Here is a 72,089-nt window from a genome sequence, read left to right as displayed (position 1 = left end):
GGGGGGGGGTTCAGGGGTAGCAGGTCTATGGACACTGCGTTGCTGGGAGCAGGTCAGACCTGTTCCTAATGAGGAACAGAATTTGTAGATGCAGCTGGGGGTCCGCTTTGGTGGTGTCAGGGTGGAACCTCTGCTTTCACAGACGACATGGTCCTATTGGGTTCATCAAACGGTGACCTCCAACACAGGTCACACTGTGGGAAGTGTTTGAGGATCAGTACCTCCAGGTCTGATTTGAGGCAGAATTCCTGGGTTGAGCTACTGCCACAGGTAGAAGAAGGTGGATGGGTTCTCCATTAGAGGTGGGGGAGGAGTTCAAACATCAAGGAGGAGCTCAGAGTCGAGTCACTGCTCCTCCACATCCAGAAAAAAAACACAGCTGAGGTGGTTCATGTGGTCAGGACGCCTCCTGCTCAGGTGTTTCTAGTCCAACCCTGGAGGCATTGGAGGGCTTGTGTTGGTCGGACGGATGGGTGAATTTACCAAACTGCTGCAGCTGATGAGCTGACCCTTGTTTGTTGGATTTTATGTTCAGGTCAGCAGAAAACAGAAGATGAAGTTTGATATCGATGCAAACTTCACCTTTGCCTACAGCCTGATGGAGATAACAACAGATGGAGGCACGTTGGGTAAGAAGCACCACTCAGGTTTAATGACCAATCAGAATCAAGGATTCAGCAAAGACGTTGCAGGAAAAGGTCTATAAACATTTGATCACATATAACAGGTACTTATGAAGGAACCAGTCCAGTGATGACAAACCATTTAAGATCATCAGAACTTCAGCCTCCACAGTAAAATATTGCACATCCACATCATGGTAGGATCAGATCATGTTGAACATGTAGAGTGTTGTGTGTTACTGAGCCCAGCAGAGGGCGCACATCGTCCTCCTGCAGCTCCAGGTTTAGTCTCAGACCAGCAGGTCATCATCACATGATGGTTTATCCAAACCACAAACAGGTTCAAAATAAGCAGCTGTAGTAAATGATACATGAAGAAGAGGTGGAGCAGGAACACCTGACCTTATGCTTCCCTGTTCTTCAGGAATCCCACGCAGAAATATGACGGTGGACATGTGCAAACCAGGTGAGTTCAAGTGTCTCTTTCATTTTCTGTTTGAGTCAAATCTGACATAAACTCAGAGAATCAGCCTCAGACTTTATTCCTGAGTCACTGAACGTCAAATAGAAACGACATTTTAAAAGACGTGTAAACTGTGGTCCTGGACCTTCTGGGACCTCAGGTCCATTTCCTATCCTGAGTCCTGGAGGTTCTTAGCCCATCAACGCTCTTGGATTTGGGCATCATTTCTTAATGTCATCTCTGTGACATGTTGTGTTTTAATCCAAACCAGGGGACCTAAACCCAATCATAAAAATTATTAAATACATATGAACATACAGGCAGATGCTGAAACATGAGCTGCTGAAGCTGTTTTGGTTGAAAAAAGTTCAGATTCTATTAGTGCTGCAACAACAAATCAATTAAATAGATCCAAATCAATTCTTAAAAGATTCGGCAACAAATTCAGCAGTCGATTCGTTGGGTCTTGGCCACGTTCATATTGTGAAAACACAGACAGATTATTAAAGCTACTTTTACATTCTGGTCTTGGTGTCCAAAATTCCAGGGCACAGTATATTTTGGTCAAACGGGGCTGCTGTGGCCACGGGAACAGAATGTTAACCTTGCTTAAGATAGCTTATATGTCATGATTACTTTAGCCTGCTTGCTAGTTAGACACTATTGCCACAATTATGACGTTTTCATCCATCTCCGTTTATCAGGCCACCAGTCTAACGTTATCTATCATTGACTGGAACTAATACTGTACATCCAATGCTAGTTTGATAGCCTAGAACCGGAGCTGGTTTAAGACTACAGCTTGCTAGTCTCTAGCTATAACCAGTCTAGGTAGTGGGCTAGTGCTCGCTAACTAAACCTCAAGTCATTGCAGGGATGTAATTATTAGTGACTCGTCTGCAGCTTATATTACTTTGGTTAAATACTTTGAGAATTGAGTCTTTGGACTTTTACAAGTACCTTGGGTCCACATAAACAATAAACTGGATTGGTCAGACAACACAGATGCTCTGCACAGGAAAGGCCAGAGGAGGAGGTTCTTCCTGAGGAGACTGAGGTCGGATAGTTTCTGCAGCAGGCTCTTCCAAACCTTCTACCAGTCCATAGGGGCCAGTGCTCCTCCAAACATTCTACCAGTCTATGGGGGCCAGTGCTCCTCCAAACCTTCTACCGGTCCACGGGGGCCAGTGCTCCTCCAAACCTTCTACCAGTCCATGGGCACCAGTGCACTATTCTCTGCTGTAGTGTGCTGGTAGGGTGATGTTAGGACTGAACCTGGACAGTCTGGACCTGGACAGTCCTCCTGCCCCCCTGGATGATGAGCTGTGTCTGATGTTCAGCTCATTCAGCTGGTGGATTCTCCTCCAGGTGCAGGACTGAACAGTTCCACTTAACAGTTCCATCAGACTGAACGGTTCCATCAGTATGTGTGGTTCGTATAAACAGGCCCGATGGTTGGATATGAACAGTCATCGCTCTCACTTTGTCGTTTGTTAGTGACTGCATTCGTCTTCTCAGGCTTTTATTGTGAAATTGTTTTATTTTGATAGGATGTTGGCCCATCAGCTCTGACAGCGCTGGAGACTATCTGCAGACGGCGGTACAAGGTCCGATCACGGTTCAGATGTTTGAATGTGGTTTTGCAGAGGGACAGTGATGTAACGGTAGTGTCTGCTGTGTGATTGGTCCAGAGATCAAGAAGAAGGAGCGTTTCCTTCAGCCTCTGTCAGGTCTGAAAGAGTCGACTCGTCGGGATCTGATGAACAAACTGAGACAGATTAAGGACGATGAAACGCTCTGACTCAGCTGGAGGACACGGTGAGCACCTCAAACTGAAATACACTGATCTTCAGGCCTGGACGGGAGCAGGTGAAATGCACCCTGGGACGTGCAGATCTCTCCTTTCACACAGGCTCATATTTACTCACGTTTTATATTTTGTCTGTCCTCAGTTGGATCAGAACAGTTCAGGTTCAGATCTTCCTCAGTCCGACCTCTCATCAGGTCAGAGGAGAGCCATCCTGTTGCTCGTCAGCGCCATCAACAGTAAGACACTGAAACTACATTTCCCAGAAACACAGACATGTTGACAGGTTTAACAGAGTTCATTAAGACTAAGAAAGACCAGGTCCAAGTGAGTCAAAGGTGGACCATGAGTCTGTCCATGTGGGATCAAGACGTCCATTAAGACCTAATGTTAAACTTATACAATAAACACTACGAAACTGATCAAAACACATATTTAGTCTGAGATCGATGTCACATGACTGACGACGAACCTAAAAAGTTCAATAAGAGTCAAGATGTACCTGATTCTCTCGACTAAAACGATACATCAACAAGAACAAAATAATCAACACAATCATCAATAAACTGATCAGAATCACTGACACAGTTATCAATAACCTGATCAGACTCCTCCTCCTGCAGAACAGACAGGAAATGACTCAAATCTGGACTGAACTGAACAGCAGATTGTCCTGATGTGAACGTGTTGGGCGATCAGTGTCTTATTGTCGTTTTATTTTGAAAAGGTTACATTTGTCCTGTGTTTCCTTCCTCTTGTGTTTAGCCCTCCCCCTCGGTGCAGCTCCTCTTCTGATTGGCTCTGACCCTATTGCTCTGACCGTCCTCCGACAGCTGGTTGGTCCATTCGTTGTCACATGATCCTCATTCCGACCAACTGGGCCGTTGTGTGTGTTTGTGTGTTTCAGGTGTGTGTTTGTGTGTGTTTGTCTGTTCAGGTGAGAGAGCTGATAGACGGTCAGGTGACCCACCCTGAGGCTCCGCCCCCCTCCCTGAAGGAGGAAGGAGAGCTGCGCTGGACGGTCGAGCTCCTCTGCTCCGACAATCAGACGCTGAGCCAGCTGAGCATGCTGAGCAAGCAGTGGGCGGGGCCAGACACGCCTCCAGAAGTGCTGCTGGAGGTGCTGAGCCTCACTGTGATTGGACTGGATCTGATGATGTCATCACGCAATTAACGACTATGAAAATATTACGAAACTAGAAAAGTACCCAGACAGTACAGACCTTCGCCAAGGCAGATTAGGTAAGGTTAGGTTTAGGGTTAGCACGGTTAGTGCAATTAGTGGTAAGGGTTAGGGATTAGCGTGATTAGTGGCTAGAGTGATTAGCGGTTGGGGTTAGGGTTAGCTAGCGCATTCACATGCCATCAAATGGCATTAAATAACACGTGAAAGGATGCAAATGTGTACGTATAGCATGCCAAATGCAATAAACTGGTGCCACATAAAACTTCATTTCATGAGATCAGTCTGAAAAATAACACAAAAAAAAGCACGAAACAACCATGTAGCATCAGCAACACTCCCCCGACACCCCCCCCACACACACACAAAATACCTTTCCTCCTTTTTAGTCCCCAAAGTTTTTACGCACGCTAATAGTCAACGCCAGTGTAGCAGCAGGCTTTACTCAGAGCACTGTTAAACACCACCACAGGACCAGCCCCAGGTGGTCCCAAACACCACCGCAGGACCAGCCCCAGGTGGTCCCAAACACCACCGCAGGACCAGCCCCAGATGGTCCCAAACACCACCGCAGGACCAGCCCCAGATGGTCCCAAACACCACCACAGGACCAGCCCCAGGTGGTCCCAAACACCACCACAGGACCAGCCCCAGGTGGTCCCAAACACCACCACAGGACCAGCCCCAGGTGGTCCCAAACACCACCGCAGGACCAGCCCCAGATGGTCCCAAACACCACCACAGGACCAGCCCCAGGTGGTCCCAAACACCACCGCAGGACCAGCCCCAGATGGTCCCAAACACCACCACAGGACCAGCCCCAGATGGTCCCAAACACCACCACAGGACCAGCCCCAGGTGGTCCCAAACACCACCGCAGGACCAGCCCCAGATGGTCCCAAACACCACCACAGGACGAGCCCCAGGTGGTCCCAAACACCACCGCAGGACCAGCCCCAGATGGTCCCAAACACCACCACAGGACCAGCCCCAGGTGGTCCCAAACACCACCACAGGACCAGCCCCAGGTGGTCCCAAACACCACCGCAGGACCAGCCCCAGGTGGTCCCAAACACCACCGCAGGACCAGCCCCAGGTGGTCCCAAACACCACCGCAGGACCAGCCCCAGATGGTCCCAAACACCACCGCAGGACCAGCCCCAGATGGTCCCAAACACCACCGCAGGACCAGCCCCAGGTGGTCCCAAACACCACCGCAGGACCAGCCCCAGATGGTCCCAAACACCACCACAGGACCAGCCCCAGGTGGTCCCAAACACCACCGCAGGACCAGCCCCAGATGGTCCCAAACACCACCACAGGACCAGCCCCAGATGGTCCCAAACACCACCGCAGGACCAGCCCCAGGTGGTCCCAAACACCACCACAGGACCACCACAGGACCAGCCCCAGGTGGTCCCAAACACCACCACAGGACCGGCAGCTGGTTCTTCTGTCCTTTACACAGACGGTCAGCTGGTCCTTCTGTCCTTTACACAGACGGTCAGCTGGTCCTTCTGTCCTTTAGACAGACGGTCAGCTGGTCCTTCTGTCCTTTAGACAGACGGTCAACTGGTCCTTCTGTCCTGTACACAGACGGTCAGTTGGTCCTTCTGTCCTTTAGACAGATGGTCAACTGGTCCTTCTGTCCTGTACACAGACGGTCAGCTGGTCCTTCTGTCCTTTAGACAGACGGTCAACTGGTCCTTCTGTCCTTTACACAGACGGTCAGCTGGTCCTTCTGTCCTTTACACAGACGGTCAACTGGTCCTTCTGTCTTTTACACAGACGGTCAGCTGGTCCTTCTGTCCTTTAGACAGACGGTCAGCTGGTCCTTCTGTCCTTTAGACAGACGGTCATCTGGTCCTTCTGTCCTTTAGACAGACGGTCAACTGGTCCTTCTGTCCTGTACACAGACGGTCAGCTGGTCCTTCTGTCCTTTAGACAGACGGTCAACTGGTCCTTCTGTCCTTTACACAGACGGTCAGCTGGTCCTTCTGTCCTTTACACAGACGGTCAGCTGGTCCTTCTGTCCTTTAGACAGACGGTCAGCTGGTCCTTCTGTCCTTTAGACAGACGGTCAACTGGTCCTTCTGTCCTGTACACAGACGGTCAGCTGGTCCTTCTGTCCTTTAGACAGACGGTCAACTGGTCCTTCTGTCCTGTACACAGACGGTCAGCTGGTCCTTCTGTCCTTTAGACAGACGGTCAACTGGTCCTTCTGTCCTTTACACAGACGGTCAGCTGGTCCTTCTGTCCTTTACACAGACGGTCAACTGGTCCTTCTGTCCTTTACACAGACGGTCAGCTGGTCCTTCTGTCCTTTAGACAGACGGTCAGCTGGTCCTTCTGTCCTTTAGACAGACGGTCATCTGGTCCTTCTGTCCTTTAGACAGACGGTCAACTGGTCCTTCTGTCCTGTACACAGACGGTCAGCTGGTCCTTCTGTCCTTTAGACAGACGGTCAACTGGTCCTTCTGTCCTTTACACAGACGGTCAGCTGGTCCTTCTGTCCTTTACACAGACGGTCAGCTGGTCCTTCTGTCCTTTACACAGACGGTCAGCTGGTCCTTCTGTCCTTTACACAGACGGTCAGCTGGTCCTTCTGTCCTTTACACAGACGGTCAGCTGGTCCTTCTGTCCTTTACACAGACGGTCAGCTGGTCCTTCTGTCCTTTACACAGACGGTAGGCTGGTCCTTCTGTCCTTTAGACAGACGGTCAACTGGTCCTTCTGTCCTTTACACAGACGGTCAGCTGGTCCTTCTGTCCTTTACACAGACGGTCAACTGGTCCTTCTGTCCTTTACACAGACGGTCAGCTGGTCCTTCTGTCCTTTACACAGACGGTCAGCTGGTCCTTCTGTCCTTTACACAGACGGTCAGCTGGTCCTTCTGTCCTTTACACAGACGGTCAGCTGGTCCTTCTGTCCTTTACACAGACAGTCAGCTGGTCCTTCTGAACTGATATTTTCTTACAGCCCTACTAGGGACTGATGTTAGTAAATGCATCATCCCTGTTTTTAACTTCATTTCCCATCATGCAGCGTGGTATTGCGCTTCCTGTCAACTGTTCGGGCCATAGCAACGTGATTATAAGACTATTGTATTCAAATGACTAATATCTGCCAAAATACTGGTCCAGTCAACTTGTGGTTTTCACTCATCTGTTCCTGGAGCAAAAATATATAAATATGACAAACTGCAGCAGTCAGCTGTGTACGGACACACACACACACACACACACACACACACACACACACACACACACACACACACACACACACACACACACACACTCCACTTTCCTTCTATAACATAAATGAGTGTAACTGGACCAGTATGTTGTGTGTTTGTAGATCTTCTGTGATCTGTTCGTTGTCTTAATCATAATCTGGTTGAAAATGCACTTGTACTGTTTTGTTCTAAAACACAGAAAACCTTGTAGTTCTTATTTTTAGGTTCTGATGTTCTTCTGTTATTCGACGTGTTTGTGATTAAATTGGTCATAATGTGGAACCTGAACTAAAGTGGGTTTGATGGTTCTGGTCTGGTCTGGGCATCAGTTCACTGGGACGTTTTACAACCACAGTGACTATATGTGGACAATTCATGTCCAGTGTTCAGACACACTTTATCGGTCATTCAGATTTACATCAAAATCAGATTTCTATCCATGGCCTCTGCAGAAATTAATAAAACAAACACCGTACGTACAAGATAAAATAACCCTGCATGTAAAAACTATGACTTGGTAATAAAAACTGTCTGCATTCCTCATTTCCTGTGTGTGTAGTTTGTGTTAGTGTTGTGTGTCATTGTGTGTCCATATACACATGATCATTACAGACACTTGTTTGTGATTCACTTCATCACAAACATTCTCCAACAGCTTCAGTTCGAGGCCTCAGAGAAAAACAAAGAGCTGAAGCTGTGGCCCCCTCTGCTGGACCATCCCTGATATTACACTGTAAAGGACGGACACACAGCCAGCACTGCCACATGGACTGTACTGATCAGGGTTCTCACTAGCATTTTTTTCACAGTGTAGGGGCACCATGGGGGTCCGGGGGCATCCTCCCCTGGAAAATGTTGAAATTTAAAACTCTCTGAAACACTACTTCCTGCATTTTGAGGGGCAAATTTTGAGGAATGAAGCCAAGTTTTTGTCTTTGTTACAACAATGATTAAAAGCAAAAACAGTTTTTTTTTTTCAATTTGGGAATGGTAATTATTGATGGGAATTACTCCATATGGAAACTTGACAAAAATTGATATTCAGAGACATGATGGTAGAAAAATATTCACTTGCACGAAATTCGGAATAATCGGAGCGGCACTCACATTACATGCACGCACAGGCTACGTTTTAGATCTAATTTTCCACAGGTGATCGGTCCGTTTAAATCAGATAAATTGATTGAAGTCTCATTGTCAGCCAATGAGTGTAAGGCAAGTGATGTTGGTGGGCGGGGTCAGACAACACCAAGGCACACAAAGGGGTGTTGATTATATTGTTCTCATTTCCTGTCTGCAGCGCTTTGTGCCAAGACAAAGGCATATATTCGTTCAAATTCAAATCTGGTTGTCATTACGCTGGACGATCACACACACACAAAAAAAAAAACACCGCAACGCTGGTTGAAAGACAGTGTCATGGGTCAAATCTCAGCGTCAGGGCCCCCCAGGGTCAGTGTCGGAGGCCCTAACATTCAATGACGCTAGCGAGAACCCTGCTAATGATATTTAGACGATAATTTCACCCTCTGTACGATGGACAATCAATAATTATTAGGGCTGTTAGAAAATATTGGTTCTGCAATATATCGCAATATTTAATTTCACAATACTGTATTGATATTAAAAAGTACTGTATCGATATTTTTACCTCCGCCAGGAGGTACTGTGATCGCTTTGCTTTGTGTGTTTGTTTGTTTGTTAGCAAGAAAACTCAAAAAGTTAAATTTTGGTGGTGATCGGGGGGGGGGTCTGTCTTGGCGGAGGTCTGTGCCCTCTGAGTGCTGCTCTTGTTAGGTATTTACTCAAATACAGATATTGTGGAGGTTCCTTTTTTTCTTTTTGTTTATATTTTATTTATTATTATTTAACACGCTTTTATTAAATGATGTTCGTTCCTTTGTTGGGATTGAACTAAAATAATGTTCTGATGTTAGTTCTGAACTAATAGAACACACGTGTCAAACATGCGTCCCGGGGGCCAAATCTGGCCCACCAAAGGGTCCGATCTGGCCCGTGGGATGAATTTGTGAAATGCAAAAATTACACTGAAGAGATTAACAATTAATGGTGTTAAAATCATTTCAATTCAGGTTCCACATACAGAAACATATAAACCAATTAGATCTCAGTTGGGTCAGACCAGAAAAATACGACCATAATAATCTATAAATAATGACAAATGCAGATTTTGTCTTTTTTTTATGTAAAAAAAGTAAAATTACATGAAAATGTTTACATTTACAAACTATCCTTTTACAAAAAATGTGAACAACCTGAACAAATATGGACAATGTGAAATATCTTGAGAAAAGTAAATGCAATTTTATCATTCTACCTGTTCCTAAATGTTTTGTGTATTTGTAATTGTAAGTTGTAATGCACATGTGTAAATGATAAACTGATAAACTCAGGCAGAATATTGTTAAAACTGCACTTGTTTTTCTTAAGATAATTCAAGTTGTTACCATTATTCAGGTTTTTAAGGGAACATTGTAGATGTAAACATTATCTTAATGTAATTTTACTTTTTCCACTGGTATTATTTTCCATGCCAGAGGACTTTTATATAAGATACACTTTTTTTTTTTTTTTTTTTTACATAATTGCACTTTTATATAGTAGTATTTTAATACTGTTGTGTTCTGGTGTGTTTGTTGTGCCTATTGAATGTATTTATGAGTGAGAAGAATGTAGTATGACTGTTATTTGTGTTTTGTTTTTTTTGTTTTTTTTTATGTGGGGGGCATGTGCAGTTTCGTTGTATTTTATTATGCAATGACAAATAAAGCTTCTATTCTATTCTATTCTATTCTGGTCCGGCCCACTGCAGATCAGATTGGGCTGAATGTGGAACTGAACTAAAATGACTTTGACAGAACTGTAACAGAATCTGAACATTTGAACAGGACCTGAAACTGGAATGTCTGTAAAACAGAATTTCAGTTTGAACACAGGAACATTTTGTGATAGAACATTAGATCCTGTTGGGATCAAATACAAATGTGTTTAGTATTTGTGCAGATTTCTGCTGTAATTCAATTCTTCGAGGAAAAAAAATCAATTTTTTTTTTAAATGCCTTTTCAACAGTATCCTGATATATTGTGATATATCGTACTGTGATCCTAGTATTGTGATTTGTATTGTATCACCAGATTCTTGCAAATACACACCTCTAATAATTCTGATAATAATGTATAATAATTAGACTCCTTCAATACACGTCTATTCTCAAACACAAACAGGATACGTCCTGCACTGCACCTGATGGTGACCATCGTCTCATGTGCCTCTGTACAGCCAATCACTGCACGACGGAGAACAAGTGATGCACGACAACACAAAATGTAAACAACAACAGACAATGAGTGGGTCAGCTGTAAAATATACTGTTGTGTGGACCTAATGTGCATGAAGGTTTTAGCTCAGATCAAATGTTGTTATTTGAAGGGACACATAATTGTGATTTTTGATCCTAAAAGTTTCTGAAGGTTTCAACGGCTCCAGTAAAGTGCTGTTTGAAGGGACACCTGATTTTCACTTTTGGTTTAGAAAGTGTGTTTTGAACCCAATCACCGTGTCCAGCTCTTTCTTCAGCAGGTTCATCAATAATCTAGTGTTTCAGTGGTTGAAGTGGACGGACAGATGTTTATTCCTAATTGAACACATTTTGTCTCCACAAACTGATGATACAGGATTTTAATAATTAGGCCTGTAACGGTCCACGTACCGAACTGAACCGTTTCAGTTCACACCTGTTCGGTTCGGTCCACAGCTGTACCCAAACGGCACAGTATGATGAGGAAAAGAAAAAGGAAGGAAAGACGTTGGTCAATGCAGAACTTTAAATTCACACAAGTTTCACACGGACATACTGAAGGAGAGCACATTGACCTGAAATATGAAATAGCAGCTGATATAAGGTAAAAAAAAAAAAAAAGAAAAAAAAAAGATGAGAACCTGGAAGGAAGAGACTGAAGACCCTCCACCATCAGTCCAGTCCAGTTTGGGTTCACTGGGGGTTCAGGAGAAAGACAACAACGAGGAAAGAGACACTGATAAGACGAACGTTGTTTACCGCCAATGAACTACGGTTGTTCTAAAACACTTACACTAACTCTGTCTGACACACACACACACACACACACACACACACACACACACAAACGCTGCGTAATAGAGGAATAGAACCCAGGAATTGGACTAAAGTTTCACTTTCATTTCACACCAGCGTTAGTTATGGACCGCATTAGGCCTGGGTATCATGGCCAATTTCCATAATCGATTTGATTTCGATTCATAAGGCTCTGAATCGATTAATCACAATTCACTTTGATTTGATCCATTATCGATTCAAATCAGTATTAATTGATTGATTCAGATTAATTTAGTGATATCAAAGTACAATTTTGAGTTGTAACCTGATTATTTGAGTACTGCAGTTATGCAACACATCAATACTGGAATCAATATTGATATTAGAAAGGAAATAAATCTGACATTTCAGCAGAAGGAGCTGAATCTGCTCTGAAATAATGAACATGTCCATGTTTCTACAGTGGAGCAGAACAGACTTCTTCATCATATTTATTCTGTTTTTTGGCTGGTGGCTTCTACTCACTGGGGGGTGGGGGGGGGCTCCGTGAATAGGGGGTAGTGTAGTTGGACATTGTCACTTTACTATTCATTCAAGTTATTATTCCAAGAACGACCGGCTTCTGCGACTCCTTCACACTGCGGGTTCGAGTTTGAGTTGAGGCTGGGAGGGATTTTCCCCACCCCTCCTCTGCGTCTTTTCCGTGCAAGAGCTATCACAAGTGAGACCGTCTTCCTCAGGTGTTCGCAAGACAGAGCCGGCCACGCTTCCGCGTACTCCCAGTCCTGCTCTGAAAAATCAATCTCATCTGCTATTGATTGATTATGCAAAATTAAAATGAAATCGATCTAAGATCGATTAAATACATTTTTTAAATTCAATTATTTTTTACCCAGTCCTAGACCCCCACCCCCCCCATTTTAGACAAATCGCACCCTGTACACACACACACACACACACACACACACACAAAGTGTCCTAAACAGTTTGTTCTCTGTCCCAAAATACATAATTTGGTTAATTTTCTTGTTAATGTTTCTCTTCAGTTTGTTTAAACAGAATACCAGTTTACCCTCTTGTTAATGTTGCACTTCATGTGGAATTTTGTTGTTATTTTTCTGCAGAATGTGAACTGACAGAACTGGGATTAGATTTGTGTTGTTTGTTCAAAACTACCTTTCAGGGAAAAGTTCAATACTAATGTTTCAAGTACATGTAGTAATATTTTATTTATTTTACTTTCTATTTGATTTATAGCGACAGAATTATATTACTCTTGTTTTTCTATATTCTATTGTCTCCAAAAATTGGGGGAAAAATGTTCAAAAATTCCTAATAAATGCATTAAAGACATTTTGAGGGGTTTTCTTTCTACCCGTACAGAACCGAAAAAAAAAACCCAAACCGTGACTTTGAAAACTGAAAACGTACTGAGCCAAAAATTTTGTGTACCATTACAGGTCTAGTAATAATGCTGAGTGGATGGTTCAGTCTGATATTCTGGGCTGTTCAGTGCAGTGGCTCCTCCTCCTCCACAGGTGGGGGCGCTGTTCTGACAGGGCTGGTAGTTTATTTAAAGGTCTAACTGCATTATAAACTATACTATACATGGTCTGGGGTTCATGTTTGACTGAAGCACATGGTCCTGACAAACGTCACATCAGATATGTACAACAATTTGACTCAAAATACCATAATTTGTCATTTCCCATCTGGCATCACTGCACTCAGCTGATTGATGCGTGGACGTGTCTGTGTGTCCACTGGGGACACATGAAGGACATTTAGGGGACCGAAGCCATGATGTGGGACATGTTGGAGCTGGTGGATGTGTCTGTTCTGTCCAACTGAGATCTAAGTGGCACCAGTTCACCTGGATCGAACTGAGCATCAGCTGCTCTGACGTTCACAGACAACTCAAACTACGACAGGAGGAGGTAGAATGAGACGCCATCAGGAAACAACTAGTGTTTCAACCTCCGAGATCCAAGGAGAGAAAAGTACCAATAAAAATATATCCCTGAAAATATAAGTTCTACCAATGTAAGATCCTACCGCCCTCCATGGAAAAGATGGACATCTAGTACAGCGTCATGATGGAGTCCAGGGGAAGGCAGCACTTCTGTCCACAGAAGAGAATACACACAAAAAAATAAATACATTTAAAAAGACCAAGTGTAAAGCGCTCAAGTGTAAAGACAATCACCAAAACAGTCATTACAACAAACATTTACCAGTAACACTATACTATATGCAGTAGGGCTGTGTATCGGCAAGAATCTGGTGATACGATACACATCACAATATTAGGATTACAATATTATATTTCACCATATATTATGATACTGTTAAAAAGGCAATTTTTTGTTTGTTTCTTTTTATAAAAAATAATATTTCCTGTAAGAATCAAATTCGAGCAGAAATCTGCACAAATACTAAACACATTTTTATTTGATCCCAACAGGATCTAATGTTCTATCACAAAATGTTCCTGTGTTCAAACTGAAATTCTGTTTTCCAGACATTCCAGTTTCAGATCCTGTTCAAATGTTCAGATTCTATTGGTTCACAACTAACATCAGAACAGGATTTGAGTTCAATCCCAACAAAGGAACGAACATCTGCCTCTCAGACAGAAAAAAGTGCTTTTAGGGTGATTCAAAGAACCATTATTTAATAAAACAGAGTTAAATAATAATAAATAAAGTACAAAAGCTAGAATTTCCTTAGGGGGTCAAATGAGTGTCCATTTTTGTCAAAAAAAAACCCAAAACAAAACAGTTGTCCTAAAGTCATAGAAGTGTGTGTAAATAATGCTAATCCATTTGTGCACAGACTACTGATATTCTCTGACAGTGGAAGCTCTATTTTCATAAATATTGGATTTGGAATAGCACGTGGATGTGAAAACTTTTGCTGGTGGACGGATGTGACATTACCCATGATGCTCTGGTCAGTCCCAGTACTTTATTAGGAATAAACTTCTAGACTTCCTATTGCTAATTGTGCTCTTCTTCATAAATGTTGGTATTGTGGATCTAAAACAATCCCAGCTGACACAAAAACACTAAATGTGTCAGTGGACGGATGTGACATGGTTGTTGTGGATCCCATCATACTGATGCTCTGCAGCCATGTCAGCGTTTACACTAATGATCCCTGTGCAAAAACTAGGAGCACTATTATTTATTGGATAGTTTAGCATCAGACTAAAGAGGACAGAACAATCTAGAATTGTTCTTTGTGTCTAAAAATGCTTCTTATTGTAAAAGTGTTGATGTAAACAGTGCTGTGTGCCATTCTTCATGTATGTATTGGTGGAACAGAAGCAGGATGGATCAGCACCATACTCCAGATTGAACCTGTACAAATAAAACATGTGATATGGAGGAGAGAATCTGGGAAGAAAAACTGGGGAATCCAAAAGAAGAGAAGATTTGTTTTTCAGCTCAGTTCAGTTCAAATAGAACTTGTCCATTTGTGACATGAAAATATAGCATTAATTGTGCTGAAATGGTTCATTTTGGAGCTGAAAACATAGTTCATATGAGCATCAACATGTTGAACAGAAGTGAAATCCTGTCCATTTGAACAACTGTCATTTACCAACACAAAGTTCCTTTGGATTCACTGAGACTGATTTAATATGAACACAGACACACAGAAGAGCTCTGAGCACATTTGAGGAAAATAAAGAAAACCAAAAAACAAAAATTAACCTCTATCATATCTACATTTGAATACCAAAAAATATCAATACAATACTTTTTTAGTATCGATACAGTATTGTGAAATGAAATATTACAATATATTGTAGAATCGATATTTTCTAACACTCCCAATATTCAGTATAAAAAAATACATGATTACATTCTAATAATGTCTTTCTTTTCTGGTACTGTACCTCACCAATGTACCTATAACCATTTAATTGTGTTTCCATTAGGGATGTAACAATTACCAGTATAAGGATAAACTGCAGCAAAATTGCCGATGGTTAGTATTACCATTTAAATTCTAATTCTCATGATAACTGTGTTTGATTACTGCACTTTTCCGGAAAAAAACCCAATGTAAAGATCTGCTTTTATGTCAAATATTTGAGTATAGTTTTCATTTATGACAATTTAAATTTTCTATACCTAATATTTGGAACCAATATTCACTTTTAAAGTCTTTGAAAAGGTTCATTAAGCATCTGTGTGTTATTTATGCAATAAAGTCTATATATTTTTCAAATTAGATTTTATATACTTTTTGTGTTTTTTGTCCATTTATGTTTTTATAGTAGGTTAAAGTGAAAAAAATAATAGACAGATGATTTAGATGAAGTTGTGCTGAAAAAACAGATCCCAAACATGGGTATTGTAAACATTTGTTTATATAGTATATAAAGGCCAAATCAAAAGGACTGAAAAACGGACAAAATAGACTCAGACCACTAAGGGTTAATATTGGAATGTTTCTGCAACAGAGGGGACATTGGGATGATTATTTTATTTTTTCATACAACTTGGTTAAATTATTTCAGTGTGTGTATCAGTACTTTTTGAACATTTTGAGCACAATTTAAATAATATCATGATAATAATGATAAACATGATAATTTTGGTCACAATAACCATGATATGAAATGTTCATATGGTTCCATCCCTAGTTTCCATTTAGTCCAAATGGTTGAATCCATGTCATGTATTTTTTTATTTTTATTTTTCAACTTTATTAATCAAAATCTGGCCATACATTGAAACGAATTCCACAGAAAAAAGACTTTTTTTTTCCAGACTGAGCAAAAACATCAAACTTATCTGAACAGTACTTGTAAAAAAAAAAAAAAAAAAAAATTACAAAAATAAAATAAATTAAAACAAATAAATAACAAAATAAAGTCAGAGGTCTAATCAGAAATCAATACATTTAAATTTTCATACACCATGGTTCTCACTAGTATCATTGAACGTCGGGGCCTCTGCTACGCTGGTGTTATTTTGTGTGTGTTCTGCCTCTGCTTGTGTGTACAGCTGTAGCTCTGCAGATAGATAACAGGTTTACCAAGAAAAGCCGAACGCCGAAAACTTGTCTCCAAAGCTTTTACTGGAGACTTCACTGTAAAACTGCAACATACATACAAAACATGTCTGAGTTCTGTTCTGCGTTACAGCACATTAACATAGCATTATACATTTAAATGAATGAGAAAAGACCGCTAGCTCGATGCTAACATAAATGGGAAAATCCATAGACATGCTAACGATTAGCATCTTCAGATCGATGTAAGATTTACGTCTTTTAATCTAAGAACAAAAGTTTCCATCACAGACAGGTTTGACTGTTCATTAGCACAACTGAACATAAAATACTCACAGACAAACGTTCTTTGTGTCCATACAAACACAATGACACAAACGTGTCTGCTACTTCCTTCCCATGTCTGAACTGACTACGGTAACACCCAAAGGACAAAACACACACCACTGACACTTATTCCACCACCAGAGGGCCCCCTTTGACTCCTGCAACAACACAACATCACAGTGTGTGTGTGTGTGTGTGTGTGTGTGTGTGTGTGTGTGATGGTCCAGTGTAATGAGAACCATATTTGAATGTGAATAAATCTATTCCTTTGTTTTGGCTCAAAGCGCTGCAGACAGGAAATGACAACAATAGAAGCCACACCCCTTTGTGTGCTTTGGTATTGTCTGACCCCGCCCACCAAAATCACTTGCCTTATGCTCATTGGCTGACAATGAGACTTCAATCAATTTATCTGATTTGAACGGACCGATCACCCGAGGAAAATTAGATCTAAAATTTAGCCTGTGTGTGTGTGTGTGTGTGTGTGTGTGTGTGTATAGTGTGAGTGTTGCTCCGATTATCCCTAATTTCGTGCAAGTGAATATTTTTCTACGATCATGTCTGTGTCGAAGCACGGGAGCAACGCCAAACACAAGGGTAATATCACATCGTTTTTTGGCTTCATTCCTCTAAATTTGCTCCTCAAAATGCAGGAAATAGTGTTTTAGAGTTATAAATTTAAACATTTTCTGGGGGAGGATGCCCCAGACCCCCCTCCAAAACTCACACCGCATGCGCCGCACACATGGTGCCCCTCCGCTGTGAAAACATCCTAGTGACAGCCCTGTACACAACCACAGCTTGTTGGGTTTTAACATGTTTCAGTGTTTTTTTGAAGTTTGATATTTCAGTTTTGTAAATTAAGAACAATGGGGAGGGGGGGGGGTTCATAAATCTGCATCTGTGTATAAATTGTTCAGCCACTGAATCCATGTCATATATGACATAAATGACATATATGTCATATATGACATATAGGACATATATGTCATATAGGACATATATGTCCCCACAGCCACAGCAGCAGAGAAAATGGCGCCTTTTTAGCTCGAAAAACTAGCTAAAGTTAGCTCCAAAACAACTCAACTCATTAACATTGACCTTCAGTCTTAACAGCAGAACTACTTTCATATCCTGACTGGCTTTACACAGATCCACTTCCATATGACACCGAACATTCTACATTCAGCTCACAAATGTGTTCACTGGCCTAAATCATGTCAGCTAAGCTAGGCTAAATGATCATAAGCTAACGGCGCTGCTAATTTACCAGAACATTAAGGCAGTGAAGTAAGCGGACTCCAGGACCCAGTTCACAGCTGACTTCACCCACTTGGGTCCAGTATAAATCCATAGTTTTCTGATACTCGTTGTTTAAAGGTTTCTTCATTTTTCTCTTTTCTTCATTGTTGTCGTAGAACTGTGAGGCGTTCAGGGTCCATAGGAAAACACGCGACTAGGCGAACAGAGGTGCATTTAAAGAAACAATGTAATTTACAGTTTCAGAACAACCTGACTGTCACTGGTGGATGAGGAACTACAGGGTGTCCCATAAGTCTCCATACATAGGAAAAATAAACGTTTCTTGACATAAACCATATTCATTTATATAATATGCTCTATATGACTGCCATTTTGTCGGGAACACATTTCAATGCGTGTCCTCCACTGCTGAGGAACTATAAAGAAGAAATCTAAAGAAATACATGTTAGAACCATATATGTATGGAATGTATTATGTCTCCTATGTATGGAGACTTATGGGACACCCTGTAGTTCTGTGAACTAAGTCATGGCTGTCAAACTCATGTTAGTTCAGTTCCACATTCAGCCCAGTTTGATCTGCAGTGGGCCGAACCAGTGAAATAATAACAGCGAAAAAAGTAAAATTACATTATGATCATGTTTACATCTACAACGTTTCCTTAAAAATCTGAAAAATATTAAAAACTTTAAATATCTTCGGAAAAACAAGGGCATTTTTAACAATTTTAACAACTTTATCATTTATACATGTGCATTACAACTGACATTACAATTACAAAAACACAAAACATTTAGTAACAGGCAGAATGTTGGTAAAATTACATTTACCTCACTTAAGACATTTCAAGTTGTTCATATTTGTTGAAATTATTCACATTTTTTGTTTGTTAATATTAACATTTTCATGCAGTTTCACTTTTTACACTAAAGCAAAGATCAAATCTGCAGTTGTCAGTATTTACAGGTTATTATGATAATATTTCACTGGTCTGACCCAAATGAGATTTAATTGGTCTGTGTGTGGAACCTGAATTAAAATTATTTGTTCACTATTGATTGATAATTTCTTCAGTGTAATTTTTGCATTTCACAAATTCATCCTACAGGCCGGACCGGACCCTTTTTTGGCCGGATTTGGCCCCCGGGCTGCATGTTTGACACCTGTGAACTAAGAGATTCTGTTGAGTCCTGAACTCTGAACTGACCTTGTGAACTGAATCTGAGAGAAAGACAAGTCTGTGAAGGGTTTTATGGAGTCATTGAAATTCACATGTATTTATTTAAAGCTACAGAACATGTTTGGAGTAAAGTCTGTGATATTAGCATTGGCATTAGCACAGAACTGTCCAAATAGTGTTGATACAAAAGGACAACCCAGCATTAATATGACCTGGTCAGTGTTTGGGAGGTGGAAAAAGGATGTTTTGGTCACGTGACCGATGAGAGGGTGGAGTCTATGATAAAACCGAGGTTGCGTACAGAAGGGGAGGGGTCAACTGTGTGACCGTCGATGAGGGGGTAGATGTTCTGAGCTGAGGGGAGGAGAACGTTGGGCCCAGTGATGAGAAGTTCTGTTCTACTGCTGTTGAGTTTGAGGAACTTCTGATCCGTCAGGTTTGGACATCAGACACAGTGTGTGATGGTGGAGAACAGGACCGGGGACATGGATTTGGTGCAGATGGAAACCTGGGGATCGTCGGCGTAGCAGTGGAAATGAAGTCCATGGTGACGGATGATGTGTCCGAGGGGGCCAGTAGTGGGGGAGGGGCCTGAGCACCGAACCTTGGGGGAAATGGGCTCCAAATTTGGACATATTTTCAGTCTGGACTCCAACCACTGCTGGTCTGAAGTCTGGACCTGATATGTGCAAATGTGGAGATGGAACTAGTTCAAGATGGAACCAGTTAAGAAGGAATTCAAACAGGTTGTGTAAATGCACTGGATAGAATCTACAAATGAATACAGAGAGTTGATCATCAGCTGGAGGGTTCAAATTCAAACTGTCTGACCTATTAGAGTCCAAATACACAAAGAAATGAACCATGTTGTGAATAATGAAGAAGAAAAACACAAACTCAGGAACGCTCGTCTGGGAATATCTCCCTTTCTTTATTTGGGGGGGGGGGGTTATACAGGGGTGATCTGACATCATTGTTACCATAAAAGGAATCAACCATTCACTACGTGCATGAAAAACTCTTTTGCCAAAAATGATGTTATGTTATGAAAGACTTTGTTTTGAACGTGGCTTTCTTTGGTGGGAACCTCTTCTCTTTCCACAGGTCATGTGACCTGGACACACAAACAGGATTTAACAGAAGTTCCTCAACTACATGAAACAAGACACACACACTTAAGACCTGATCAAATCCCACATATTCCCCCCTCTGTGGGATTCAAACCCACAACAAAAGTAATCTGAATTAGTAATCTTACTTAAACATTTACAATACAAGTAAGGACGAAAAACCTGACAGGTGTTCTTATCAGGAAAATTCCCAGACGACCCCCAGACTCACATTTTTTGGACTTTTGCATATATATATATATATATATATATATATATATACATACATATATATATATATATATAGAGAGAGAGAGAGAGAGATTACAGATTTTGGGCGATCCTCATGGTTTGCATTGAATATACCTTGTTCGATATAGACAAGTACAAATAATCAAACAGTTACTGATTAAGTAAAATTGTGAAATACATTGTCATTAGTACCAGTTTCTATAATACGTGTGTAATTACTTGTGTAGACCAGAATGCAACATACTGCAGTGAGAACCAGGATTACATTGTCATATATCTGTAACAGAAAATTGTAACATCTGTAAAATTGCAACACATGATTGGGTTTAGACAAATCTGAGCCTTTCAGACTCTGGCAGCGCCGTTTGGATGGACTGTAGTTTTTGTTTCCTGAGAATCCCGTAGAGGAGGACATTCCGATAGTTCTGTGGTTTTAACAGTTCTGAGGAGGTTTGAATGAGGAGGAAAAAAGACCAGGAGATGAACAAGACGATTCTGTAATAACACACGATGTATGTTGACGGAGTCGTGATCGGAGATTATCTGATGACACACGACAGACAGGAAACAAACTGAAGGACAAACGTCCCAGCGTCCATTTGGAAAGAGACGTGGTCCTCAGACCGGACCTTCAGGGTTTGACTTTCACCTGAGGATCTGGAACTTCTCAGAACTTGGAGGGCTTGTCCTTAAACTTGGTCATCTTCTTGAAGTACAACGCCGCCGCCTTGGTTCTGGTGTCCATTCGATTTTCCATCTCTTCCAGTTTCTGGACTTTCTCTGTGTCGTTCTTCTCCCTCATTTTCTGGATCAGGAAGTCCAGATGGACATAAGTGGACAGTGAGTCCACGTTCAGAGCAATCTTCTGCAGTTGGAGAACATGATGATAAGCTTCCACGAGCCACTTATCTTTGTTTGATGTCAGTTCTTCCATCTTCTTCTCCAGATCTTCCAACAGACCCATCCTCCTCTGGGTTTCTGCTTTGTTCTTTTCGTACTTTTCCTTCTTGTCTTCATCTACTTCCCTCTCTACTTTCCTGGTCTTGGTCACATACTCCCACTTTTCCTTCACGTGATCTTCCACAGGACATTTCCCAGAACAGGAAGTACATTTTCCTTTCTTCATGACTTCACACATGGCCGGGTTCAGAGCCAGCGTACATCCAGGATAATGACAGTTCTCCTCACATGTTTTACAGCAGACGGCTTTGGAGTTCCACCAACCTTTAATCTTTTCTTGCTCTTTGTAGACCTCCTCCACTTCCACTGTAAACTTCTCGTTGGTCTTCATCTCTTGCTCATATTTCCTCAGAGCTTCTCGAGTAGTTTTGATCATGTTCTGTTTTAGTTCGATGAAGTCAATTCTCTCTTTCAGGTTCTGGATGCAGGCTCCCAGTCTGATCCGCTCGGTCAGGACTTCCAGAGTTGTCTTCAGCTTTTGAGGTTCAGATTTTTGCAGAAAGTCTTTCAACCCCTCCAAACCGTCCATCGATGTTTCCCATGCCGTCTGTAAAAGTCTCTCCATCCTCTTCTCCATCGGTGTGGTCTGACGGTTGTTGAACAGGAAGTAAATCCGCTGTTTCTTCTCGTCTTTGGCTTGTTTGATCTTCGCCGTCTTCAGGGCTTTGAGGGCGTCCTCAGGAGGCATTCCATCCGAGAACGTGACCAGAGCCACAATGTTTTTCTTGATGTCTTTACCGAACAGGGACGTTATCGAGTCAAAGATGTAAACCAGCCGCTCGTCCAGTCGATTGACCGAGGCCTTCAGGACCAGACCGACTGCATCCACCTGCTGAACCCCTTCATCTGAGCGGAACAGGTCCAGGAGGCTCTGGTTGAGCATGTCGTCGTACTCGATGCCTCTGGTGTCTCCGTAACCGGGAGTATCGATGATGGTCAGAGAGAAGGGGGCGGTTCTACCTTCGAATCCAAAGATCTCATAAACCGTCACCTCAGAGGTCTGACTGTCGGCCTGCGACGCGTTAGCGCTGTCGTCCACGATCTCAAACCATTTCTTATCTTCAAACTGTACCCCCATGACGAAGTTCAACATGACGTTGATCAAGGTGGATTTTCCAGACCCAGTTGCTCCGACGAGGAGGATCGTTTTATTCGGTTTGTTGGGATCTTTTTTACCAAATGTAAATTTTCTGAAGTTAAAGACATCACTTCCTTCATTTTTATTCTGTGGCGTAAGTCGGTAACGGGCGGGGGGTTCATCGGAAACTTTAGCATTTTCAACAATATCTTCAAGGTTTGATGCCATGTCAGTCCTGAAAAAAAAGCAAATAAAAACTAAATATTAAAATTGCATAAAACTTATGGTTAAAAACAGAATAGTTTTGATTCGATGAAAATGACTGAACCTACATTTGTACCAAAATACTAATGCCGCGTTTCCACTATGTGGTACCGGCCTGACTCGACTGGACTCGGCCTTTTAGCGTTTCCATTACAAAAAAGGATCTGGAATCTGGAACCCGTAAAAATTCAGCATGACTTTGATGAGACAACAGGCAACGAGTGAGTTTATCAGCAACTCTGAGGAGACGGCACAGAAGTAACGCATCGCCATGACGACCAGGCACTGTAAAGTGGGTAGTATCCTGGAATGGAAACGGTCTGGAATAGGACCTGGTACCAGAGTGGAGTCGAGCCGGTTCCATGTAGTGGAAACGTGGCAAAAGTGTCCGACATCATCAACCTGTGTCCACACCAGTTCAACATCAGTACTAATCACCATGACAGCATGATGAACCTAATCTAATCTAGCGTTTATTGTAAACAGACGAATGGATCTGAGCAGATCCCATTCAGCAGAGGATGAACACCAGGAGTCTGTTTGAAACGTTCAGGACAACCGGAGGAAACATGAGGAGAACTAACACTGATCCACTGTGGAAACCAGACACATCTGAAACTGATGAAACAGGAAACCAGGTCCACTGGCAGACCAGATAAGGTGAGTTTACTTAAAAAATCTGAGGAAACCAGTTGCCTTTTCAAATTTCAGTAATGAGTACTGAAAAACTGAAATGCTTGATTTGAAAGGAATTACTATTTTAAGTGCAACACACTAAACAACAAGTTTAACTTAAAATTTGATGCAGTGTCAATGCTTTGTATAATTATTAGACTGAATATCATCAGTTCACTGAACTCAATTTCAAGATGATTTAAATTAAAATCTTTTCCAATTTAAATTGTTTTGTATAATTATTCAGCTTAGTATATTGTAGCATGGATGGAAGCTAGGCAGGAAGTGAGCTCACTGTAATTTACCAGTACAGAAAATGCTTTTAATTTGACAAGACCTAAAGTTTTATTTTTGTTCAAGAACAATCCTAACTGAACAGTAAATCCATTGTTAGGCCTATGGAGCTGTGGAGCTGATGTGGGGCCATAAGTTTTGTATGAGAAAAAATAAAATTTGAAACTGAAAATTAAAAGATTTGAAAGTGAAAAAATAAGATTTGAATCTGAAAAGATAAAACATGTAACTTAAAAAAAAGTCAAACCTCAAATATTTGAATATATATGAAAGTGAAAAATGAAAATAAATAATTTATTCAACAGAATTACAGAAGTGACTCAAAATCACATTTACCCTGAAAAAACTTTTCGTACACTTATTTTTCATTTGGATACATTGTTGTATTTTTCAAAATTCAAGATCAAAATTGTATTTTCAGTTCTAAATGTTATTTTTTCACATATAAAACGTATGGCCTTAAATCAGCTCCATACAGCTGTGACTCCTGGTGCACTGTACAAAAATACAAAAACAAACACAAACAGGCCAGTAAACACTGACATGCACACATTCAGTCCAAATGAACACGAACAGAAAAACAACACATTTACAACAACAGGAACAATACCCACAATGCACTGCACAGATAAACAGGTGTGGTCAGGACTAAAACTGAGGGATTTAAATCCATTCATCTGAAACTGTTTCATACTTTCAACTCTGTCTACAAATGAGTCGAATGTACCGAACATTTTATAGTAATGGAGTTAAACTGAAATCATTGAAGTGCATTAGAATTAAAGTATTTTAGTAAATACAAAGTCTTTAAAGGGTTTACAGTGAACCATATGAAGGAGTTCAGATGTGTCTGTACTCACCAGTTTTCCATCTCCTCCTGTGGTCGTCTGTGAATCAAACAGAAAAGTGGATCAGAGCTGTGACCTGTTGGACCTTGGTGTATTTCCTGTGGTTTGGACAGAAGCTGCTGCGGTCAGTGTTAGTGCGGCTCAGGCTGTGGGCGGAGCATCCACGCACCGTAGGTCTGAGGACAAAAAACAGCACTAGTACAACTGTTGGAATGATACAACTGAAAAACATATTCAGATCAAAGCATTAAATGATCAGAATGCAATAGTAGGATGGCCAAAAAAACAAAACCTCCTATCTGCAAAAATCACTTTTTTCAGGAAACAAAAAAACCCAAACATTTAGTTTTATTATCGTATGGTCTTTGTTAAAGATATCCAAACATACTCTACTGTTCTCAGACTCTCTTTCTATATTGCGTACAGTTACATGATGTTTTTTTAATCCAATTTATTTTTCCAGAAGAAATTAATCTGGAACTGAAGTATTTTCTCTTCTGTTTCCATGGAAATATTAAACCTGAATAAAGGTTTACATGAGGTATGAATGAGGTAGAGAAGTGAGCAGAAGGGTTCTGGCAGCCCTACTGTTAGCTTAGCTTAGCCCTTCTGTTAGCTTAGCCCTTCTGTTAGCTTAGCTTAGCCCTTCGGTTAGCTTAGCTTAGCCCTTCGGTTAGCTTAGCCCTTCTGTTAGCTTAGCTTAGCCCTTCTGTTAGCTTAGCTTAGCCCTTCTGTTAACTTAGCTCAGCATAGTCACTGCATTTCCATGGTCACACATATTCAGTTTTTTAAAGGTGATTTGTCGTCTTTTCTCAGTGATTTTGTGAAATCCGATTCTCTCTAATTATTTCTTCAGATCTGCGACTTACTGCACTCATACAATCTGTGGACTGTTGTGTTGACGGGGGATGCATGCGCTAAATTGGCTTTACTTTAGTGTTTTAGCTTTGCATTAGTTTTTATTTCCCAGATTTTCTTCCTGCAGTAAGTCACATGACCATGATCTGAGCCTCAGTTTGTGATCATATTGACCCCAGCGGACTAAAGGAATGATTAGGGAGAACTGAACTGACCCAAATCACTCCTAAAATACTACAAATCACCTCTAAAAGCCTGGCTACGTCTGAGCAGAGGAATGAAGCCATTATGCTAAGCTAGGCTAAGCTAAGCTAACGTTAGGGCTGCAGTTCAAACTGTTTGTCCCACTTGTGGAACTCATTAGTTCAGGACAAATGAATGAATCCAAAGCCAGTGTTGAACTGTTCCTTCAGGGTTTTCCAGGCTGGTAGATCCCATCAGAATATTCCACTGGAACGCTTTGGGAAGACTAGACTGCAGTGCAGATTCTTCCACCAGCGCAGAATGTGTGCGTCATCGCCACAGGACAAGACACTGAGCATGTGCAGAATGGAAGGAATAAAGTCCAAACGGAATAAAGGCTTTACATGTCCAGGAAGAATTTAGAGCGCAGTTAAAAGAGGATTAAACCACTGACTTTAATCAGGTTTAAATTTAATCTGAACTTTTCTGTTTCAACTGAAATAAGGTGTTTACATGGACATCTGAAATAGGATCCAACCTTTAATCACATTAAACCAGGAAGAACAGTTGTCATGGAAACGCACGGATTATGTGTTAACAATACATACTAGCTATACTAGGTTTAATGTGAAAAGTCCAAATGTAAAAATTGGCAGATAGGAGGTTCTGTTTCTTGGCCGTCGATATGTTGTCACCAGGACTTGTGTGTTTTGTGCATGTGTTCATGTGCGTTAACTCTAAGTCTACGTGGACAAACTGACCCACATGTTGGAGCAGACGTTCAGTCATTCTGCACACGAGTGGATAAGGACTCAATAGTTAATACTATTATCGTTCAGAAATGTTCCTGTTAAATTATTAAATGCTGTTGCAATATAGTTATTTTATTTCTTCAAAAATGGAGAACAGAAACAACGCCCCCCCCCCCAATGACACACATGACAACATGAACAACTGCACTTTAAAAACTCCAACTGTTTACAATCCTCTAAACCAGGGCTGTCAAACTCATTTTAGTTCAGGGGCCGTGTACAGACTAATATGATCTAAAGTGGGCTGGACCAGTAAAGTAATATAAATAATAGGATAAGAACTTAGAAATAATATCAACTCCAAAGTTTTTTTCTCTGCTTTTGAGTGAAAAAACTCAAATTCCGTAATTAAAATGTTTAAATCTACGAACTGTACTCCAACAAATAATGAACAAATATGAACAACCGGAAAATTCTTAAGAAAAATAAGTGCAATCATAAGAATATCATGTCGTAGTTTATCATTTATACATGTGAATCACAGTTTACAGATCACAGTGGATCGACAAATACACAAAATATTTAGTAAAAGGCAGAATGTTGGTAAAATTCCATATACTTCTCTTAAGAAATTTCAGGTTGTTCATATTTTTTGTTAAAGGTTAGTCTGTAAATGTAAACATTTGTGTAATTTTACCTTTTTTACACTAAAACAAAGAGAGAAATTTGTGGTTTTGTTTATTTATAGGTTATTATGATAGTATTTTACTGGTCTGATGCTCTTCAGATTGAATTGATCTAAAATGATTCGAATATCCTTGATTGTTAATACCTTTAGTGTAAATTTTGCATTTCACAAATTCATCCCGCGTGCCGAACTGAAACCTTTGGGGGGCTGGATTTGGCCCCTGGGCCGCATGTTTGACACCTGTGCTCTAAACCACAGGTGTCAAACATGTGTCCCACTGAAGGGTTCAATCCGACCCCTGGGATGAATGTGCAAAGTGCAGAAGATTTGAGTAGTCAAGGGTGTGGAACCCAAAAATAACAGCAGAATAACCTAGAAATAATGACTCCAAATGTTCTTTTATGCTTAATGTGAAAAATAATAACATGACATCATGCCAAGAAATAATGACACCACCATTTTTTTTTCTCTTTGATGCACTACAAAGAACATGAAAATCTGATCTCCTTTAATAATAAAACGTCAATAACCTGAACAAATATGAACCTGAAATGTTTAAAGACAAATAATTTGAACAATCTTCTGTCTGTTTAGTGTCTTGGTAGATCTGGTCTGTAATGCACATGTAGAAATCATAAGCTGAGGCAGAATATTGATCACATTTTTCTTATTATTTCTTCTTATTTTTCTTCAGAAATTTTAAGTTTTTTTTTTTCAGATTATTCACATCCCTTTTTGTTTAGAAAGTTTGTAAAATGTAAAAGTTTTTCATAATTTAATGTTATTGTTTGCATAAAAAAAATCTGGAGTTGTCATTGTTTACAGGCTAACCTGTCATTATTGGACTGGTCCGGTCCAGTTTAGATCAGATTAGTCTGAACGTGGAACTGAACCAACAGGAGTCTGACACCTCTGATCTAAACTAATGTTTAGTATAATTTATTGATTGAAATCTGTCTTTAAATTTGTATTTATTATTATGACGTGTTGCTATGCTCTTGATAAAGTTTCAATAAACAAACAAACATACAAACAAACAAATGGTGATGACCGGGTCATTGGAAAAACAGACTGAATGTTCACAGATTTCAGTTTCAGCTTTTATGTTCAAACTAAATTCAAACCAACAGAACATTCACATTGGTTTTTTTTTTTTTTTTTTTAAATCACGTAACAGGTAAAGCTGACGTTATTCAATTAAAACCTGAATTAAACCTGGTTCACACATATTTAATGACCTCTGAGATGAATCCAATCAACACTTAAGGACCAGTTTTCATCTCAGTTTAGGAGGTTTCTCACCTGGTGGCGTTGGCGGCGTTGGTGTTGGTGTTGGCGGCGGCGTCTGCAGTGACTCGTCTTCCGTTCACTTCTTCTTTTTGTTCTTCATTTATTGGGAAAAAAAAATGGGCCAGAATCACATGATTTCAGTGAATCTCTGGTACTTTCTGACACTCACTTCCTTTTCTGAAAGTCATGAAAAGTCACATGTTGAAGTAAAAGTATGAGTCACCAAACCGAGTCTGTGTCAAGAATTAGATTTAATCAAAAACCAGAGAAAGAGACTCAATAAACTGTATATGACATTAAATGAATGAACAGCGCGAGCAGAGAGAGAGAGAAAAAAAAAAGAACAGAAAGAACAAAAACCAACCAAAGCATTAGAGAGAATAAAGAAGTGACAAGAAAATTAATCAATAAAATGATCTAAAATGAACAAAAATGGGGAAAAAAGAGCAAAACATAAGGAAAATTAATTTTTAAAAGGAAAACATACAAATTTCACCAAAATAGAAAAAGATCACAAAAAAATGACACCCCCCCCCCCCCCCCCCCCCAGAAATGACCAAAAATAAACCAAAGTCATTGGAAAAATCAACAAAAATAAAGACAATCATCAACAAAATGTGTAAGGTTATTAAAAAACATATAAAAATACACAAAATCAGATCAAAAATACACACAAAAACATAAAACCCCCACAAAAACATAATAAAAATGACCAAAAATAAGTCATCGGAAAAAAATCAATAAAAACCAACCAAAGCATCAGAGAGAATAAACAACTGACAAGAAAATTAACCATCAACAAAATGATCTAAAATGAACAAAAATGGGAAAAAAGAGCAAAACATCAGGAAAATGAATTTTTAAAAGGAAAACATACATTTCACCAAAATGGAAAAAGATCACAAAAAACTGACACCCCCCCACACACACACGGAAATGACCAAAAATAAACCAAAGTTATTGGAAAAATCCACAAAAATAAACAAAAATAAGGAAAAATGAAGAAAATCATCAACAAAATAAAGACTGTTATTAAAAAAACATATTAAAAAAATCACCAAAAATAAACTAATCAATCAACATGAGCCAAAAAAGACCAAAAAACTGAAGTAAATGATTCAAACTGATGGACTGGATCCACTGATAATGAGACCAGGAGTGGATTCATCTGCAGGTTTTCAAAGTGGATCCACCATCAGCTGGAGCCAGGGGGTCATGTGACCCCTCTGGAGCCAGGGGGTCATGTGACCCCTCTGGAGCCAGGGGGTCATGTGACCCCGCTGGAGCCAGGGGGTCATGTGACCCCTCTGGAGCCAGGGGGTCATGTGACCCTGGCTTTGGGTTCGTCCACTCAGACCTGGTTCCTGTTTTTCCTCCTGATTCTGCATCTTCTGTCTTTGAAAAACAGGAAACATGTAAATGCAGTGTTTTTAAAATGTGGGGTCACCTGGAATTTATAGAAACTGATAAAAAATTATGTTTATTATATGTAGCTAGGATAGGCTCCGCCCCCCTGAGCCTAGTGAGGATAAAGCAGGTTCAGAAAAAGAATAAACGAATGAATGAATGAAGGTTCTAATAGTTTGGATTTTTTCATTCTAGTTTAGTTTTATTTAGTTTTGAATGAAAACTAATGAAATGACCAAAACTAGAACTGTAAAAACATTTTCATCAACTGAAATAAATAAAAATTAGAATTAAAAGAAAAAAAACATAACTAACTGAAACTGTATTGTGTGTTTACTAAACTAACTAAAACAGATACAAATTCTGGATCAAATTCCCTTGGTTTTGGTCTTTGTCAATGTCAGATTGATGTTAAATGGATTTCTTTGTCTCTCTCAGTTTTCTGTGCTGTCTCCATCCGACACTTTTTGCTCCGTCACTTGTGTTCACTTGTGGTTTCCAGTCGTCTTCTGGTCCCCACTCTACCTGGAAACATGGAGACTAAAGCAGCAGAGTCCTGTCTGGGATTGATTTGAATAGGAGCACAGAGAAGAAGAGAAAAGAGACCACTGAACTACAACTGAACTACAACTGAACTACAACTGAACTACAACTGAACTACAACTAAACTACAACTAAACTACAACTGAACTACAACTAAACTACAACTGAACTACAACTGAGCTACAACTGAACTACAACTAAACTAAACTAAACTACAACTGAACTACAACTAAACTACAACTGAACTACAACTAAACTACAACTAAACTACAACTGAACTACAACTAAACTAAACTAAACTACAACTAAACTACAACTGAACTACAACTAAACTACAACTGAACTACAACTGAACTACAACTAAACTAAACTAAACTACAACTAAACTACAACTGAACTACAACTAAACTACAACTGAACTACAACTAAACTACAACTGAACTACAACTAAACTAAACTAAACTACAACTGAACTACAACTGAACTACAACTAAACTACAACTGAACTACAACTAAACTACAACTGAACTACAACTAAACTAAACGAAACTACAACTAAACTACAACTGAACTACAACTAAACTACAACTAAACTACAACTGAACTACAACTGAACTACAACTAAACTACAACTGAACTAAAACTACAACTAAGCATTTAGAAAATAATGAAAACTAATAAAAAGTAAAACCATAAGCGGTGTTAAGGCCCTCGTCCTCCTGTGCGATCGCTGAGGTCATCGACAGTGAGAGGACAGCGTGTCGTGGGCTGGATCCGACATTCTGCAGATAAACACAGTTTTATTCTTCTGAAAATAAACGCTTCATCACAGGCTCGTCACAGCCACGCCCAACATTTGATCAAAATGTAACTGGTAACTTTTGATCCCACATATCAGTATGTAATTTTCACTAAGTTTGGTCCAAATTGGATGTAAACCCTAGGAGGAGATGAGGAAAGTATGAGGGGTGGGATTTTATAGGTCCGCACTTCCATCCAATATGGCCGACTTCCTGTTGGGTTTAGGGCGGGGCCATAATGTAATTATTACTTGTCCTACCATGGGCTATGTCTGGACCAAGGTTCACGTTTGTATGATGAAAAACATTTGGGGAGGGCTCCCATCCGTGTAATGAATGTTGATTTTTGAGGGGGCGCTACCGAGTCATTTTGCGATATATTTTTTTTTGGTGACTTCATACAAAAAAATTTTTTGCTTGAATTTTTGGTCAAATAAAATTGACTTTTTGTTAACGTTCAGGGGGTCAAATTTGCTTTCAAAGTGTCATAGAATAATAATAACGGAACCATGTGATTTTAATTGGCCCTCGTCGGCATGTGTACCGAAAAATCAAACCTGCTCTAAGAACGAATTAAAATGAACTGAATTAAAGAAAACAAAGTCAAAACTAAATAAAACTAAACTATAATGAAAAATCCAAAACTATTAGAACCTCGGTCTGCACTGTCTGGGTACTTTTCTAGTTCTGTAATATTTTCATACTCTTTAACAGCGTGATGACATCATCAGATCCAGTCCAATCACAGTGAGGCTCAGCACCTCCAGCAGCACTTCTGGAGGCGTGTCTGGCTCCGCCCACTGCTCGCTCAGCTGGCTCAGCGTCTGATTGGTGGAGCAGAGGAGTTCGGCCGCCCAGCGCAGCTCTCCTTCCTCCTTCAGGGAGGGGGGCGGAGCCTCAGGGAGGGTCACCTGACGGACCATCAGACCTCTCACCTGAACAGACAAACACACACAAACACACACCTGAAACACACAAACACACACAACGGCCCAGTTGGTCGGAATGAGGATCATGTGACAACGAATGGACCAACCAGCTGTCGGAGGACGGTCAGAGCAATAGGGTCAGAGCCAATCAGAAGAGGAGCTGCACCGAGGGGGAGGGCTAAACACAAGAGGAAGGAAACACAGGACAAATGTAACCCTTTTAAAATAAAACGAAAATAAGACACTGATCGCCCAACACGTTCACATCAGGACAATCTGCTGTTCAGTTCAGTCCAGATTTGAGTCATTTCCTGTCTGTTCTGCAGGAGGAGGAGTCTGATCAGGTTATTGACAATTGTGTCAGTGATTCTGATCAGTTTATTGATGATTATGTTGATTATTCTGATCATTGCCCCCATACTCCTGAAGCACCCCCCACGGGACACCACAAGGGACACAGTTGAACACCTTCTCCAAATCCACAAAACACATGTGGACCGGTTGGGCGAACTCCCATGAACCCTCGAGCACCCGATGAAGAGTGTAGACCTGGTCCAGTGTTCTGCGACCAGGACGAAAACCACACTGTTCCTCCCGAATCTGAGGTTTGACTATGGGTCGGATCCTCCTCTCCAGTACCTGGAATAGACTTTCCCCAGGAGGCTGAGGAGTGGGATCCCCCTGTGGTTGGAGCACATCCTCTGGTCCCCCTTCTTAAAAAGGGGGACCACCACCCTGGTCTGCCAATCCAGTGAGACTGTCCCCGACTGCCACGCCATGTTACAGAGACATGTCAACCAAGACAGTCCCTGCACATTCAGAGACTTAAGGTACTCAGGGTGAACCTCATCCATCCCCGGTGCCCTGCCACCGAGGAGCTGTCCAACCACCTCGGTGACTTCAGCTCAGGTGATGGACGAGTCCACCTCTGAGACCTCAGCCTCTGCTTCCTCCATGGAAGACGTGACAGTGGGATTGAGATCCTCAAAGTATTCCTTCCACCATCCAACCACATCCCCAGCGGAGGTCAGCTCCTCCCACTTCCACTGGAAACAGTGTTGGTGGTTCACTGCTTTCCCCTCCTGAGGCACCAAACGATTTGCCAGAATTTCCTTGAGGCCGACCGATAGTCCTCCTCCAAGGCCTCCCTGAACTCCACCCAGACCCGAGTTTCTGCCTCCACAACTGCTCGGGCTGCTGCACGCCTGGCCTGCCGGTACCCATCAGCTGCCTCGGGAGTCCCACGGGTCAACAAGGCTCCATCAGACTCCTTCTTCAGCTTGATGGCATCCCTTACTTCCGGGGTCCACCACCAGGTTCGGGGATTGCTGTCAAAACAGGCACCGGAGACCCTGCGACCACAGCTCTGAGCAGTCGCTTCGACAATGGAGGTGGAGAACATGGTCCACTCGGACTCAATGTCCCCAGCCTCCCCTGGGATCTGGGAGAAGCTCTCCCAGAGGTGGGAGTTGAAGACCGCGCTGACATTGGGCTCTGGCAGACATTCCCAACAGACCCTCACAGCACGTTTGGGCCTGCCGAGTCGGTCCGGTTTCCTCCTTCGCCAGCGGATCCAACTCACCACCAGGTGGTGATCGGTTGACAGCTCCGCTCCTCTCTTCACCAGAGTGTCCAAAACACGCGGCCAGAGGTCTGATGACATGACAACTAAGTCGATCCTCGACCTCCGGCCTAGGGTGTCCTGGTGCCAAGTGCACTTATGGACATCCCTGTGTTCGAACATGGTGTTTGTTATGGACAAACTGTGACGAGCACAGAAGTCCAATAACAAAACACCACTCGGGTTCAGATCAAGTAGGCCGTTTTTCCCCATCACCCCCCTCCAGGTCTCACTGTCATTGCCCACGTTGGTGTTGAAGTCACCCAGGAGAACAATGGAGTCCCCAGTCGGAGCACCATCCAGTACCCCTCCCAGGGACTCCAAGAAGGCCGGGTACTCTGCACTGCTGTTCGGCCCGTAGGCTGAAACAACAGTGAGGCACCTGTCCCTGACCCGAAGGCGTAGGGATGCGACCCTCTTGTTCACTGGGGTGAAGTCCAACACATGGCGGCTGAGCTGAGGGGCTATGACCACGCCCACACCAGCCCGCCGCCTCTCACCGCGGGCAACGGCAGAGAAGTGGAGTGGAGTGGGGTTCTGATCATTTTATTGATGATTGTGTTTTATTATTTTGTTCTTGTTGACGTATCATCGTTTTAGTCGACAGAATCAGGTCCATCTTGACTCTTATTGAACTTTTTAGGTTCATCGTCAGTCATGTGACATCAATCTGAGACTATATATGTGTTTTGATTAGTTTCATTATTTATTGCATCAGTTTGATATTAGAACAGGGGTCACCAGTCCTGGTCCTGGAGGGTCAGTATCCTGTCTTCAAACACACCTGATTCTAATGGACTGTCTATCCTCACCTTCTGCAGAAGTCTGAGAACGACCTTCAGGTGGACTGGAAGAGGAAACATCGAAAACATGCAGGATACTGGCCCTCCAGGACCAGGACTGGTGACCCCTGCATTAGGTCTTAATGGACGTCTTGATCCCACATGGACAGACTCATGGTCCACCTTTGACTCACTGGGACCTGGTCTTTCTTAGTCTTAATGAACTCTGTTACACCTGTCAACATGTCTGTGTTTCTGGGAAATGTAGTTCCAGTGTCTTACTGTTGATGGCGCTGATGAGGAACTGGACGGCGTTCCTCTGATCTGATGAGAGCTCGGACTGAAGAAAATCTGAACCTGAACTGTTCTGATCCAACTGAGGACAGACAAAATATAAGATGTGAGTAAATATGAGCCTGTGTGAAAGGAGAGATCTGCACGTCCCAGGGTGCATTTCACCTGCTCCCGTCCAGGCCTGAAGATCAGTGTATTTCAGTTTGAGGTGCTCACCGTGTCCTCCAGCTGAGTCAGAGCGTTTTCATCGTCCTTAATCTGTCTCAGTTTGTTCATCAGATCCCGACGAGTCGACTCTTTCAGACCTGACAGAGGCTGAAGGAAACGCTCCTTGTTCTGGATCTCTGGACCAGTCACACAGCAGACACTACCATTACATCACTGTCCCTCTGCAAAACCACATTCAAACATCTGAACCGTGATCGGACCTTGTACCGCTGTCTCCAGAGAGTCTCCAACGCTGTCAGAGCTGAGGCACCACCATTCTATAAAAATAAAACAGTTTCACAATAAAAGCCTGAGAAGACGAATGCAGTCGCTAACAAACAACAAAGTGAGAGCGATGACTGTTCATATCCAACCATCGGGCCTGTTTATACGAACCACACATACATAGAATCTGAACATTTATCAACCAAAACAGCTTCAACAACTCATGTTTCAACATCTGCCTGTATGTTCACATGTATTTAATCATTTGGATGTTTGGGTTTAGGTCCTGTGGTTTGGGCTAAAAAAGATCAAGTCCACCAGTTTCAGAAGGGGGAGTTCCAGTTACAGGGGGATCCCAGTCCTCAGCCTCCCTGGAAGGGCCTATGAGTACTGTAGAGGAGAGTTAGACCGATAGTCCAACCCCGGGTTCAACAGGAAAAGAGTGGTTTTTGACCCAGTCATGGGACACTGGACCAGCTCTTTACCCTCCACAGACTCCTAGAGGGTTCATGGGAATTTGCCCATCCAATCCACATGTGTTTCGTGGATCTGGATAATGCATTTGACTACATCCCTCAGGGTATTCTGTGTGTGTGTGTGTGTGTGTGTGTGTGTGGTACTCTGGGAGTATGGGGTCTATGGCCCACTACCGTGGGTTAGTAGGTCCTTGTATGACCAGAGTCAGAGCTCGGTTTGCGTTGCCAGTAGTAAGTTGGACTGGTTCCCGTTGTGGGTTGAACTGCGTTCATAATCTTTATGAACAGAATTTCCAGGCACAGCCAAGAGGCAGAGGGGGTCCATCTCTACTTTTTGCAGATGATATGGTCTTGTTTGCTTCATCAAACTGTGACCTCAGGCTTGCACTATGACGGTTCACAGCTGAGTGTGAAGATGAAAACTAGCACCTCCAAGTCTGAGGCTATGGTCCTCAGTTGGATGAGTTTGGATTGTCTCCTCTGGGTTGGGGAAGAGTTACTGCCCCAAGTGGAGAAGTTTAAGTATCTCAGGGTCTTGCTCATGAGCAAGGGAAGGATGGAATGTGAGACGCCAGCTGAATCGGGGCAGTGTTAACACTGTACCAGTCTGTTTTGGTGAAAAAGGACCTGAGTCGAAAGGCAAAACTCTTGATTTACCCGTCGATCTCCTTTCCTACCCTCCCTTATAGTCACAAGCTGTGGGTTCATGACCGAAACGTCAAGATCATGGATACAAACAGTGCAAATGAGTTTTCTTCACAGGGTGGCTGAGTTCTCCCTTGGAGATGAGATGAGGAGTTTGGTCATCTGGGAGAGGCTCAGAGTAGAGCATCTGCTCCTCCACAACAAGAGGAGCTACCTGAAGGTTAGGGTTATCTGGTAGCTCCTCTTGATTTGACGTTCAGTGACTCAGGAATAAAGTCTGAGGCTGATTCTCTGAGTTTATGTCAGATTTGACTCAAACAGAAAATAAAAGACACTTGAACTCACCTGTGTTGTACATCCGCACCTTCATGGTTCTGGGTGGGATTCCTGAAGAACAGGGAAGCATCAGGTCAGGTGTTCCTGCTCCACCTCTTCTTCATGTATCATTTGCTACAGCTGCTTATTTTGAACCTGTTTGTGGTTTGGATAAACCATCATGTGATGATGACCTGCTGGTCTGAGACTAAACCTGGAGCTGCAGGAGGACGATGTGTGCCCTCTGCTGGCCTCAGTAACACACAACACTCTACATGTTCAACATGATCTGATCCCACCATGATGTGGATGTGCTAGATTTTACTGTGGAGGCTGAAGTTCTGATGATCTTAAATGGTTTGTCATCACTGGACTGGTTCCTTCATAAGTACCTGTTATATGTGATCAGGTATTTATAGACCTTTTCCTACAACGTCTTTGCTGAATCCTTGATTCTGATTGGTCATTAAACCTGAGTGGTGCTTCTTACCCAACGTGCCTCCATCTGTTGTTATCTCCATCAGGCTGTAGGCAAAGGTGGAGTCTGCAGGGATGGTGAAGCTCATCTTCTCTTTTTTACTGACCTGAACATGAAATCCAACAAACAAGGGTCAGCTCATCAGCTGCAGCAGTTTGGTAAATTCACCCATCCGTCCGACCAACACAAGCCCTCCAATGCCTCCAGGGTTGGACTAGAAACACCTGAGCAGGAGGCGTCCTGACCACATGAACCACCTCAGCTGTGTTTTTTTCTGGATGTGGAGGAGCAGTGACTCGACTCTGAGCTCCTCCTTGATGTTTGAACTCCTCCCCCACCTCTAATGGAGAACCCATCCACCTTCTTCTACCTGTGGCAGTAGCTCAACCCAGGAATTCTGCCTCAAATCAGACCTGGAGGTGCTGATCCTCAAACACTTCCCACAGTGTGACCTGTGTTGGAGGTCACTGTTTGATGAACCCAATAGGACCATGTCGTCTGTGAAAGCAGAGGTTCCACCCTGACGCCACCAAAGCGGACCCCCAGCTGCATCTACAAATCCTGTTCCTCATTAGGAACAGGTCTGACCTGCTCCCAGCAACGCAGTGTCCATAGACCTGCTACCCCTGAACCCCCCCCAGAACACCCCAAAGCCATATATATGAACCACTTGGACAAACTGATGCACCGTCCAGCACCTGTAGAAGGTGGACCCCTGGTCCAGGGAATATTTCAGTTCAGCAAAGCAGCTGACACTTGACTTAAAGGTGTGTGAGACTTTCATCACCAATTTTTCATCAAATCTGTAAATCAATCAGCAGCAGTGCAACCATATGATATCATACAGCTTCAACAAACACGATGCTGAAACGGCTGAAGTGGAGCTCCAGCCGTTTCAGCATCGTGTTTGTTGAAGCTGTAAGATATCATATGGTTGCACTGCTGCTGCTGCTGCCAGGCGGCTGCGCAAACCTCCAATTCCCACATTGCATGTCGTGACAAAATTCTGAAGATGCCCAAGTTTCCTACCGGCTCTGTTTGTAAACAAATGGTTTGTTTATGGTGGAGTACACTTCAAAATTGTTCACTGTGAGGGAAGAGATTCAGGTGAGTACTGACAAGACTAATGGATTCATGATACTGAGGATATGACTGAGGTTGGACAAATCTGATGAAAAACTAATGATGAAAGTCTCCCGCAGCTTTAAAGGGGTTGGGGTTATCTATAATCATTTCCTCACTAAAATAGAACAGGTCCTTCGATCATTTACAGAGAAGGTCAGCCAATGGAAGTCACATGACCTCCTCAGACACTCACTGTCATTTGCAATTTTGTGAAGAAGGAGCATCCTGCCATCATGGAGCCCTTAGTTCCTTCTCCTCTGACAAATGTCACCGGGGCAACGTTGAAGACAGTCTGATAGACAAACTTCAGCTTCTCTGATTCCTTCAGTCTCAGCATGTCCACCATCTTCTGCTTCAGTTTCCTGAGACGAACATCAGAGAAGAACCAGAATCGACACCAGATGAACATCAAACACAACCGACATAAAAAAGTGACTCACAGGACAACAGCTTCAAGCACAGCTCAATAGTGGTCGTAGTAAGAAAGTCTCAATTTCAACTGTGAACAGAAGACTTCCAGTTGCAGGTTTGATGGGTCCAGCTGCAGCTAAAGCCACTGCTGAGACTTCAGAATAAGAAAAAGAGGCTTGGCTGGGCCATGAAACAGCACCAGTGGACTACTGAAGACTGGAAGAAGGTGTTATGGACTGATGAAACCTTCAACTGGAAGTCTTCTCTTCCCAGTGTAAACTCTTCCTCTCTTCCTCCTCCTCTCTCTTCTCTCTTCTTTCAGCTGTTGTCCTGTCAGTCTCCTCTCCTCCTCCTCTATGACCTCCTCTCTTCCTCCTCCTCTCTCTTCTCTCTTCTTTCAGCTGTTGTCCTGTCAGTCTCCTCTCACTCCAGCTGTTTTCTGTCCTAAACTCTTCTTCTTCTTCTGTTGTGTCTGTGCTTCTTCCAGACCTCTTCTGTCTGCATTTCCAGTCCAGTTTCAGTGCCTTTGGATGCTGAAGGAAACTGGACTTCCTGACACCTGGACTTTCTTGGACATTTCTCTGGAGGACACACCTCCATTTTTCCCTCTTCTGATGCTCTGTCTCTCTTCTCTGGTTCATTCTTTTCCTCTTTTCCATTTTTACAGTACCACACTCCTTTCTTCAGTCCAGTCCTGTTCCAGTCCTGCTCCATGGGTCTGGTACCACAGTGTGTTCCACACTCCTGTTCTGCAGACACAGGGGGTGGAAGGAGTTCACAAACGTTGGGACACCTGCAGGAATTGAACCACCAACTTTCAAGGCTTGATCAACCTCCATTGCTGCAGAACTGCTTTCAGTTGTTCACCCATTACTTGTTCGCCTTTTTGTATAACTCCAAAATGTACATTATTTTTCAGTTTTATTTAACCTTACCTTTGTTTTTTTTTTTTTTGTTTTTTTTTTACCTGTCAGTTCACTGCGTACATTTGTACCGTTTACAGCTGTTCATTGGACTAGAACTGCTGAAATTTCAAAACAAAACTGGAAAAATTGGGGTGTTCTAAAACTTTTGACTGGTAGTGTGTGTGAAGTCAGACAGATGTTGGATTGGATTAGAGACAGACAACAGCAACGTTTTACAAACATCAGTATCCGAACTGAGCTCCGACAGCACAAAACAGGAAGTAGAACAACTACAACGTCCCACCTTCACCTTTACTGTTTAGGTTTTATGTTCAGTTGAAAGACATTGAATTATTGGTTGATTGATTATTTTTCCTCTTGCATCTCTGACTTAAATCAGGTTATTTCAGACTGTGGTGAAGTTTTTCGGGTTGGTGATGTCATCAGCTGATCAGTCGTCATGTTGGGTTTTGTTGTTTTGGACGTTCATTGATCCATTGACCTTTAAAACAGACGTACCTGCCATTGCAGCTCGTCCTCAGTTTGTTGATGTCCACTGTCTTCATCTTCAGGGTGAATGTGGACGCTGCGTCCACAGTGTCACCTGACACATGAAGGTTTGCCGCCCCTTCAGGAGCTTTAAGCCCCGCCTCTCCGCTGCCGGATATGAATTGGCTCATGCAGACGTTCTCTGCCAGAATGCTCTCTTTGTACTCTGCAGTAGAGGAGGTCAATGCAGATGTTACTGATGTCTGTACCTTCACATTGGCCTGAACCAGTGGGAGTGTTTACCTGGTGTGAACTCCGCCTCCTCCAGCAGGTCGAGCAGTGATTGGTCGACCAAAGTGTACTTGATCACTGGCCACAAGATCCTCTCTTTGACTTTGACCAGGGTCAGTATCGGCACCTTCGCCTTGACGTTTTTATTGTAGATGAGGTCTCCTTCAGCGCCCAGTTTTTTCATCAGAGCTTGAGTTTTGGCTGCAAACATCTGAAACAGACATCACATGAAACATGACATGAAACATCACATGACCACAACGATGTGTGCATATACACCAAGAACAACTGGTGCAATAATGTAGAGGTAATCTCAAACCACTACTCTTCTGACATAGAATTATTGAGTGCCAAATGCAGACCTTTCTATTTACCTTGGGAATTCACCGTTACCATCATCATCATCATCATCGCAGCAGGGTACACCCCCCACAGAGCAAACACCACAGAAGCCCTGAGTGTTCCGCTCCCGCAGTGACCTGCAATCTGTGCTTCCAGAAGGGGTTTTCATTGTGGCAGGGGACTTAGTGAATAGAGGTGAGAATACTCTGGATCAGGTCTACAGTAACATCACACAGACATTCAAGGCAGCCCCCCGCCCCCACCTTAGCCCCCCCCCAGGTCACTTCTCTGTGATGCCATTTCCTGCCTACAAGCCCCTGCTGATCCGGAACAAAGCTCCTGTGAAGCAGGTGAGGGTTTGTCCTGTAGGAGCTATGGAAGCCTCAGGACTGCTTCGGGTGCACGGGCTGGGAGGTGTTGAAGCCGGCTGTGGAGATCCAGGAGTACGCTGAGTCTGTGTGTGCGTACATCCAGAAATGTACGGAGGATGTTAGTGTGGTTAAACACATCACCACAAGGGGGCCAATGAGGAACCCTGGATGACCAGTGAAGTACGGACAAGGCTGAAGGCCTGAACAAAATGCCCTCAGGTCTGGGGATACGGTGGCACCAAAAACAACCAGAGCCAACCTGAACTGGACTTTCAGACAAGCGAAGCGTGCTCATGGTCAAAAAGTGCAGGACTTTTTCAAGAACCCCGCAAACAACAGACAAATGTAGAAGGGTATCCAAACCATCACAACCAGCCCCTCCCCCCCCCCGAGAAAGTCAACACCTGGAAAGCCACAGGCCCTGACAACATATAGGGAAAGGTACTAGGGGCATGCACTGACCAGCTGGTGGAGGTTCTCAGATGTCTTCAGCGTCTCACTACACGAGGCTGCGGTACCATCATGTTTGAAGACTGCTATGATCAAACCAGTGCCAAAAAATCCCCCATCTGCTCCCTCCACGACTACCACCCTGTAGCACTCACCCCCATCATGATGAAATGCTTCCAGAGGCTGGTAAAGGACCACATCATCTCCAGACTCCCCACTTCATTTGACCCACACCTGTCATGGGAAGTGTATTTGGACCCAAATGCAACTCTCAGGTAAAAGCCACAAAAGTTCTTGACTATAATTTTAACAGATAACAGTCCGACTGTGGGAGGAGCTCAGGTGGGTCGGTGTGGGTGCTGGACCTGTCAGGCTGATTTGTAGCCCAGTAGAGTGGTCTTTGGAGACCAGCAGAGGCTGAGACCTGGATACACCAAGCAATCAGTCGGACCAGATCCAGGAAACAAACAGATGGATCCTGTAGTCAGGGGCGGGGACGAGAGGATGTGGGTGTGGAAGAGGGTCAGAAAAAAACTGAAGGGTGAAGGAGGATGGTAGCACTTTCACTGTGGGAATGTCAACGTAGAAGGTTTGGACGGCCACGGAGGATACGGACAAACCCAAACAACCACAGGAGGACCAGGACCAGGGAACAAACAGACAGATCTGGAAGGCTGGTGGGTTTACGGGGGCTGAGATGAGGAGGCGCTGCCAGGAACAGGCTGTGTCGAAACCACGGAATCCAACCAAAGACATCTGCTGCAGAGTCAGGCATGGACGATCTGGCAATGAGCAACTGAACCAGAGCTGCTGACGTGGTGGACCTGATGTTACCGATGAGGTGAGGGAGGGGACAGCAGCCAAGTGAACAGGGGCAGCACCAGTGTGCCTATGGTTCCAACTGCTCCACAGCTTAGTTCAGGGGTGTCCAGCCCTGGTCCTGGAGAGCCCCTGTCCTGCATGTTTTAGGTGTAACCCTCTTCCAACACACCTGATTTAAAGGATCAGCCCATCCTCCAGCTCTGCAGAAGCCTGATAATGACCGTCAGGTGTGCTGGAAGACGGACACACCTAAAACATGCAGGAAAGGGGCTCTCCAGGACCAGGGCTGCTGACCCCTGCTCTGACCCTAACCCTCTGACCCTAACCCTCTGACCCTAACCCTCTGACCCTAACCCTCTGACCCTAACTCTCTGACCCTAACTCTCTGACCCTAACCCTCTGACCCTAACTCTCTGACCCTAACCCTCTGACCCTAACCCTCTGACCCTAACTCTCTGACCCTAACCCTCTGGCCCTAACTCTCTGACCCTAACCCTCTGGCCCTAACTCTCTGACCCTAACCCTCTGGCCCTAACTCTCTGACCCTAACCCTCTGACCCTAACCCTCTGACCCTAACTCTCTGACCCTAACCCTCTGACCCTAACTCTCTGACCCTAACTCTCTGACCCTAACCCTCTGACCCTAACTCTCTGACCCTAACCCCACTTCTAACTGAGTTGTGTCTTGTGTATCATTAGTTCTCTGTCTGTTTGCTTTCTGATGCTGTGTTTTTGGAGCTGAACCCACATGTACCTGTCTGTAAACGCACAGACAGAACAGACTGTAAACGCACAGACAGAACAGACTGTCTGTAGGCGCACAAACAGAACAGACTGTAAACGCACAGACAGAACAGACTGTCTGTAAGCGCACAAACAGAACAGACTGTAAACGCACAGACAGAACAGACTGTCTGTAAACGCACAGACAGAACAGACTGTAAACGCACAAACAGAACAGACTGTCTGTAAACGCACAGACAGAACAGACTGTAAACGCACAGACAGAACAGACTGTAAACGCACAGACAGAACAGACTGTCTGTAAATGCACAGACAGAACAGACTGTAAATGCACAGACAGAACAGACTGTCTGTAAACGCACAGACAGAACAGACTGTCTGTAAACGCACAAACAGAACAGACTGTAAACGCACAGACAGAACAGACTGTCTGTAAACGCACAGACAGAACAGACTGTAAACGCACAGACAGAACAAACTGTCTGTAAATGCACAGGCAGAACAGACTGTAAACGCACAGACAGAACAGACTGTCTGTAAACGCACAGACAGAACAGACTGTCTGTAAACGCACAAACAGAACAGACTGTAAACGCACAGACAGAACAGACTGTCTGTAAACGCACAGACAGAACAGACTGTAAACGCACAGACAGAACAAACTGTCTGTAAATGCACAGACAGAACAGACTGTAAACGCACAGACAGAACAGACTGTCTGTAAACGCACAAACAGAACAGACTGTAAACGCATAGACAGAACAGACTGTCTGTAAATGCACAAACAGAAAAGACTGTCTGTAAACGTACAGACAGAACAGACTGTAAATGCACAGACAGAACAGACTGTAAACACACAGACAGAACAGACTGTCTGTAAGCGCACAAACAGAACAGACTGTAAACGCACAGACAGAACAGACTGTCTGTAAGCGCACAAACAGAACAGACTGTAAACGCACAGACAGAACAGACTGTAAACGCACAGACAGAACAGACTGTCTGTAAGCGCACAAACAGAACAGACTGTAAACGCACAGACAGAACAGACTGTCTGTAAGCGCACAAACAGAACAGACTGTAAACGCACAGACAGAACAGACTGTCTGTAAGCGCACAAAAAGAACAGACTGTAAACGCACAGACAGAACAGACTGTAAACGCACAGACAGAACAGACTGTCTGTAAACGCACAGACAGAACAGACTGTAAACGCACAAACAGAACAGACTGTCTGTAAACGCACAGACAGAACAGACTGTAAACGCACAGACAGAACAGACTGTCTGTAAGCGCACAAACAGAACAGACTGTAAACGCACAGACAGAACAGACTGTCTGTAAATGCACAGACAGAACAGACTGTAAATGCACAGACAGAACAGACTGTCTGTAAACGCACAGACAGAACAGACTGTCTGTAAACGCACAGACAGAACAGACTGTAAACGCACAGACAGAACAGACTGTCTGTAAACGCACAGACAGATCAGACTGTAAACACACAGACAGAACAGACTGTCTGTAAATGCACAGAGAGAACAGACTGTAAACGCACAGACAGAACAGACTGTCTGTAAACGCACAAACAGAACAGACTGTAAACGCACAAACAGAACAGACTGTAAACGCACAGACAGAACAGACTGTCTGTAAGCGCACAAACAGAACAGACTGTAAACGCACAGACAGAACAGACTGTCTGTAAGCGCACAAACAGAACAGACTGTAAACGCACAGACAGAACAGACTGTAAACGCACAGACAGAACAGACTGTAAACGCACAGACAGAACAGACTGTCTGTAAGCGCACAAACAGAACAGACTGTAAACGCACAGACAGAACAGACTGTCTGTAAGCGCACAAACAGAACAGACTGTAAACGCACAGACAGAACAGACTGTAAACGCACAGACAGAACAGACTGTCTGTAAACGCACAGACAGAACAGACTGTAAACGCACAAACAGAACAGACTGTCTGTAAACGCACAGACAGAACAGACTGTAAACGCACAGACAGAACAGACTGTCTGTAAGCGCACAAACAGAACAGACTGTAAACGCACAGACAGAACAGACTGTCTGTAAATGCACAGACAGAACAGACTGTAAATGCACAGACAGAACAGACTGTCTGTAAACGCACAGACAGAACAGACTGTCTGTAAATGCACAGACAGAACAGACTGTAAACGCACAGACAGAACAGACTGTCTGTAAACGCACAGACAGAACAGACTGTAAACGCACAGACAGAACAGACTGTCTGTAAATGCACAGACAGAACAGACTGTAAACGCACAGACAGAACAGACTGTAAACGCACAAACAGAACAGACTGTAAACGCACAGAAAGAACAGACTGTCTGTAAATGCACAAACAGAAAAGACTGTCTGTAAACGCACAGACAGAACAGACTGTAAATGCACAGACAGAACAGACTGTCTGTAAATGCACAGACAGAACAGACTGTAAACGCACAGACAGAACAGACTGTCTGTAAACGCACAAACAGAACAGACTGTAAACGCACAGACAGAACAGACTGTCTGTAAACGCACAGACAGAACAGACTGTAAATGCACAGACAGAACAGACTGTAAATGCACAAACAGAACAGACTGTCTGTAAACGCACAAACAGAACAGACTGTAAACGCACAGACAGAACAGACTGACTGTAAACGCACAGACAGAACAGACTGTAAACGCACAGACAGAACAGACTGTCTGTAAATGCACAGACAGAACAGACTGTAAACGCACGGACAGAACAGACTGTCTGTAAACGCACAAACAGAACAGACTGTAAACGCACAAACAGAACAGACTGTAAACGCACAGACAGAACAGACTGTCTGTAAATGCACAAACAGAAAAGACTGTCTGTAAACGCACAGACAGAACAGACTGTAAATGCACAGACAGAACAGACTGTCTGTAAATGCACAGACAGAACAGACTGTAAACGCACAGACAGAACAGACTGTCTGTAAACGCACAGACAGAACAGACTGTAAATGCACAGACAGAACAGACTGTAAATGCCCAAACAGAAAAGACTGTCTGTAAACGCACAGACAGAACAGACTGTAAACGCACAGACAGAAAAGACTGTCTGTAAACGCACAAACAGAACAGACTGTAAACGCACAGACAGAACAGACTGTCTGTAAATGCAAAGACAGAACAGACTGTAAACGCACAGACAGAACAGACTGTCTGTAAATGCACAGACAGAACAGACTGTAAACGCACAGACAGAACAGACTGTCTGTAAATGCACAGACAGAACAGACTGCAAACACACAGACAGAACAGACTGTCTGTAAACGCACAAACAGAAAAGACTGTAAACGCACAGACAGAACAGACTGTCTGTAAACGCACAAACAGAACAGACTGTAAATGTACAGACAGAACAGACTGTCTGTAAACGCACAAACAGAACAGACTGTCTGTAAACGCACAAACAGAACAGACTGTAAACGCACAGACAGAACAGACTGTCTGTAAACGCACAAACAGAACAGACTGTCTGTAAACGCACAGACAGAACAGACTGTAAACGCACAGACAGAACAGACTGTCTGTAAACGCACAGACAGAACAGACTGTAAACGCACAGACAGAACAGACTGTCTGTAAATGCACAGACAGAACAGACTGTAAACGCACAGACAGAACAGACTGTCTGTAAACGCACAAACAGAACAGACTGTCTGTAAATGCACAGACAGAACAGACTGCAAACACACAGACAGAACAGACTGTCTGTAAACGCACAAACAGAAAAGACTGTAAACGCACAGACAGAACAGACTGTCTGTAAACGCACAAACAGAACAGACTGTAAATGTACAGACAGAACAGACTGTCTGTAAACGCACAAACAGAACAGACTGTCTGTAAACGCACAAACAGAACAGACTGTAAACGCACAGACAGAACAGACTGTCTGTAAACGCACAAACAGAACAGACTGTCTGTAAACGCACAGACAGAACAGACTGTAAACGCACAGACAGAACAGACTGTCTGTAAACGCACAGACAGAACAGACTGTAAACGCACAGACAGAACAGACTGTCTGTAAATGCACAGACAGAACAGACTGTAAACGCACAGACAGAACAGACTGTCTGTAAACGCACAAACAGAACAGACTGTCTGTAAACGCACAGACAGAACAGACTGTAAACGCACAGACAGAACAGACTGTCTGTAAACGCACAAACAGAACAGACTGTCTGTAAACGCACAGACAGAACAGACTGTAAACGCACAGACAGAACAGACTGTCTGTAAACGCACAGACAGAACAGACTGTAAACGCACAGACAGAACAGACTGTCTGTAAATGCACAGACAGAACAGACTGTAAACGCACAGACAGAACAGACTGTCTGTAAACGAACAAACAGAACAGACTGTAAACGCACAGACAGAACAGACTGTCTGTAAGCGCACAAACAGAACAGACTGTCTGTAAATGCACAGACAGAACAGACTGTAAACGCACAGACAGAACAGACTGTCTGTAAATGCACAGACAGAACAGACTGTAAACACACAGACAGAACAGACTGTCTGTAAATGCACAGACAGAACAGACTGTAAACGCACAGACAGAACAGACTGTCTGTAAACGCACAAACAGAACAGACTGTAAACGCACAGACAGAACAGACTGTCTGTAAATGCACAGACAGAACAGAATGTAAACGCACAGACAGAACAGACTGTCTGTAAACGCACAAACAGAACAGACTGTAAACGCACAGACAGAACAGACTGTCTGTAAATGCACAGACAGAACAGACTGTAAACGCACAGATAGAACAGACTGTCTGTAAATGCACAGACAGAACAGAATGTAAACGCACAGACAGAACAGACTGTCTGTAAACGCACAAACAGAACAGACTGTAAACGCACAGACAGAACAGACTGTCTGTAAAACTGTCCATGGTTCCATCACAGACTCCTGACCCCCCCCCCCCACACACACACACACACACACACTGTGTTTCTGATCTAATATCCGCTTTTCTACCATATTTTGTCATTTCTTACCTTCGTGTCTGCTGTTGTTCCAGGTAAAAGGCTGGAGGTGTTTCAGATTACAACTGATCCAAAGCTGACAACAACACTTCTGTGGAAACACAGTTGTACCTCCACAACCGGTCTGATCCCAGCTGAACAGGTTTGAACATCAGATTAGAGCGGCAACAGGAAACAGACGACAGAGAAAAGACACAATCTGGCACAAAAAGAACTTCAGCATTCCACAGAAAAACTACTGCACCTGAACACATCTGAGCCTTAACCCCCAACTGCTCCACCCACAGGGTGTGTTTAATATACTCACCTGGACAGCAGAGGCTTAAAGTGTGTTTAATATACTCACCTGGACAGCACAGGGTTAGAGTGTGTTTAATATACTCACCTGGACAGCAGAGGGTTAAAGTGTGTTTAATATACTCACCTGGACAGCACAGGGTTAGAGTGTGTTTAATATACTCACCTGGACAGCAGAGGGTTAAAGTGTGTTTAATATACTCACCTGGACAGCAGAGGGTTAAAGTGTGTTTAATATACTCACCTGGACAGCACAGGGTTAGAGTGTGTTTAATATACTCACCTGGACAGCAGAGGGTTAAAGTGTGTTTAATATACTCACCTGGACAGCAGAGGGTTAGAGTGTGTTTAATATACTCACCTGGACAGCACAGGGTTAAAGTGTGTTTAATATACTCACCTGGACAGCACAGGGTTAGAGTGTGTTTAATATACTCACCTGGACACCAGAGGGTTAAAGTGTGTTTAATATACTCACCTGGACAGCAGAGGGTTAAAGTGTGTTTAATATACTCACCTGGACAGCACAGGGTTAGAGTGTGTTTAATATACTCACCTGGACAGCACAGGGTTAAAGTGTGTTTAATATACTCACCTGGACACCGGAGGGTTAAAGTGTTTTAATATACTCACCTGGACACCACAGGGTTAAAGTGTGTTTAATATACTCACCTGGACAGCAGAGGCTTAAAGTGTGTTTAATATACTCACCTGGAAAGCAGAGGGTTAAAGTGTGTTTAATATACTCACCTGGACTGCAGAGGGTTAAAGTGTGTTTAATATACTCACCTGGACAGCAGAGGGTTAGAGTGTGTTTAATATACACACCTGGACACCAGAGGGTTAAAGTGTGTTTAATATACTCACCTGGACAGCAGAGGGTTAAAGTGTGTTTAATATACTCACCTGGACAGTAGAGGGTTAAAGTGTGTTTAATATACTCACCTGGACACCTGAGGGTTAAAGTGTGTTTAATATACTCACCTGGACAGCACAGGGTTAAAGTGTGTTTAATATACTCACCTGGACAGCACAGGGTTAAAGTGTGTTTAATATACTCACCTGGACACCAGAGGGTTAAAGTGTGTTTAATATACTCACCTGGACAGCAGAGGGTTAAAGTGTGTTTAATATACTCACCTGGACAGCACAGGGTTAGAGTGTGTTTAATATACTCACCTGGACAGCACAGGGTTAAAGTGTGTTTAATATACTCACCTGGACACCAGAGGGTTAAAGTGTGTTTAATATACTCACCTGGACAGCAGAGGGTTAAAGTGTGTTTAATATACTCACCTGGACAGCACAGGGTTAAAGTGTGTTTAATATACTCACCTGGACACCACAGGGTTAAAGTGTGTTTAATATACTCACCTGGACAGCAGAAGGTTAAAGTGTGTTTAATATACTCACCTGGACAGCACAGGGTTAAAGTGTGTTTAATATACTCACCTGGACACCAGAGGGTTAAAGTGTGTTTAATATACTCACCTGGACAGCAGAGGGTTAAAGTGTGTTTAATATACTCACCTGGACAGCACAGGGTTAGAGTGTGTTTAATATACTCACCTGGACAGCACAGGGTTAAAGTGTGTTTAATATACTCACCTGGACACCAGAGGGTTAAAGTGTGTTTAATATACTCACCTGGACAGCAGAGGGTTAAAGTGTGTTTAATATACTCACCTGGACACCAGAGGGTTAAAGTGTGTTTAATATACTCACCTGGACAGCACAGGGTTAAAGTGTGTTTAATATACTCACCTGGACACCAGAGGGTTAAAGTGTGTTTAATATACTCACCTGGACACCACAGGGTTAAAGTGTGTTTAATATACTCACCTGGACAGCACAGGGTTAAAGTGTGTTTAATATACTCACCTGGACACCACCGGGTTAAAGTGTGTTTAATATACTCACCTGGACAGCAGAAGGTTAAAGTGTGTTTAATATACTCACCTGGACAGCACAGGGTTAAAGTGTGTTTAATATACTCACCTGGACACCAGAGGGTTAAAGTGTGTTTAATATACTCACCTGGACAGCAGAGGGTTAAAGTGTGTTTAATATACTCACCTGGACACCAGAGGGTTAAAGTGTGTTTAATATACTCACCTGGACAGCAGAGGGTTAAAGTGTGTTTAATATACTCACCTGGACAGCACAGGGTTAAAGTGTGTTTAATATACTCACCTGGACAGCAGAGGCTTAAAGTGTGTTTAATATACTCACCTGGAAAGCAGAGGGTTAAAGTGTGTTTAATATACTCACCTGGACTGCAGAGGGTTAAAGTGTGTTTAATATGCTCACCTGGACAGCAGAGGGTTACAGTGTGTTTAATATACACACCTGGACACCAGAGGGTTAAAGTGTGTTTAATATACTCACCTGGACAGCAGAGGGTTAAAGTGTGTTTAATATACTCACCTGGACAGTAGAGGGTTAAAGTGTGTTTAATATACTCACCTGGACAGCAGAGGGTTAAAGTGTGTTTAATATACTCACCTGGACAGCAGAGGGTTAAAGTGTGTTTAATATACTCACCTGGACACCTGAGGGTTAAAGTGTGTTTAATATACTCACCTGGACAGCACAGGGTTAAAGTGTGTTTAATATACTCACCTGGACACCACAGGGTTAAAGTGTGTTTAATATACTCACCTGGACAGCAGAAGGTTAAAGTGTGTTTAATATACTCACCTGGACAACGGAGGGTTAAAGTGTGTTTAATATACTCACCTGGACACCACAGGGTTAAAGTGTGTTTAATATACTCACCTGGACAGCAGAGGGTTAAAGTGTGTTTAATATACTCACCTGGACAGCACAGGGTTAAAGTGTGTTTAATATACTCACCTGGACAGCACAGGGTTAAAGTGTGTTTAATATACTCACCTGGACACCGGAGGGTTAAAGTGTGTTTAATATACTCACCTGGACAGCAGAGGGTTAAAGTGTGTTTAATATACTCACCTGGACAGCAGAGGGTTAAAGTGTGTTTAATATACTCACCTGGACAGCAGAGGCTTAAAGTGTGTTTAATATACTCACCTGGAAAGCAGAGGGTTAAAGTGTGTTTAATATACTCACCTGGACAGCAGAGGGTTAAAGTGTGTTTAATATACTCACCTGGACAGTAGAGGGTTAAAGTGTGTTTAATATACTCACCTGGACTGCAGAGGGTTAAAGTGTGTTTAATATACTCACCTGGACAGCAGAGGCTTAAAGTGTGTTTAATATACTCACCTGGACAGCAGAGGGTTAAAGTGTGTTTAATATACTCACCTGGACAGCAGAGGGTTAAAGTGTGTTTAATATACTCACCTGGACAGCAGAGGGTTAAAGTGTGTTTAATATACTCACCTGGACACCTGAGGGTTAAAGTGTGTTTAATATACTCACCTGGACAGCACAGGGTTAAAGTGTGTTTAATATACTCACCTGGACACCACAGGGTTAAAGTGTGTTTAATATACTCACCTGGACAGCAGAAGGTTAAAGTGTGTTTAATATACTCACCTGGACAACGGAGGGTTAAAGTGTGTTTAATATACTCACCTGGACACCACAGGGTTAAAGTGTGTTTAATGTACTCACCTGGACACCACAGGGTTAAAGTGTGTTTAATATACTCACCTGGACAACGGAGGGTTAAAGTGTGTTTAATATACTCACTTGGACACCACAGGGTTAAAGTGTGTTTAATATACTCACCTGGACAGCAGAGGGTTAAAGTGTGTTTAATATACTCACTTGGACACCACAGGGTTAAAGTGTGTTTAATATACTCACCTGGACAGCAGAGGGTTAAAGTGTGTTTAATATACTCACCTGGACACCACAGGGTTCAAGTGTGTTTAATATACTCACCTGGACAGCAGAGGGTTAAAGTGTGTTTAATATACTCACCTGGACACCAGAGGGTTAAAGTGTGTTTAATATACTCACCTGGACAGCACAGGGTTAAAGTGTGTTTAATATACTCACCTGGACACCACAGGGTTAAAGTGTGTTTAATATACTCACTTGGACACCACAGGGTTAAAGTGTGTTTAATATACTCACCTGGACACCACAGGGTTAAAGTGTGTTTAATATACTCACCTGGACACCTCAGGGTTAAAGTGTGTTTAATATACTCACCTGGACACCTCAGGGTTAAAGTGTGTTTAATATACTCACCTGGACAGCAGAGGGTTAAAGTGTGTTTAATATACTCACCTGGACACCACAGGGTTAGAGTGTATTTAATATACTCACCTGGACAGCGGAAGGTTAAAGTGTGTTTAATATACTCACCTGGACAGCGGAAGGTTAAAGTGTGTTTAATATACTCACCTGGACAGCAGAAGGTTAAAGTGTGTTTAATATACTCACCTGGACAACGGAGGGTTAAAGTGTGTTTAATATACTCACCTGGACAGCAGAGGGTTAAAGTGTGTTTAATATACTCACCTGGACAGCAGAAGGTTAAAGTGTGTTTAATATACTCACCTGGACAGCGGAAGGTTAAAGTGTGTTTAATATACTCACCTGGACAGCAGAAGGTTAAAGTGTGTTTAATATACTCACCTGGACAACGGAGGGTTAAAGTGTGTTTAATATACTCACCTGGACAGCAGAGGGTTAAAGTGTGTTTAATATACTCACCTGGACAGCAGAAGGTTAAAGTGTGTTTAATATACTCACCTGGACAGCACAGGGTTAAAGTGTGTTTAATATACTCACCTGGACAACGGAGGGTTAAAGTGTGTTTAATATACTCACCTGGACACCACAGGGTTAAAGTGTGTTTAATATACTCACCTGGACACCACAGGGTTAAAGTGTTTTTAATGTACTCACCTGGACAGCACAGGGTTAAAGTGTGTTTAATATACTCACCTGGACAGCACAGGGTTAAAGTGTGTTTAATATACTCACCTGGACAACGGAGGGTTAAAGTGTGTTTAATATACTCACTTGGACACCACAGGGTTAAAGTGTGTTTAATATACTCACCTGGACAGCACAGGGTTAAAGTGTGTTTAATGTACTCACCTGGACACCACAGGGTTAAAGTGTGTTTAATATACTCACCTGGACAACGGAGGGTTAAAGTGTGTTTAATATACTCACTTGGACACCACAGGGTTAAAGTGTGTTTAATATACTCACCTGGACAACGGAGGGTTAAAGTGTGTTTAATATACTCACTTGGACACCACAGGGTTAAAGTGTGTTTAATATACTCACCTGGACACCACAGGGTTAAAATGTGTTTAATATACTCACCTGGACAGCAGAGGGTTAAAGTGTGTTTAATATACTCACCTGGACAGCAGAGGGTTAAAGTGTGTTTAATATACTCACTTGGACACCACAGGGTTAGAGTGTGTTTAATATACTCACCTGGACACCACAGGGTTAGAGTGTGTTTAATATACTCACCTGGACACCACAGGGTTAGAGTGTGTTTAATATACTCACCTGGACACCTCAGGGTTAAAGTGTGTTTAATATACTCACCTGGACAGCACAGGGTTAAAGTGTGTTTAATATACTCACCTGGACAGCAGAAGGTTAAAGTGTGTTTAATATACTCACCTGGACAGCAGAGGGTTAGAGTGTGTTTAATATACTCACCTGGACACCAGAGGGTTAGAATGTGTTTAATATACTCACTTGGACATCACAGGGTTAGAGTGTGTTTAATATACTCACCTGGACAGCACAGGGTTAAAGTGTGTTTAATATACTCACCTGGACAGCAGAGGGTTAAAGTGTGTTTAATATACTCACTTGGACACCACAGGGTTAGAGTGTGTTTAATATACTCACCTGGACACCACAGGGTTAAAGTGTGTTTAATGTACTCACCTGGACACCACAGGGTTAAAGTGTGTTTAATATACTCACCTGGACAACGGAGGGTTAAAGTGTGTTTAATATACTCACTTGGACACCACAGGGTTAAAGTGTGTTTAATATACTCACCTGGACACCACAGGGTTAAAGTGTGTTTAATATACTCACCTGGACAGCAGAGGGTTAAAGTGTGTTTAATATACTCACCTGGACAGCAGAGGGTTAAAGTGTGTTTAATATACTCACCTGGACAGTAGAGGGTTAAAGTGTGTTTAATATACTCACCTGGACTGCAGAGGGTTAAAGTGTGTTTAATATACTCACCTGGACAGCAGAGGCTTAAAGTGTGTTTAATATACTCACCTGGACAGCAGAGGGTTAAAGTGTGTTTAATATACTCACCTGGACAGCAGAGGGTTAAAGTGTGTTTAATATACTCACCTGGACAGCAGAGGGTTAAAGTGTGTTTAATATACTCACCTGGACACCTGAGGGTTAAAGTGTGTTTAATATACTCACATGGACAGCACAGGGTTAAAGTGTGTTTAATATACTCACCTGGACACCACAGGGTTAAAGTGTGTTTAATATACTCACCTGGACAGCAGAAGGTTAAAGTGTGTTTAATATACTCACCTGGACAACGGAGGGTTAAAGTGTGTTTAATATACTCACCTGGACACCACAGGGTTAAAGTGTGTTTAATGTACTCACCTGGACACCACAGGGTTAAAGTGTGTTTAATATACTCACCTGGACAACGGAGGGTTAAAGTGTGTTTAATATACTCACTTGGACACCACAGGGTTAAAGTGTGTTTAATATACTCACCTGGACAGCAGAGGGTTAAAGTGTGTTTAATATACTCACTTGGACACCACAGGGTTAAAGTGTGTTTAATATACTCACCTGGACAGCAGAGGGTTAAAGTGTGTTTAATATACTCACCTGGACACCACAGGGTTCAAGTGTGTTTAATATACTCACCTGGACAGCAGAGGGTTAAAGTGTGTTTAATATACTCACCTGGACACCAGAGGGTTAAAGTGTGTTTAATATACTCACCTGGACAGCACAGGGTTAAAGTGTGTTTAATATACTCACCTGGACACTACAGGGTTAAAGTGTGTTTAATATACTCACTTGGACACCACAGGGTTAAAGTGTGTTTAATATACTCACCTGGACACCACAGGGTTAAAGTGTGTTTAATATACTCACCTGGACACCTCAGGGTTAAAGTGTGTTTAATATACTCACCTGGACACCTCAGGGTTAAAGTGTGTTTAATATACTCACCTGGACAGCAGAGGGTTAAAGTGTGTTTAATATACTCACCTGGACACCACAGGGTTAGAGTGTATTTAATATACTCACCTGGACAGCGGAAGGTTAAAGTGTGTTTAATATACTCACCTGGACAGCAGAAGGTTAAAGTGTGTTTAATATACTCACCTGGACAGCAGAAGGTTAAAGTGTGTTTAATATACTCACCTGGACAACGGAGGGTTAAAGTGTGTTTAATATACTCACCTGGACAACGGAGGGTTAAAGTGTGTTTAATATACTCACCTGGACAGCAGAAGGTTAAAGTGTGTTTAATATACTCACCTGGACAGCGGAAGGTTAAAGTGTGTTTAATATACTCACCTGGACAGCAGAAGGTTAAAGTGTGTTTAATATACTCACCTGGACAACGGAGGGTTAAAGTGTGTTTAATATACTCACCTGGACAGCAGAGGGTTAAAGTGTGTTTAATATACTCACCTGGACAGCAGAAGGTTAAAGTGTGTTTAATATACTCACCTGGACACCACAGGGTTAAAGTGTGTTTAATATACTCACCTGGACAACGGAGGGTTAAAGTGTGTTTAATATACTCACCTGGACACCACAGGGTTAAAGTGTGTTTAATATACTCACCTGGACACCACAGGGTTAAAGTGTTTTTTAATGTACTCACCTGGACAGCACAGGGTTAAAGTGTGTTTAATATACTCACCTGGACAGCACAGGGTTAAAGTGTGTTTAATATACTCACCTGGACAACGGAGGGTTAAAGTGTGTTTAATATACTCACTTGGACACCACAGGGTTAAAGTGTGTTTAATATACTCACCTGGACAGCACAGGGTTAAAGTGTGTTTAATGTACTCACCTGGACACCACAGGGTTAAAGTGTGTTTAATATACTCACCTGGACAACGGAGGGTTAAAGTGTGTTTAATATACTCACTTGGACACCACAGGGTTAAAGTGTGTTTAATATACTCACCTGGACAACGGAGGGTTAAAGTGTGTTTAATATACTCACTTGGACACCACAGGGTTAAAGTGTGTTTAATATACTCACCTGGACACCACAGGGTTAAAATGTGTTTAATATACTCACCTGGACAGCAGAGGGTTAAAGTGTGTTTAATATACTCACCTGGACAGCAGAGGGTTAAAGTGTGTTTAATATACTCACTTGGACACCACAGGGTTAGAGTGTGTTTAATATACTCACCTGGACACCACAGGGTTAGAGTGTGTTTAATATACTCACCTGGACACCACAGGGTTAGAGTGTGTTTAATATACTCACCTGGACACCTCAGGGTTAAAGTGTGTTTAATATACTCACCTGGACAGCACAGGGTTAAAGTGTGTTTAATATACTCACCTGGACAGCAGAAGGTTAAAGTGTGTTTAATATACTCACCTGGACAGCAGAGGGTTAGAGTGTGTTTAATATACTCACCTGGACACCAGAGGGTTAGAATGTGTTTAATATACTCACTTGGACATCACAGGGTTAGAGTGTGTTTAATATACTCACCTGGACAGCACAGGGTTAAAGTGTGTTTAATATACTCACCTGGACAGCAGAGGGTTAAAGTGTGTTTAATATACTCACTTGGACACCACAGGGTTAGAGTGTGTTTAATATACTCACCTGGACACCACAGGGTTAAAGTGTGTTTAATGTACTCACCTGGACACCACAGGGTTAAAGTGTGTTTAATGTACTCACCTGGACACCACAGGGTTAAAGTGTGTTTAATATACTCACTTGGACACCACAGGGTTAAAGTGTGTTTAATATACTCACATGGACAGCACAGGGTTAAAGTGTGTTTAATATACTCACTTGGACACCACAGGGTTAAAGTGTGTTTAATATACTCACCTGGACAGCAGAGGGTTAAAGTGTGTTTAATATACTCACCTGGACAGCAGAGGGTTAAAGTGTGTTTAATATACTCACCTGGACAGCAGAAGGTTAAAGTGTGTTTAATATACTCACCTGGACAACGGAGGGTTAAAGTGTGTTTAATATACTCACCTGGACAACGGAGGGTTAAAGTGTGTTTAATATACTCACCTGGACTGCAGAGGGTTAAAGTGTGTTTAATATACTCACCTGGACACCACAGGGTTAAAGTGTGTTTAATACACTCACCTGGACAACGGAGGGTTAAAGTGTGTTTAATATACTCACTTGGACACCACAGGGTTAAAGTGTGTTTAATATACTCACCTGGACAGCACAGGGTTAAAGTGTGTTTAATGTACTCACCTGGACACCACAGGGTTAAAGTGTGTTTAATATACTCACCTGGACAACGGAGGGTTAAAGTGTGTTTAATATACTCACTTGGACACCACAGGGTTAAAGTGTGTTTAATATACTCACCTGGACAGCAGAGGGTTAAAGTGTGTTTAATATACTCACCTGGACAGCAGAGGGTTAAAGTGTGTTTAATATACTCACTTGGACACCACAGGGTTAGAGTGTGTTTAATATACTCACCTGGACACCACAGGGTTAGAGTGTGTTTAATATACTCACCTGGACACCACAGGGTTAGAGTGTGTTTAATATACTCACCTGGACAGCACAGGGTTAAGTGTGTTTAATATACTCACCTGGACAGCAGAGGGTTAAAGTGTGTTTAATATACTCACTTGGACACCACAGGGTTAGAGTGTGTTTAATATACTCACCTGGACACCACAGGGTTAAAGTGTGTTTAATATACTCACCTGGACAGCACAGGGTTAAAGTGTGTTTAATATACTCACCTGGACAGCACAGGGTTAAAGTGTGTTTAATATACTCACCTGGACAGCAGAGGGTTAAAGTGTGTTTAATATACTCACTTGGACACCACAGGGTTAGAGTGTGTTTAATATACTCACCTGGACACCACAGGGTTAAAGTGTGTTTAATATACTCACTTGGACACCACAGGGTTAAAGTGTGTTTAATATACTCACTTGGACACCACAGGGTTAGAGTGTGTTTAATATACTCACCTGGACACCACAGGGTTAAAGTGTGTTTAATATACTCACCTGGACAGCAGAGGGTTAAAGTGTGTTTAATATACTCACCTGGACACCACAGGGTTAAAGTGTGTTTAATATACTCACTTGGACACCACAGGGTTAGAGTGTGTTTAATATACTCACCTGGACACCACAGGGTTAAAGTGTGTTTAATATACTCACCTGGACAGCAGAGGGTTAAAGTGTGTTTAATATACTCACCTGGACACCACAGGGTTAAAGTGTGTTTAATATACTCACCTGGACACCTCAGGGTTCATGCTGTCGGTTCCTGCAGAAACATGTAAAACATCTCCTCATCTGAACCTCAAACAGAATCCAACACTTTCTGTTCTCGTGTCAGTGATGCAGTCCAACCACTAGATGGAGCCACTGCAGCTTTAATCCACACCAGGAACTGTCCCATGGGTGGAATCTGAGGAACATGACCAGATTTGAACACTTTTCCCTCCTGATGACCGTTTACTGCTGCTCAGTGTTAAATGTGTTCTGTTTGTGTTCAGTGAACGCATCACCCACAGTGAAACCAGTCATTAGTGGACCTGTAAACACACCACAGCCCAGACCACCAGGACCAGATGAACACCTGCAGGTCCAGGACCAGATGAACACCTGCAGGTCCAGGACCAGATGAACACCTGCAGGTCCGCCTGTGGTGAAGCTCTGACCATATGAGGCGTTTAAGGACCCCATGAACATGCTGTAAACAGATCCATGAACAGACGCTCCCTCACACACTCTGAATGTTCTGGGATAATCCACCACTACAGACTGGTTTACAGGGGTCCGATCTGGTTCTGGGTCTGGATGAAGGTTCTAGTTGAAGGTTACTGGGTCTGGTTGAAGGTTGCTGGTTGGGTTGCTGGTTCTAGTTGAAGGTTGCTGGTCAGGTTGCTGGTTCTAGTTGAAGGTTGCTGGTCGGGTTGCTGGCTCTGGTTGAAGGTTGCTGGTCAGGTTGCTGGTTGTAGTTGAAGGTTGCTGGTTCTGGTTGAAGATAGCATGGTTTTGTAGTTTTCTGGTGAATAAAACAGTCACTCAAACGCCTCGTTGCTCGTCTGTCGTAGGTTGAACCTGGACCTGGATTCATTGACCGTCATCTGAGGTAGAACCTGCTAATGAGTGTGTTTACGTCTCACATGTCACCTGAACGCACCACAGGACTATTCAGATGAATAGATGAACCTGAGGGACTGTAAACGCCTCACTGAATCCCGCCTCCTACTGGACCACTTCCTGGACCATCACATGGTCCAACTCAGACCCTGGACCAAGACCGCCACGTGTTCCTGATACACACAGCACCTAGCATTAGTGTTAGCATTAGTGCTAATGTTAGCATTAGTGTTAGTGTTAGCATTAGTGTTAATGTTAGCATTAGTGTTAGTATTAGTGTTAATGTTAGCATTAGTGTTAGTGTTAGCATTAGTGTTAATGTTAGCATTAATGATAGTGTTAGCATTAGCATTAGTTTTACAATTAGTGTTAGTGTTAGCATTAGTGTTATTGTTAGCATTGGTGTTAATGTTAGCATTAGTGTTAATGTTAGCATTAGTGTTAGCAATAGTAATAGTGTTAGCATTAGTGACAGTGTTCGCATTAGTGTTAACATTAGCATTAGTATTAGCGCTGGGAATGTCGTCTCAAAGCCGATGTGGGGTCAGAGGTTGATTCTCTATCAGATCATGTTTGTTATCGTTACCTTTCTGTTTTTCCATAAATTTACGATGTCAGTTACCTGTGATTATTTTATTTGTTTGTTTATTTGTATTTGTTTTTCATTTTTCCTGTGACTGAATTGAAGAAAAGCCTCGTTCTGTTTAAGTGTCTTCTGTATTTTCTTGTGTTGTGAACCTAAAGTCCAATCTGGGGGGGGGGGGTGTTCACTGCCACTGGGTTGGTCATGGCAGCTGTCAATCACCTGACACCTGATCAGGTCATCTGTTAAACTTTATTGATCTCATTTCACAGTTAACAGCAGCAACAAACAGAGAAAGAAGGAAAACAAACAAACAAACAAACAAACAAACAAACAAACAAACACACCAGTGTAAATGAAAAATATAAAGAGAAAAATCTGAAATATGGTATTTATAGAAATATTTATGTAAATACAGAATTTGAGTTAAAACTTAAATATTATTTACATCAGAAACATTTAGATCCACTCAATGAAATTAAATTGACTTAAAAAACCTGGAAAATGTGTGAGTTTGAGTCTCATAGACTGTTATGGAGGGGGCGGGGCTTATGAGCAGTACCTGAACCAGCCACCAGGTGGAGATGGAGGCGTTCGAGTCCCAGACCCGAACAGAACCGAACCCAGGCCTGGGCTCTAACTGCAGGCTTTCTGCTCTTTTCCACCTTTTGCGTCTTTAACAGATGTGTAACGCCACCTGGTGGAGACAATGACGTCACGTCCGGCGTTGCTCAGATGATTCCAGGTGAGTCCCACTGGTACCGGGTCACCTCATGGCTCTGATTCGGTTCCTCTGGGTTCAGGTCGAATCCGGTGGGTCCGGTGCGCCCTCTGCTGGAGACACCCAGTTCAGTTCAGTTCAGTTCAGTTCGGATCGGGTCTGGTCTAGTCTGGTCCAGTCTGGTCCGTGGACCGGTCCGTGGTCTGAACATCTGGACTGGGTCTGGGTCCGGGTGTCAGAGCAGGTCCTGAGAGTGATCCGGATCCAGTCAGTGTAAAAGCCCGGATCAGCGGAGCCTCCTTCAGTCCGGGATCAGCCTCCGACACACGCGCACCTCCTGCCGCCGCTGCGCATCCAGCTCCTGCAGACCCAGGTCCTCTAGACCCAGGTCCTCTAGACCCAGGTCCTCCAGACCCGGATCCTCTAGACCCAGGTCCTCCGGTTCCGTAAGTACTTCAGCCTCGTTTCCATCCTTATTGATCGGTCGCTGTTTGGTCCGATCGGTGAAAAACTCTGTGAAACGGATGAAGTTTGTTCGGTTTCGGTTCCGTTTGGGCTGATCTTCGGTTATTGATCAGATCTGATCGGCTTTGACCGGAATAAGACGCGTTTGTGTGGTTTCTTTTTCTTTTTTCGAATCCACTTCAGTCGGTTTCATCATGGATCCAAATGTGTGTTTGAAAACGACTTTATGTCCGATTAAAACCGACCAGGAAAAATATTTGATTTATTATTGATTTTCATCCGATCCGGAGTGAAAAAATAAAAGTGAGATGGAGAAAACAAACAAACAAACAAACAAACAAACAAAACAAACAAACAAACAAACAAAAAAACCAAACAAATAAAAAACCCAATAAAAACAGCTGATGAATCCAGTTCAGTTCAGCACATGGGAATGTTTGAATGTGTTTATTACACAGGTTCAGTAGTGGATCTGGTCCAGGTCTGGTTCCAGGTCCTGTGGTTCTGATCTGGTCCAGTTCAGGTCCTGGTCCAGTTCAGGTTCCTGGTCCTGTGGTTCTGATCTGGTCCAGTTCAGGTCCTGGTCCAGTTCAGGTCCTGGTCCTGTGGTTCTGATCTGGTCCAGTTCAGGTCCTGGTCCTGTGGTTCTGATCTGGTCCAGTTCAGGTCCTGGTCCAGTTCAGGTCCTGGTCCTGTGGTTCTGATCTGGTCCAGTTCAGGTCCTGGTCCTGTGGTTCTGATCTGGTCCAGTTCAGGTCCTGGTCCTGTGGTTCTGAATCACACACTCATGTTGGTTTTAGAACAGGAACATGTTTCATCCATTAAAGGGTTTATTTTCTCTGCAACTGATGAAAATGAGAATGAATGAAAAACAAGAGAAAAATGAAAGTAGATCAAGTCAGAGAAATACACAACACACAACAACACACAACAACACACAACAAAACACAATACATGTGTTGTGTGTTATGTTGCGTGTTGCATGTTTTGTTGTGTGTTGTTGTGTGTGTTGTGTGTTGTTGTGTGTTGTTGTGTGTGTTGTGTGTTGTTGTGTGTTGTGTGTGTGTGTTGTTGCATGTTGCGTTGCCGGTTGCTCAGTGTGCACAGTTCCATCCACGCCCCCCTCTGTGTGACCCGCCCCTCTGTCCCCTCTGTCTCCATGGTTACGCTGTCATCAGCTGATCATCGCTCCTCATTAATCTGGAACGTCCCCCTCTGTGACCCGCCCCCCTCTGTGTGACCCGCCCCTCTGTCCCCTCTGTCTCCGTGGTTACGCTGTCATCAGCTGCTCATTAATCTGGGACGTCCTGCTCATTTCCAGGTTAATCTGACTCTAATCCTCTGCTGCAGATTTACTTCCTGTCATGGACACGCCCTTCTACCACGACGACTCCGGCTCCGGCTACGTCCCGGACTACGACCGTTACCCCGGCAACAAGATGCTGATGACTAAGAAGACCGCCGGCGGCCACCACTTCCCTGGCGGGGGTGGGGCGGGGGGCGGAGCCTCAGGAGGGGGGAGGAACCCCGGCGGCTCCCTGATGGCGGCCCCGGCAGCGTCCTCGTCCGACGTGAACCTGCTGAAGCTGACGACCCCCGACCTGGAGCACCTCATCATCCACTCCAACCAGGGCCCCGCCCCCGGCTCCGCCCCCACCTTCATCTACCGCGGTCAGGCCACCAATGAGCAGGAGGGTTTCGCCGACGGCTTCGTCAAAGCGCTCGCCGACCTGCACAAGCAGAACCAGCTGGTGGGCGGCAGCCACGTGTCACCGCAGCCGCCCTCGTCCTATCAGAGGGGCCTGATGGGCGGAGACATGCCGGTCTACACCAACCTCAGCAGCTACAGCCCCGCCCAGATGGGGTACGCGGGGGGGCAGCTGGGGTACGGCACTGGAGGAGCAGGGGGAGGGGGCGGAGCTCCTCGCCTCGATGCCCCACAGACTGTCCCCGAGGTGCCCCACCCACCTGGAGACCCCGCCTCCCCGCCCTCGCTGTCGCCCATCGACTTGGAGACGCAGGAGCGAATCAAAGCCGAGCGCAAGAAGCTGCGCAACCGCATCGCCGCTTCCAAGTGTCGCAAACGGAAACTGGAGCGGATCTCCCGTCTGGAGGAGAAGGTGAGTCTAGACTCCGCCCACAGACACGCCCACACCTCAGAAACCCACAGACCTCATAAGTCCACAGAGTCCGGTTTAGGAGGATCCAGGTCACCTGGTCCAGATGACCAGGAAGTGGAGTAAGTTTAGAGTCACTTTGAATCTACAGTCCCACCAGTCACTAACCAGTCACTAACCAAACACTAACCAGTCACTAACCAAACACTAACCAGTCACTAACCAAACACTAACCAGTCACTAACCAAACACTAACCAAACACTAACGAGTCCCTAACCAAACACTAACCAGTCACTAACCAAACACTAACCAGTCACTAACGAGCCCCTAACCAAACACTAACCAAACGCTAACCAGTCACTAACCAAACACTAACCAGTCATTAACCAAACACTAACCAGTCATTAACCAGTCACTAACCAAACACTAACCAGTCACTAACCAAACACTAACCAGTCACTAACCAAACACTAACCAGTCATTAACCAGTCACTAACCAAACACTAACCAGTCATTAACCAGTCATTAACCAGTCACTAACCAAACACTAACCAGTCACTAACCAAACACTAACCAAACGCTAACCAGTCACTAACCAAACACTAACCAGTCATTAACCAGTCACTAACCAAACACTAACCAGTCATTAACCAGTCACTAACCAAACACTAACCAGTCACTAACCAAACACTAACCAGTCACTAACCAGTCACTAACCAAACACTAACCAGTCACTAATCAAACACTAGCCAGTCACTAACTAGTCACTAACCAAACACTAACCAGTCACTAACCAAACACTAACCAGTCACTAACCAAACACTAGCCAGTCACTAACTAGTCACTAACCAAACACTAACCAGTCACTAACCAGTCACTAACCAAACACTAACCAGTCACTAACCAAACACTAACCAGTCACTAACCAGTCACTAACCAAACACTAGCCAGTCACTAACTAGTCACTAACCAAACACTAACCAGTCACTAACCAAACACTAACCAGTCACTAACCAAACACTAACCAGTCACTAACTAGTCACTAACCAAACACTAACCAGTCACTAACTAGTCACTAACCAAACACTAACCAGTCACTAACCAGTCACTAACCAAACCAGTCACTAACCAGTCACTAACCAGTCACTAACCAAACACTAACCAGTCACTAACCAAACACTAACCAGTCACTAACTAGTCACTAACCAAACACTAACCAGTCACTAACTAGTCACTAACCAAACACTAACCAGTCACTAACCAGTCACTAACCAAACCAGTCACTAACCAGTCACTAACCAGTCACTAACCAGTCACTAACCAGTCACTAACCAGTTCCTGATCCTCTGAAGCTTTAATGTCTGCTCATGTTTTACTGTGATTCCAGGAGACGATCTGAGCATGTGCAACCTGTCACTAATCCTTCCTGTTTGTGTGTGTGTTTGTGTGTATTTGTTTGTTTGTGTATTTGTGTGTGTGTGTGTACAGGTCAAAGTCCTGAAGTCTCAGAATTGCGAACTTTCGTCCACTGCCTCCGTCCTTCGTGAACAGGTGGCTTCGCTCAAACAGAAGGTCATGAGTCATGTGACCAACGGTTGCCAGATCGCCGTTGGCTCCAAGGCTGGAGGGGGCGGGGCCAGAGGAGGTGAGGGCGGAGACTCCAGCTGCTGAGAAGGCGGGGTTAGTAGGTGGAGGCGTGTCTTGCGGAGCTTGGAGTTTGGCTGCGGAGAGCGAATCAGCTGCTTGGGTTCAACCGCGACGGCCAGAGCTCCGCCCACAAAGAACGCTGTCAATCACACAATGGAGAAGGGCGGGTCTTCGTCCAGAGAGGCGGAGCCGAGGCCCAGGAGGAAACAGGAGTTTATTTTGAGACGTTCCACGTGGAGTCTTTTGATCCTGAAAGATGGATTTAGCATCGGAACGACCGAATCACAGCTCGGCTCCGATTGTTTCCTTCAGCGTTTTTTTCTTTTTCACGGAAATAGTTTGAAACGTTAGCGTCATGTTCCGCTTCGATAGTTTTACTGTGTGTTTCTGCTGTTGTTGAGCTTTTAATACTTTACGTACGTTTTGGTGGAGATTGGAAACTAAACCCACGACTTCCTGACGCCCAACTCACACTGTTTCAGTTTTTATGGTGTTCTTTTTTTTTGGCTTTTTTTTTCAATTTTAATCCGATTTTATTTAAATCGGGGACAATGTCGTACAAGTCGACATTTTCCGCTCGGTTTTGTCGGAGTTTGGATTTTTTTTCTCAAACTTTCACATGGCGTGTGGGCGTGGTTTTTATTTGATTTCAAACACAAACTTTGAACGCTCAGATTTATTTGAACATCCCGATTGTTTTTTGTCAGATTTGCGAAGTTCGTGTTGGACGTCGTTTGTGTTGTTCACGTGTTTGTTTGAACTGAAGAATCGGAGCCTGGATTGAAGAACAGACGTGATCGGATCAGTCCGACAGCGAAGAAAACGTCCCCGTGCTTCGTATTCATGACGTCTGTTTAACGATGCTGACTGTTTAATCGACCAATCACAGAGAAGGATGTGTTGTTGCCGGGTAAAGAACATTATTCCATATATGGAAAGTGTTTTCAGCTTCTTTCCTTTAAATGTTCTTTTATTGATGATGCGATCGATGGCTTTCAGCTGAATTCTTTCCAGTTTAACGTCACATTTTTTCTTGTGTAATTTAATGGTCTTATTGATGTTTCCACACGAACATCTGATGCATGACTTTATCTGTTTATATCAAATATTTCAGGTTTTTTTTCTTGTAAATAAACAACTTTAATCTCAGAGAATATTTGAATTTTTTTTTTTGTTGTTGTAGATTTTTCTGGTGTATTTATTACTTTACTGTCAGATACTTGTATGTTTTTTCCTGTACTTTTGTGATTTTCTTCTGGATTCTCCGTTTAATCTGAGATGTTTTCGTTTTTCTTTGAACTTCGTTGATGTCAATTAAAAGAGTCATCTAATCTGTACGAACAATGAGCTGTCTGCGAACATCTGTTCACACTGCGACAAATACCACGAACTGAGGCTTAGGGGTAGGGCTTTAGGGTTGAGGTGTGGGTCCAGGTTGACTCCGTAGGCTCTCATCGTGGTCCTTCTTTAGTTTCTTGTTGACTTTGTGAATGTGTGGCTGATGTTGAACCTGGTGGAAATCCACTGTTTGTTCATTATTTATTGTTTACTGTTTATTGTTTACTGTTTGTCCCAAACACTGTGTTCCCTTTGAATCCAAAACATGATCAATAAAGCATTCCATAGTATATATTCAATGGTTTTGTGTATTTACTTGGTTTTACTTCATTTTTCTTTGTATTTCCTGTGTTTTCTTCCATGTTTTTGTGTATTTTGTAGGTTTTATTCCATTTTTTTCTTTCATTTCTGGGTTTTATTCCATTTTTTTCCTTTAGTTTCTGGGTTTTATTCCATTTTTTTCCTTTAGTTTCTGCGTTTTATTCCATTTTTTTCCTTTAGTTTCTGCGTTTTATTCCATTTTTTTCCTTTAGTTTCTGGGTTTTATTCCATTTTTTCCCTTTAGTTTCTGGGTTTTATTCCATTGTTTTCTGTATTTTTGGGGTTTTCCTCATGTTTCTTTGTATTTCGTCTGTTTTATTCCATTTTTTTTTGCATTTCCTTGTTTTTCCTGCACGTTTTTGTGCATTTCTCTGCTTTTCCTTCATGTTTTTTTGTGTTTTATTGGTGTTTAGGATCGTGTTCGTCCCCAGTTTTCGCCGTTCCACATGAACTGACCCACTTTGCCGTCGGTGAACGCTGAAGGAGGAGCGGCTGTGTTCCATTTCTGGTGACTAATACCCTCCGCCCACACAGCGCTGCCTTCGTGTGCTCGTGTTTCTGATTCTCTGATGATCCAGTTTGTTAAAAATAAAGACGTGTGTAGTGACGGTGAACATCATGTTTTCAGACTTTAACAGAAAACTGACGCCGTCTTCAGCCCGTGGTCCAACGTTCACTTCAGCTCAAACATCTGCACTTTAAAACTGAAAACAGGAGGTAAAGGTCTGTTTGGGTTCAGGACCAGACCTGGGTCCGAACCAGACCTGGGTCCGAACCAGACCTGAACACCAGAACTTTTAAAGAGCCACAGAGCAGCGGACTCACAGCTGATTGAATCTGATCAGGGATTGGTGATTCCAGCTGTCAATCACCATCTGAACAACCCCTGGGATCAGATTAAACCTCATCCACAGATAAACCCAGATCCTCTGAGACCAGGACCCACCAGATCCTCTGAGACCAGGACCCACCAGATCCTCTGAGACAAGGACCCACCAGATCCCCTGAGACCAGGACCTACCGGATCATCTGAGACCAGGACCTACCGGATCCTCTGAGACCAGGACCCACCAGATCCCCTGAGACCAGGACCTACCGGATCATCTGAGACCAGGACCTACCGGATCATCTGAGACCAGGACCTACCGGATCCTCTGAGACCAGGACCCAGACCAGACTGATCCTGATCCAGAACATACAGAATAAAAAAAACTTCAGATCCAAACAAACCTAAAATGAACCAAACTGTTCCGACTCCTTCAGTTTATTCTCGTGTATTTTGTCGTTGAACAGTTTTCTGGTATTTTTAGTTTTTTTTTTAGTTTTTTTTAGATTCGTTGTGTTCGAGTCGGTTCGTTGTGATGTTTCTCCTGTTTTTGTTTTTTTTTTCCAGTTTCTGTTTCAGCTTCAGGTCATGAATGTAAATCAGAGTCAGTTCATGGCCGACCTCTAAGCCCCGCCCCTCGCCCACAGGGAGGCCAAGAGGACCAATCAGACAGCTGCATTCAGCCTCATTAAATATTCATCAGACTCATCTGAGGCGGGGAGGGGGCGGGGTCACACGGGTCACGGCGCAAAAAACCTGAACTGACTGAACTGAAGCGAAGGGTTTATGTGGACCAGGGTTCATGTGGACCAGGGTTCATGTGGACCAGGGTTTATGTGGACCAGGGTTTATGTGGACCAGGGTTCATGTGGACCAGGGTTCATGTGGACGAGGTCAGAATTTACAGAAAAACTGGACACAGTGTGTTTTTTTTTTTACATTTTGGGATGCGATGCCCCCCCCCCCCCCCCCCCCCACACACACACACACACACCAGAGCTGAACTGGACCTGACTGTGTTTGAGTCCAACAGAACCAGGATTTACAACCAGACCTGTAAGACCTGGACCTGGACCTAGAGTTGGACCTGGATCCTGACCCACACCTGGACCTACAACTAGACCTAGACCTAGACCTGAACCTAGACCTGGAGTTAGAGCTGGATGTAGTCCTGGATCTGGACCTAGGCCTAGACCTAGACCCAGACCTAGATCTTGACCTAAATGATGGACCTGGACCTAGACCTGGACCTAGACCTGGAGTTAGAACTGGATGTAGTCCTGGATTTTGACCTAGACCCAGACTTAGACCTGGATTGGGACTGAAACCTAGACCTGGAACTTGACCTAAGCCTAGACCTCAACCTGGAACTAGACCTTGATCTGGATCTAGATCTAGACCTGGCTTTTGTAGATGCCACTGACCCTATTGACCCCATTGACCACACTGACCCCTGATGACCCCAATGACCCCCTTGGTCTTTTCGTCCTCGTCTGTCCTCTGATTGGTCCTCTGTCCTGATCCAGACCTTGTGCTTTCAGTTATCAGCTGGGCTCTGATTGGCCGCCGTCCTCCCTCCTTCGCTGCGTTGCTGTTGTTGTGTTGCTGTTGTTGCATTGCTGTTGTTGTGTTGCTGTTGTTGCATTGCTGTTGTTGCATTGCTGTTGTTGTGTTGCTGTTGTTGCATATTAGGCGTCCACAGACTGAAAGTTTTCGGCTGGGCTTTGTTGTGCTGTTTGGGTTTGATGTCTCCATGGCAACAGTGAGTCGACAACACAAACAGAGAGAAGATGAAGAACCAAACAGGACAGAACCAACACACACGCACGCACGCACACACACACACACACACACACACACACACACACACACGCACACACACGCACACACATACATACGGGGGGGGGGGAGTGTTTCATTGGCTGTGAGTTCGGTGGAGGGTGAGTCAGATGCTCCGCCCACAGATGCTGAGTCACCGTGCGTGATGTACCTGACTGAAATGTCAGGAAAGTGAGAATGTGAGTGGCTCACAGCTCCGCCTCCTCCTCCTCCGCCTCCTCCTCCTCTGATTGGACGTCCAGGTTTCAGCACAAACACTTGATGATCTGAAACTAAGTGCGTTCCCTCGGATCAAACCTCAGCAGAACCAACAGAACGCCTTTGATCAGAAACTCACACATGAAAACCCAGAGGAACGACATTCAGACGACAGCTGACACCAACCACGAAACCACCAAGAAACCAATCCACTAAAGGAGGAGGAACAACAGAAACCCTCCCTGTCTTCTGATTGGCCGGTTTCCACACAGTCTTCCTAGCCCCGCCCCTATCATCTACCATCACTGTAAACCAAACAGCAGAAGAACCAGACTGTGTCAAACTGTACGACCTGAAAGACTGGTTTATGACTTTAAATCAGTCACATGTTCCAGAAAAATCATCACATTCAGTCATGAACGATTCCGAACCAATTCATGAACGATTCAGAACTGATTCGGTGACTGGACTCTACTCGGCCGCTCTTTTGTGTTCGGTTCACTACCTCGGCTCGGTCCGTCCGTCTTGTCTTGTGATCCAGTCTTAGGTGTTGCCGTGGAGACGACCCGCTACACGGTGCGTCCCACAGCGCTTCCACTTCCGACCAAATGAGCGACTCTGACCAGGTCATGTGACAATAAACTGAATATGAACACAGAGCTGCTGAACTGATTCAACTCGTCCACTTAAATGAATTGATTCTTTTGAAGGATTCGTTGGTGAACCCCACATGTCCTGTGGTCCGCACAGACGGGGGGGTCAGAGGTCACCGCTCACATCACTTCCTGCAGGCGTTTGGTTGGTTTGCCTCTAAACAAACAGATGCACAATTGCATTATGGGATGTGTTCTGAGGTCAATGACATTTAAAGTCAGAGGGGTCCATCGCCACGGTTACACCGACAAACACACAGAGGTCAAAGGTCGTTTATCGCAGACAGACACTGGGTCGGTCTTGTTGAATCTGTCATTTCTTAAAGACGAGTTGTGGGTCCGAATCCTTCAGACGTAGAGATGGTCTTCTGTCTGGAGGTCAGAGGTCGTGTGCTGGGCTGTGATTGGTCACTGCAGCTGAGCACGATATTTAGTGTTCATGATCCGCAGGATTCAAACGTCTTTGGACCAAATAAACTCAGTTCATTCGACCGTTTGAAAATTCAAGGTTTAAAGTAAAAAAAAAAAAAAAAAAAACTGAAGAGAAACGAGTGCGAAGTCGAACGGAAAAACAATCAATAATTTAAGAAAAAAAAAAAGACATTTGTTCTGGAAACAAAACAGTTGAAGGAGTTTGAGCATCATGACATCCGACAGTGGGAGCGCTTCTGGACCAGTGGACCTGGGTTTACTGGTTTTATGGTTTTACTGGTTTTTGTTTTTTTCTTTTGCAGGTTTTACTGTTTTCCTGGTTTTTCCGTTTTTCCTTTTGCCGGTTTGCTGTGCTTCCGTTGTCAGATTAAAGGTGCAGAACCGTCAGATTCCAACTCAAAGGAACGCTTCCATCTGCTTTAATTCCTTCCTCCTCCGCCTTCTTTTCCTCAAACTGTCTCCGTTTAAATCATCTGTCTCTTCCAGCTCCATGAATTATAGATGAGCGGTGCGGAGGATTAATTATAGCGCCGCTAAAACCCGCGACTAATGTGACACTAATGCTAATGACAGACGCTCAAACCGCAGATCTACACGGTGCAGACGGAGCTTCCAGTTCAGAACGATTTTACTGAAACTAGAGGAAGAACATGGCCAACAGAAAGAACACTACATATCCCATCAGCCCATGCACCTGATTAATAATAATAATAATAATAATAATAATAATAATAATAATAATGATAATAATAATAATGCTGGACCTGCCTAGTGGACCCCCCAGGCCCACCCTGGGCCCACTCCCCTATGAGACCACCAGACTGGTCCAGACCATTTGATCTGGTTCAGTCAGTTCCTCTGGTTTTCAAACCATCACACCAGTGAAAAAGTTAAAACCCATTCAATAAAAGTACGATCAAAAAGTGTCATCGTGGTCCTGTCACCATGGAAACGGGACACCGTCCTCAGACAAAGGAGACGTCGGTGTCCCCTCCTGCTCACAGCTTCACAGTCCATGACCGTCCTCAGACATGTCAGATTGGACTTGTTCTAGAACCTGTCCCTGGATGGACTCAGGTATACTGGCCTGTCTTCTGTAACCAGTGGACATGTCTTCTAAAACCAGTGGACGTGTCTTCTGTAACCAGTGGACATGTC

General features: G+C 43.3%; 3 protein-coding genes across 8 annotated transcripts; 1 reads left to right on the top strand and 2 right to left on the bottom strand.

The window, feature by feature from the left end:
* Positions 1–20,118: 20,118 nt before the first annotated feature.
* Positions 20,119–28,735, bottom strand: LOC115415822 (uncharacterized). Of its 2 annotated transcripts, none has more exons than XM_030129467.1 (3): positions 28,471–28,735; positions 24,700–24,726; positions 20,119–22,841 (listed from the first exon to the last, which is right to left on the bottom strand). In XM_030129467.1, exons 2-3 carry the CDS (start codon positions 24,708–24,710, stop codon positions 21,236–21,238), a joined length of 1,617 nt encoding a protein of 538 aa, XP_029985327.1. In that variant the 5' UTR covers positions 24,711–24,726; positions 28,471–28,735; the 3' UTR covers positions 20,119–21,235. The 2 variants fall into 2 exon arrangements, with proteins under 2 accessions (XP_029985327.1, XP_029985326.1); XM_030129466.1 differs by having other exon boundaries at positions 24,700–24,863; positions 28,471–28,734.
* Positions 28,736–29,118: 383 nt separating this feature from the next.
* LOC115415823 (uncharacterized) lies at positions 29,119–41,796 on the bottom strand. Its single transcript, XM_030129468.1, has 12 exons — positions 41,720–41,796; positions 40,414–40,612; positions 40,141–40,336; positions 38,499–38,667; positions 37,193–37,286; positions 36,733–36,774; positions 35,263–35,319; positions 35,051–35,178; positions 34,823–34,916; positions 32,245–32,315; positions 31,913–32,143; positions 29,119–29,853 (listed from the first exon to the last, which is right to left on the bottom strand). Exons 1-11 carry the CDS (start codon positions 41,765–41,767, stop codon positions 31,916–31,918), a joined length of 1,326 nt encoding a protein of 441 aa, XP_029985328.1. The 5' UTR covers positions 41,768–41,796; the 3' UTR covers positions 29,119–29,853; positions 31,913–31,915.
* A 19,188-nt stretch (positions 41,797–60,984) lies between these two features.
* Positions 60,985–66,268, top strand: LOC115415821 (transcription factor jun-D-like). Of its 5 annotated transcripts, none has more exons than XM_030129465.1 (4): positions 61,272–61,467; positions 61,528–61,540; positions 62,910–63,679; positions 65,166–66,268. In XM_030129465.1, exons 3-4 carry the CDS (start codon positions 62,924–62,926, stop codon positions 65,346–65,348), a joined length of 939 nt encoding a protein of 312 aa, XP_029985325.1. In that variant the 5' UTR covers positions 61,272–61,467; positions 61,528–61,540; positions 62,910–62,923; the 3' UTR covers positions 65,349–66,268. The 5 variants fall into 5 exon arrangements, with proteins under 5 accessions (XP_029985320.1, XP_029985325.1, XP_029985322.1 ...); XM_030129462.1 differs by having other exon boundaries at positions 61,498–61,540; XM_030129461.1 differs by having other exon boundaries at positions 61,272–61,482.
* Positions 66,269–72,089: the final 5,821 nt, after the last annotated feature.

This window comes from Sphaeramia orbicularis, unplaced genomic scaffold (assembly GCF_902148855.1).
Source record: "Sphaeramia orbicularis unplaced genomic scaffold, fSphaOr1.1, whole genome shotgun sequence".
NCBI classification, from domain to species: Eukaryota; Metazoa; Chordata; class Actinopteri; order Kurtiformes; family Apogonidae; genus Sphaeramia; species Sphaeramia orbicularis.
The sequence above is the reverse complement of the archived record's forward strand: the minus strand, read 5'-3'. Positions and strand labels throughout refer to the sequence as shown.

Coding starts and splice junctions, on each gene's coding strand:
- LOC115415823 (XM_030129468.1), bottom strand. CDS start 41,767: ATGATGTGGTCCTTTACCAGCCTCTGGAAGCATTTCATCATGATGGGG. Junction 38,668..40,140: donor AGGACGAGCTGCAATGGCAG/GTACGTCTGTTT, acceptor TGTTCGTCTCAG/GAAACTGAAGCAGAAGATGG. Junction 37,287..38,498: donor TCACAAAATTGCAAATGACA/GTGAGTGTCTGA, acceptor TTTCATGTTCAG/GTCAGTAAAAAAGAGAAGAT.
- LOC115415821 (XM_030129460.1), top strand. Junction 63,680..65,165: donor TCTCCCGTCTGGAGGAGAAG/GTGAGTCTAGAC, acceptor GTGTGTGTACAG/GTCAAAGTCCTGAAGTCTCA.